This window comes from Silene latifolia, chromosome 11, assembly GCF_048544455.1.
Source record: "Silene latifolia isolate original U9 population chromosome 11, ASM4854445v1, whole genome shotgun sequence".
Lineage (NCBI taxonomy): Eukaryota > Viridiplantae > Streptophyta > Magnoliopsida > Caryophyllales > Caryophyllaceae > Silene > Silene latifolia.
The window spans coordinates 190,972,745-191,044,833 of NC_133536.1; the positions used below are offsets into that span (position 1 = coordinate 190,972,745).

Here is a 72,089-nt window from a genome sequence, read left to right on the forward strand (position 1 = left end):
TTGTATATGTTGTGGTTAATGGTGTTAAAAGGTCATGGCCGTGCTTGTAGTACTTTGATGTTAGGAATGCGAGAATACTTCGATAGTGTTGACAGTTGGATGATGAGATTATGAGTGTGAGTAAACTTCGAGGACGAAGTTCCTTTTAAGGGTGGTAGAATGTAACATTCCGTTTGATGTCTATGAGTGTCTTGATTTTGGATTTGATAGTGGATGATATTATGGAGCTAGCAGCGTTAGAGGATGGTAGTTGGTTATGTATGGAGTTGGTGTCGTGAGAGATATATATATGTGGAGTTGATACGATATCGTGAGCCATGTTGTGGAGGTAGGAATAGTTAGTGGAGTTGGTGTTACGAGTTCATGTTTGGGTTGGAGTTTTGTTTTGAGTTCTTAGTTACGTTGTTGTGTCTTGATCGAGTTAGCATGTTTGTTTTTATGTATGGGTTGAACTTCGGGGACGAAGTTCTTTTTAAGGAGGGAAGACTGTAATACTCCGTATTTATAAGTCTTGGGGTACTCTATCGAGTAGGCCTTACTCTGTCGAGTAAGGGTAAGTTGCGTTTTAGAAAAGTTTCGACTGTTGGGTACTCGATCGAGTAGTCGGGGTACTCGATCGAGTGGGGGGTACTCGATCGAGTGTCCTTGGGTACTCGATCGAGTAGCCGGTTTTGGGTGATAATTCGACGGGTTTTGTTAATAACACGGATTATTATATAAATCTTTCCGTCACTTTCATAATACACCTTTACAAACCTTATAACATTAAAAGGAGATTCAAGTTACGTTCTTCGCATTCATCCGTGTTGTTGACAAATCCCGGAGCTTGAGAGGTCGGATTTCATCGTTCTTTACACCTTTGTGATCCTTGCGTCGAGGGTAAGATCTGCATACCAATTTTATAGTATTTCGTCAAGTTCCGTTAAACCCTAATTTTGGGATTTGGGGTTTTTATGATTTGTTAAGGTTAGATTGTGATTATGTGATTATGTGATAGGAGAAGGATTTGTAAAGGAGAGGTTTTGAGACAAAATTTAGATCGTCGATGATTGTGTTGCTTTCCGGTAGGATTTCCTACTCGCATTAGTCCCATAATGGGATGATTATTGATGTGTTGAGATTGATTGTTTAGTATCGTAATTGTGTTGTGACGGTGGTTGATTGTGATTATTGATTTATATCGTAATTGTGTTGTGACGGTTGTGATTGTGATTGTTGTCTCTGGTTCTCGAGATGCGTTCTCGGCTGAGTGGAGTCACTTGCGGGAGTGGCTTCACGCCCTAGTTTCGCCCTTCGTGGAACCCGCCACGGAAGGGGATGTGCACATTAATGGACAGGGTTATCGCTCGGTATGATGAGCGGGGCTTAGGTGGGAACGGCTGCGGTCCCCCCACTGGCAGGGCTGGTCCAGTGGACAGTCAGTGATTGAGATGATTGGAATTGGTGGTTGTGTGTGTGTGTGTGACGGTTAAGCTGTCTGTTTATCTTATTGTTGATATATTGAATTGTGTGATTAGTACTGACCCCGTTTAAATGTTTTAAAAACTGTGGTGATCCATTCGGGGTGGTGAGCGATTATTGAGCGGTATGAGCCGATGCGTATGGGGTAATCGGGAGGAGTCACCACGATGCGCTTTAGAAGTCTTCCGCTGTGTTTGATAGTTTTATAGTCTTTTGATAGTAGATAGTTTTGGAGAACTTGTATCTCTTTATCAGTTTTGGTTTTTGGCATGTAATCACTTTAAACGTTAATTATTATTTAAATATGTTTCTTTATTGTCTTATGATAATCATTGCCTCGGGTAACCGAGATGGTAGCATTTCCATGCCTTAAGTGGTCCTGGTAAGGCACTTGGAGTATGGGGGTGTTACAGGGACTGACTTGATCGGGTGGGTTTTTGACGATTTGAGTCCAGAATCGTGTTTTTGGGCACTCGATCGAGTACCTCGGGCACTCGATCGAGTAGGGGGTCACTCGATCGCGCTACTCGGTCGAGTATGTTAGAGATCAGAAGGTCTGTTTGAGGTCTGATGTTGGGGCACTCGATCGAGTATGTTGGGCACTCGATCGAGTAGCCTGTTACTCGATCGAGTGTGTTTGGGGACTCGATCGAGTAGGGTCTGGGCAGTTTGTTTTCGTGTTTTGAAGTTTTAGCGCGTATGTTTATATCCACCCCTTTTCTGATATAGTTTCAAGATGCCGCCCAAGAAGACTGCTTTGTATGCGAGAGCTGAGCTTATGAACATAGATGACATCGTTAAGATGTTGGAGCATCAGGATGCGCTCACTGATGCTTTAAAGACTGTGGGGAAAGATAAGGATAAGGATAAGGAGAAAGAGGTTGATCACTCTAAAATCAGCCTCTATATAGCGAGGTTTAACCCGAAAGAGTACAAGGGGGTTGGGGAGCCGAACCTTCTTGATAGCTGGCTTAGAGAGATGGAGAACATATTAGATTTGGTTCACTTGTCTCCGATGAGATGAGAGTGGAACAAGTTGCGTTCTATCCGAGGGAGGCACTGGCAAGTGGTGGGATACGGTGAAAGTGAGTGCTAAGGAGATATATACAAACCAAGGTTTACCTGCTATACCTTGGGAGGAGTTTCGTAGGGCTGTGAGAAAGGAGTTCGTACCGGAGCATGTGAGGAGTAAGTTGAGAGAAGAGTTTAACAATTTTAAGATGACCGCTGATATGTCTGTGGCCGAGTACTATTGGCGGTTCAATAACAAGTCTAGGTATGCTGAGGATATGGGTTTGAGTGAGGAGAATTTGGCGTTGAGGTTTGAGACGGGGTTGACCCCTAAGATTATGGATAAGTTACCCGTGGGAGTCCTTACTTATGTTAAGGAAGCTTATGAGAGGGCTGGGAGAGCTGAGAGGTTGGTGGAGATGGCTCAGGAGAGGTCAGGTGGTGAGAAAAGGAAGTCTGAGAGCGAGGGTGGTGGCCAATCTAATCACAAGAAAGGCAACCACAATCGATCTAAGGGGTTTTCTTAGGGTCGTGGTTCATCTGGGGCTTCCTTTGGGCGTGGCCGTGGAAGTGTTAGTGGTAGTTGGGGAGTGACTGCTATAGCTCGTGTGGTGTAGGCCACAAGAGACATGAGTGCACAAGTGCACCGGAACTTTCCGGAGACTGCGCAGAGCTATGCGAGCAATAGACCGGGGTCATGGCCAAACCGGGAAGTCGAGTTACCAGAGTGGAGGCAACCGCAACGGCGGTAATTCTTATCGAAACCACCAACGAACAATAACAACAATCAAGGGTCGGTGCTAAGCCGACCACATCACCAAGATCTTGTCCAGGGAGGTGGACGGAAGACCGATGGAAAGTTATTCATGATGGAGAAGAAAGCAACTGAGGAGGATGCACACGTTATCACTGGTACTTTTCTTGTTAATGGTATTCATACCTTTGTTTTGTTTGATTCGGGGGCGTCTCGATCGTTTGTATCTTCGAGTCATGTTAAACGGTTGGGTTTAAGGGTGTATGAGTCTGTCAGTGAGAAAGTTTTTATACCTTCGGGTGAGTCTGTATCTTGTGGGAGGTTATATAGGGATGTACCTATGATAGTTAGGCAAGTTGGTTTCCCTGTAGACTTGCTAGAGTTCCCTTTTGACGGTTTTGAGATGATAGTTGGGATGGATTGGCTGGGAAAGTATAAAGCTAAGATAGACTCTCATCAAAAGAAAGTGTCTTTAAGAGGTCCTAAGGGCGTTAGTGTGTCTTATCGTGGGTTTCTAGTCAAACCCAAAGTTAAGTTGATTGCAGCTGTCACCTTGAAGTCTTATCTGAAGAAGGGATGTCCTCTGATCTTGTGCCATGTGAGAGATGACCGGATAGAGAGTCCGACAGTTGATCAGATACCAGTGGTAGGAGAGTTTGCAGATGTTTTTCCAGAGGAGATTCCGGGGTTGCCACCAAAGAGGGAGATATATTTCACCGTTGAGTTGAAACCGGGGACGGGGCCAATCTCTAAGGCACCGTACCGTATGGGTCCTAAGGAGATGGAGGAGCTTAGGAAGCAGTCGGATGATTTGATAGAGAAGGGATACATTAGACCTAGTGTATCGTCGTTGGGAGCACCAGTTCTTTTTGTGAAGAAGAAAGATGGGAGTCTGAGGTTGTGCATAGACTACAGAGAGCTGAACCGAGTGACGGTGAAGAACAAGTATCATTTGCCAAGGATAGATGACCTGTTTGATCAGTTGAGTGGTGCATCAGTCTTTTCTAAGATTGATTTGAGGTCGGGGTACCATCAGGTGAAGATTAGAGAGGTGGACATACCAAAGACAGCTTTCACGTCGAGGTATGGCCATTATGAGTATGTGGTGATGCCGTTTGGGTTGTCTAATGCACCGGCAGTGTTTATGGATTTGATGAATAGGATCTTTAGACAGTTTGTGGATAAGTTTGTAGTGGTGTTTATCGACGATATCTTAGTCTACTCCAAGACTAAGGAGAAGCATGAGGAGCATCTGAGAATCGTGTTGCAAACTTTGAGGGAGCATGAGTTGTATGCTAAGCTATCCAAGTGTGAGTTCTGGTTAGAGAAAGTTGCTTTTCTGGGGCATGTGATCTCTAAAGATGGGGTAGTCAGTGGATCCGCAAAGATAGAAGCAAATGACAAAGTGGGAAGCACTAAAGAATGTTGCTGAGATCAGGAGTTTTCTGGGTCTAGCTGGGTACTACAGACGGTTCGTGAAAGATTTCTCCAAGATAGCTAGACCTATGACCGCTTTGATGAGGAAAGAGAACAGGTTTCGTTGGGATGAGAGTGGTGAGACGGCGTTCCAAACATTAAAGGAGTGTTTGACCACAGCTCCTGTCTTAGCATTGCCTGAAGGGAACGAGAACTTTGAGGTTTATACAGATGCCTCAAAGAATGGGTTGGGATGTGTGTTGATGCAGAACGGTAAAGTGATTGCCTATGCTTCTAGGCAATTGAAGCCTTATGAGGAGAACTACCCTACTCATGATCTGGAGTTGGGTGCGGTGGTGTTTGCTCTCAAGATTTGGAGACATTACCTTTATGGAGCAATCTTTAAGGTATTTTCTGATCACAAGAGTCTCAAGTATATTTTCACTCAAAAGGAGTTGAACATGAGACAGAGGAGGTGGATGGAGCTGATTGGCGATTATGACATGGAAATTATCTACCATGAAGGGAAGGCCAATGTAGTTGCTGATGCTTTGAGTAGGAAGAGTGTACATTCTCCGTCGTACACTCTATCTTTGATGAGGCTGAGAGATGAGGTAGCGAGGTTTGGGATACATATGATGCAGAAAGGAGATGCCATGGGTGATATGACAGTGCAGCTTGAGTTTTATGATGACATTCGAGGTAAGCAGGCGTTGGATCCTAAGATAGTTGAGTGGAGAGCTGGAGTAGAGAAAGGGACAGTGTCTCGATTCTCCATTCACACAGATGGTAGTTTGAGGTTCGATGGTAGGTGGTGTGTCCCTAATGATGAGGAGTTGAAAAAGACAATCATGACAGAGGCGCATTGTACACCATATTCAGTACATCCAGGTGGTGACAAGCTATACAAGGATTTGAAGAAAACGTTTTGGTGGCCTGGGATGAAGAAAGAGACTGAGTTTGTGTCCCGTTGTTTGACATGCCAGAGAGTTAAAGGGGAACAAATGACGACCACGGGTAAGATTCGGTCTTTAGAGGTACCCGAGTGGAAGTGGGAATCCATTTCCATGGATTTTATTGTGGGTTTGCCAAAGAGTCAACAAGGTAACAACATGATTTGGGTAATAGTGGATCGACTGACCAAGTCAGCTCACTTTGTTCCAATGAAAGATACATGGACTAAAGCACAATTGGTTGTGGCCTATCGAAAGAACGTGCTTAAGTTACATGGAGTCCCTAAGGACATAGTGTCCGACGAGATGCGAAATTTATATCAAGGTTTTGGAAAGAGTTGCAGGAATCGTTGGGAACAACTTTGAAGATGAGTACAAAGATTTCATCCGGCGACAGACAGACAGACTGAGAGAACAATCAAGACTCTTGAGGATATGTTGCGAGCTTGTGTGATGGATTTTGGTGGTAGCTGGGAACAGAGGTTGGACTTGATAGAATTTTCTTACAATAACAGCTATCACACTAGTATTGGTATGGCACCGTTTGAGGCTTTGTATGGGAGGAGATGTAGGAGTCCAATTTGTTGGGACGATAGTCTTTGAGGCAATGGTTTTAGGACCAGAGATGGTGCATGAGATGGTGGAACAGATTAAGATGATCGGGGAACGGATGAGGGCGGCTCGGATAGGCAAAAGAGTTATGCGATCTACATCGCCGGGACATAGAGTTTCAAGTTGGGGACAAGGTTCTTTTGAAAGTGTCTCCTATGCGTGGGGTTATGAGATTTGGGAAGAAAGGCAAGCTAAGTAAGAAGTTTATAGGGCCTTATGAGATCTTAGAGCGAGTTGGGGAAGTTGCATATCGTCTGGCTTTACCAGCGGCGTTAGAGAGAGTGCATAATGTGTTTCATGTATCGCAGCTATGGAAGTATGTGAGTGACCCGTCACATGTGTTAGAGGCATAGAGCTTAGAGCTAGATGAGTCCTTATCATATCTTGAGGTGCCTAAGCAGATTCTTGACCGAAAGGTTAGGAAGACTAGGAGTGGCGAGACAGTTTTGCTTAAGATCCTTTTGTCTAACCACGAGACTGAGGAAGCTACATGGGAGCCAGAGGAAGCTATGAAAGAGCGATACCCTTTTCTGTTTGATCAGGTATGTATGGTTACGGGGACGTAACCTTGTTTCTTTTAGGGGGGTAGGAGATGATCGCGACGAGTTTTTAAGAGTTTTATACCCTTTTTGTATGTTGTGTCGGTATGTATGTCGGGATGAGTTGGGTTAGTACCATGTTTTATGTTGAGTTTTGTTTTGGTAGTGAGTCGGAAGCGTTGGGGGAGTACCTTTGTTTAGTAGTGGTTTGAACTTCGGGGACGAAGTTCTTTTTTAAGGAGGGAAGACTGTAATACTCCGTATTTGTGAGTCTTCAGGTACTCTATCGAGTAGGCCTTACTCTGTCGAGTAAGGGTAAGTTGCGTTTTAGAAAAGTTTCGACTGTTGGGTACTCGATCGAGTAACTAGGATACTCGATCGAGTAAGGGGTACTCGATCGAGTACCTTGGGTACTCGATCGAGTAGCCGGTTTTCTTGGGAGTTTTTCTCGGGTTTTGTTAATTATGCGATTAAGATATATAACCTTCGTCGTCATTATTCTAAACACTTTTGAAAAACCTAATTTACTGTTAAAGAGAGAAAGCAAGTACGTTCTTAATCCTAATTGCATCGTTAGCAAATCCCGGAGTTTGGAAGGTCGGTTCTCATCGTTGGTTATACCGTTGAGATCCTTGCGTCGAGGGTAAGATCTATGTACCCTTTTTGTTGTCTTTCCTTTGATTTGGTTAAACCCTAATATAGGGATTTGGGGGTTTTTGAGTAGTATGTGATTTGGTAGCATTTGTATGTTGTATGATAGGAGGAGGTTTCGTAGAGGAAGCTTTTTGATACGGCGAAGAAAAGACCGTCGATAGTGTGCTTTCCAGGTAGGATTTCCTACTCAGTATTAGTCCCATAATGGGATGATTGTTGATGTGTTGAGATTGATTGTTTGATATAGTAATTGTATTGTGACGGTTGTGATTGTGATTGTGATTGTTGTCTATGGTTCTCGAGGCGTGTCCTCGGCTGAGTGGGGTCACTTGCGGGAGTGGCTTCACGCCCTAGTTTCGCCTTCTGTGGAACCCGCCACAGAAGGGATGTGCACATTAATGGACCGGGTTATCGCTCATTATGAGGAGCGGGGATTTGGTGGGTACGGCTGCGGTCCCCCATCGCGGTGTGGTCCAAAGGACGATCGGTGATTGAGATTATTGGAATTGGTGTGGTTGTGTATGTGACAGTTAAGTTGTCTGTTTATCTTATTGTTGATATATATTGAGTTGTGTGATTAGTACTGACCCCGGTTGTTGTTTTGTAAACCTGCGGTGATCCATTCGGGGATGGTGAGCGAGATATTGAGCGGTATGAGATGAGTCTTTGGGATAGCTGGATTGCCACGATATGATGATAGAAGTCTTCCGCTTTGTAGCTTAGTAGTTTCTTTACATTTCGATTAGAACAAGAAATTCGGTTTGAGAACATGTATTATACTTTTGGTTTTGGTTTCGAGAATTGTAACCCTTCACTAAGTATTTCTATTTAAACGTTGTTTCTTTGTTGTTTATTTGATTATCATTGCCTAGGGTAACCGAGATGGTAATATCTTCATACCTGAGTGGTCCAGGTAAGGCACTTGGAGTATGGGGGTGTTACAATTATTATTATTATTATTATTATTATTATTATTATTATTATTATTATTATTATTATTATTATTATTATTATTATTATTATTTTATTTTATTTTTATTATTATTATTATTATTATTATTATTATTATTATCAATTTTAATATATATATATATATATACATAAATATAGACTTTTGAGCATTTTTTTTCATTATTAGCAAATTTAATATAGACACAAATATAGAGTAAGGAGAAATTAAATATAAAAGGTTTGCTTGAATTTTTTTTATCTTTTTTTTCCCCCTCAAAAACCTCCTTGCATGAGAGTTATTTAGGAAGCTATCTTACAAAACTAAAAGATGGTACATACTTTGTCTTGCCTTTTATTTATAGATGTATATATAAATCCAATTTAATGAAATTGAGTAAGTTTATAACAATAAGACTTAAGCGGGAACTTCCCATATAAATAGTTTAAATTAGAGCGATGTAAATTTTTATTTGTTGTTTAACCTATTCTACTTTTAAAACTTAAAAGACCAATGTTTAATATTAAGTATGTTATTATTTGCCCTTAATATTTACAAATTATTTATTATTTTATAAATGGTGTAAAATTAGAATTATGTAATATTTAGTTATTGCTTAAAATATCTAACAATAAACGTCGAAATTTAAAATTTAATATGAATTTTGATTTTTAATTTTTGTTTAATTTTTCTACAAATTTTAAAGCCAAAGTTTAATGTTTATTATGCTATTTGCATTTAATGTCTCGGATTTTTTTCCTTTTTAAATAAGAAATAATGATGTGAGTTGCTAGAATTGGTGAAATGAAATACTTTTGGCTTGCCTTTTTATTTGATCTTTTTTTTAAAAAAAATAAGAAATAATGATGTGACTTGCTAGGATTCTAATGGTGTAATGAGATACTTTTCGCTTGCATTTTTATATATTTAATTTATAAATTTATAGTTAAATGAATTAAATCAATGCCATATAATAAATAGATAATCCATGTCACATTAGTTTGCCATTTCACATTTAAAATTGACGTGTCACGTTAACACTTGCCATGACACATTTTTTTAGTTAACGTTTTAATTAGATTTTATAGATACTTTTAAGTTACTAAAAAACCAACAATCACCCATAGAAAAGAAAAAAAAATATATTAAATTACATAAGTGAGGCTGAAACCGGATACCGGATATACGGTTTCCGTATATAAAAAAATCGTATCGGATAAGGATACTAAAAAAAGAGATTCAAAAAACCGGATATCCGATACGGTTTTCAAAACCGTATCAGATATCCGGTTTTTCAAATCACCCCTACTTGTGACTCGTCCCAACAACGGACCGATATACAATTAGGGCCGGGGTATGGGCCAAGCTGTAGGCCCGTTTTTGGCCCGAAAAAGTGTAGAGAACCAAACATGAAGTAACTAACAACCAGTACCCAAATTAAAGTAACTTTACCTAAATTAAAGGCAGTAAGACAGAGGCCTTGTTTGATAATCAGCAGATTATAATTAGAAGAAGCAGAATGGTCAAGCAGATTACAAATGACAGATTCGATTAGCATGTTTGACTAGTTACGATTAGCAGATTTAGTATAAGTGTTTGGTAATAAGCGGGTTTAGGTTAATTGGTTGTTGTATCCATGTGTAAATTGTAAACAGATTCATTTTATACAATCTACTAAAATGAACATGTTGGTGGTAATAATATATTGAAAAATAGTAGATTTGAGCTCAATCTATGTTTCAATATCTCATTTATCAAACACGTAATTTAGTAGATTGTTAAGTCAAACATAATAAAAGTCTTAAATATACTGAAATTTTACCAATCTGTTATTTATCAAACACACTTAGAATATAATGACCGATAGTACTTAGATCGCAATACGACTTTTTTCTTGTTTAAGAAATACGCTATCTACCGTATTGAATAACTTGTTACAATATTAACTACATGTACTCCACTACTGAGATTCCATCTTCCTCCGCTCTTCATTGTCAATTAGTCTCACTATAGATAGATATAAAAGTAAAAGACGGGTCAAATATGCTTAAAGTTGTGATATTTTTGGGCCTCATCATGCAACTTGTTACTTGTTTTATGCTTAAAATGGATGGATATTTGGCCCGTCTATAACTATAGACGGATATCTCCCGTCTATAATGAGGATTTGTGCTTCATTGTGATATCGTTTCCTATTTTCGTGCTACATTACTTTAGATAATTCATGATGATAATTAATTAGGGAGTGTTTGGTTCACCTAATATAAATATGAGGTATGTGGTTGGAATAAACATTCATACCATTTGTTTGTTTGACGAAAATAAAGGTTGCATACCCATACCTCAAACCTATAAGATATGAGTTTCTCATGGGGTGGGGGGGGTGTTTGTTGGGTTGGGGGTGGTTTGGTATTACAAAAACAATCATGTCATATTGTAAAAAAAACTTTAATATTTAATTGATTAAATTTTATATACATGATTTAATAGTATTAAAATTTATTATGGAAAATATTGTGTTTTGAATATTTTTTAGGTTTGATTAATTTCTAACCTCATACCACCCAGAATTGAAACAAACAAAAGGTATGCTGTATCAAGTTCCAACCCAATACCACTCAGATATGATTCATAATTCCTGATTCATAATTCCAAACTCATACCCACACATGAAATAAACACCCTCTTAATTATCTGATGCATCATCGTAATGATATGTCGATTGTTCTCACTTGATAAACTTGGCCACAAAGCCCAAAAAGCCCGCTTTAGCCTGATGCAAATGGGTCGTTTTTAAGGTCAACCCGAACCGGCTTATGACCAGCTCTACTTCAAAGAATCAAATCTAGAAGAGGGGAATTGTTTAACCAATTTTTTTATTTTTTATTTTTATTTTATTTTTCGAAATTACTTTTTCACATACGGACTTTACTTTTTCACATGCACTTTTTCATAAATTTTCCATATCATACCCTTTAATCTTCAATCAATGAAGTATTTTTTGTTGATAACAATTATTAATATGTTTTCTTGAAATTATTAAAGATTGTTAATTAGTGAAATTAATTGTTTACATATCTATCAATTGTTATCTATGAAGGCATGGTGGTTTGACCTGTAGACGGTGGTTCTAGGTGGTGTGCCGTGGTTATGAGTTTGCTGCTTTTGATTTGAATTGAATAGTACTCCGTAATTTGTGTCGAGACAGATGCGAGATTGCCTTGACTAGCTATCTGCAAAACCTAATCATGTTATCCTTTTTCACACGAATGTTTTACTCACAAGGCTCATAGGCCATTAATTCATCCATCATTCGTACATCGTATGCAATACTTTGTATTAGGGATCATTCAACCAACCTTCAATTCATTATGCCGTTCTTTTATTTCGTTTTTCTTTTAATTTCACTTTTTAGTGGGGTCGGTCGGAACAACTTCGGTGATTATATTGATTAGAGTAAGGGTGCTGAACATGGGTTGTGTTCTTGGTGAAGGGAGATAAAGGAAGGAGAAAAAATCAATTAGGTGAAGAAATGAAAAAATAACAATGAAAAAATTATAAAAGATGTATATAAAAGCGTAAAAGCCGTGAAAAAATACGTGTCTACTTTTTTGGGTTCACTCAATCACTCAGGTACTCAAAGTAATAACATTGCATCCTACATTCCTACCCCATCCGGCCATCCCCATTGCCGGCCGAAACATTTCATCCCAAAATTCAAGAAACAACTTTACACCAACAAAAACACTTTGACAACATCACTTCATCTGGGTGATTTTCCCCAAATTACTTATTAATTGAACAAAATACAAGACACCCACCTAGATTTCACTCAGATCTCTTGATTTCAATTTCTGGGTATCTCAAAAAATGTTAGGGTTATGGAGATGGTACCAAAGTTGTTTAGCAGTACACCCAGTTAAAACTCAAATGATTAGTTCAGGTGTACTTTGGGGAATTGGTGATATTGCTGCTCAGACCATCACTTTCTCTTCTTCCCATAAACACCTTCGTCTTTCTGTCAGCTTCTTTCCCTCTTTTTTTTTTCTTAATTGTATTTTTGTTGTTTTATGTGATGGAATTGTGTTTATATATTGCTGTTTTTGAGTCCATTTATGGGCATTTCTTGATCTTTCAGTCGGTGTTAGAACTGAAACCTGTTTTTGTTAGGGTTTTGAGTGACATTTTATGTAGTGGAATTGATGAAATGTGTTGAACATAGTTTGTAATTGTGAATTCAATTGATGGGGTATTCCAAAACCATTTTAGACATAACACTGATACAGTGATGCTCGTTCGAGTTATAAAGGTTTTGGGGTTTACCTCGTTCTCAGGCGATATTGAGTGTATTGACAGCATTTAGGTAAATTAGCCAGTTACACGTGATACTACGATCGCAACAGAAACTGAGATTTAAGACTGATTTTAGATGTGTATACATCTGATGCGGCGGCATAAAAGCTTTGATCTGTTTTTCCCTTTTGTGGGAAAAGCTTTGATCTTTTCAATTGATACTTAATGCAAATGTTGCTTTCATCAGTTTTTTCCCAAGCAATTCGGTCTTGCATTGATATGGTGAAATATTCGGTCCTCTTGTATAAAGTTATTGAAGGATTTCGGTCTTTCAACATTTTTGAAGCTTTTCAAATTCAATTATTTAGCTCTATTTGGGGTTTCGAGCTGTTTTAAACAATGGGATAGTTTGTTATTATGTGGGCATATAGTATAGCTTTGTCTCATAAGCAAATTTCATACAGTATCTTTCTAACCAGGCAAAGAGAAAAAGATTGGAAAATGGGAGATGTATTGCCTAACAACTGTGGAATTGTCTGGAATATGAGTTGTATTTTCAGTTTTCATTGTGGAGTATATATTTTCTCTTGGCAAAGTTTGTAACTTCTTTATGGTTAGGAAACATGGAAAAACATTGCCGTGAGTGGTTTTCATGTATCTCCGCTGTGAAACTAAATGTAGGAATTGTTACGAAGGTCTAATATTGGATAAAATCGACCACTTTAAGAAGGACCAGAGCTTTGCGACATTTTCTTTGTTTAGTATCTACCATTTCTTCCCTACTCTTCATTGTTACTTGTTGTAAAAGCTACCTTTCGAAGCTGTTGTCAATTGCAGCCTTCGGTCTTGGTGTTTTTGGATTCAGGTTTTACCCTCTACTTGATGTCATTCATCGAACCCCATCAATGCTTTTGTTTATTTATTTTACATGTTGTTCTGCTTGTTGAATCTTGAGAAATTTTCTTGTTGAAAATCGAACTGATGTCTACTGACTATTAGGTGGAACCTATATCTGGTTTGCCTTTGCCATCATGTGTGTGAATTAAAATTGAAGAACCAACCTACAATTTCTAATTTGTTTTTATGGTAAAATTGAATCATATCATAACCTCTGTGTTTAATAGGAGAAGGACAAAGAATTAAAGATCAACTGGAAAAGAGTTGCTGCAACAAGCTTTTTTGGCTTTGCATTTGTTGGACCAGTTGGCCACTTCTGGTTGGTCCATTATCTCTCTTTCATCTGTTCCCCTTCAAGCCCGCATTCGTGTACCTTTTTCCTTTACATAACACACTAATCTAGTGTAATGGAGTTATGTATTTTGGGCTGTCATCTTCATATGAATGTGGGTGTGGTTTTGTAGATTTAATCCTAAATCCCAACAAAAAATTATTTTCCTGGTAATATTATAGATTTATAGGATTAAACTTGCTTGAATCTACTGTCCAATCTAAGGGCATGTTTTGCTGGCTATCACAGACACCACTTTATCTTTTTTATTCCAAGTTGTCAACTTGTACTCCGAAATCGTACATTGATAGAAGCTCGTTTGGTTAGAGTAACATTTACCTGCTCGACTACCTTGGTGGTAAAGACGAGGCCTCGAGGGTAGAGAAGCTTATCTGTGAGTGGGTTGAGATTTTATTTGAGATTTAGCACCATTGTCTTCTTATGGTAGATGCCTAAAGTCTAGATTCTGCAACATTACCTATGACTATTTTCATTGGATTGCATGTTATATGGAAACCAAAATACTAGAAATGGCAACGAGTTTTTTAACTAATGTTTTAGACCTTCCATTTGGCATTTCGCCCCCATGTTAATTTTGACACTCCAAAATTTGGAAGTAATATCTTTATCTGGTGCCGTTATGGGGAGCAGAGATAACCTGTTGATCACAGAACTCCTCATGAATAAGTGATGAAAACTAGACAGTGGGATGAAAATCATGGCAGGAGAGGCACACACTTAATACTCCCTCCGTCCCGGTCATTTGTTTACCATTTCCATTTTAGGGTGTCTTATTCATTTGTTTACCTTTCTATATTCGGGATGGTTTTTATGAGTATTTTGATCATCCGTATCCATAATGATCCCACTTGTCATTCAATAACACTAGCCACAAGTGGTCCCCTCCCTCCCATTTCCTTAATAATTGTGCCAAAACCAAAGGTAAACAAATGACCGGGACAGAGGGAGTAGTTTTTATGTACTCGTAAATGTACTACGAAATCCAATGGAGTAAGTTTTATTTTCATAGTAAATCTTGAATATATCATACATTCCCAACATTGTGGATTCTATGACATGAAAGCTGATGTGGAAAACCTTAATTCAAAGCTATGGATCAGTTCATAAGCTTGAATATATTGTGTTTCCACGACTGGGCTTCAATGAAATATTGGACAATCATATGTGAACTTATTACACGCAAAATTTGAGTGTGAATGTCTGCTTTGATTGAAATTCATAGTGGTAATGAGCTCTAATATTCATCTCTTTTGTAGGTATGAAGGTCTAGACCGTGTCCTGAAGTCACGATTTAAAATGAAACAGAATTCATTTCGGTTTGTTGGTACTAAAGTTGCACTTGACGGAATCATTTTTGGGCCCTTGGATTTATTAGTTTTCTTTACATACATGGGCTTTGCCAATGGGAAGGCCATGCCTCAAATCAAGGAAGATGTGAAGAGAGATTTCATTCCAGCCCTAGCCTTGGAAGGTGGCATATGGCCAATTCTCCAGGTTGCCAACTTCCGTTATGTACCAGTCAGGTATCAACTTCTGTATGTCAACTTGTTCTGTTTGCTAGATAGCTGTTTCTTATCATGGATCGAGCAACAAGAAGATGCGGCTTGGAAAAGATGGTTTATGCAACTTTTTAAGCAGCAAAAGGGTGAAGATGAATGATTACTGGTTTTGTTATATACCCTTTAAATTCCCAATGATATCTCTGATCTTGAAGTTGAGTACCTGAAATTTAAATAAATGACGCGAACCGAGAATCCTACATTGCCCATCTGGGTCATTGGTTTACCCTACTTGTTGCAAGTTTACAATGTCCTAATTTTGCAATTGTAATGATCTTCACAGAAATGAATAAATCTGTGCTCATTCTTGCGGTTTTGCTCTTAAATTTGTAGTAGTGAGGCAATATTTTTGTCTTTGTTTTAGATTCTGAAGCTTTTATAGGTTGAGAATTCTCAGGAATGATTTTCTGAAACACTCATGTCATTTGATGCAAATACGAGTATTTCATAGTTGATTCCCTATCGGTCATGTAAATACAGGAAAAAGGGCAGGGGCCACTGCCCAGTGGTGCAGCAAGTATTGTACGAGAAAAGTTGTATGGGTACAGAGTATGTGCGAGGCCAGTCGAAATACTTGTGTATTCCTATGTTTAAATTTGCAGTAGTAAGTTTTTGTGCCCCTGAGTTTGTATTCTGTGATTTAAGGGTTACCTACTTACCTATGCCCTTGTTTTGCCAATCGGTGAACTCGGCTCAACTTGAGTTGCCACATACCCTCATTATTTTGACGCGCCTCAAACTTTTAAAACGAGCTTTTTATTTAGATCAGGCCACCCCAATGGATGCAAATATGTATCCGTGGTTGAGAGGTTTGACGATGGCTTTCACACACTTCGCGCTCATTCTCATGGATCTCATCATTCTAAAGTGCAATTCAAATGGTTTCTTCATCATTGTTCCATGTTCAAATATGTAGCAGTTCATGACGATATGACGACTGCTAAAAAAAAAAGCAGTAGTAATAGTAGTAAGGAAAAGAGCATACTGAAGCGAAGTCTGGAGAAAGACGGGAGAGTAAGAGAAGGAGCGAGACAGGAACCGGTGGGTGGATAACTGAAAGAGAGAACAAAGGTGAAGGGAGGTGAGAGACTGGAAGAGAGGAAAGCAAATGAGGGGAAAGCAAAATAAATAAGGATTGCTGATACACACCGAATATATGTGGGAGGATAGTTTAGTAATTTCGCTTTATTCTACGCAATTTATTTTCGCAGTACGTATTTTACTCATTATAGTACTTTTTACACCACACTTTCCATTTGTTTGCCCTTCACAAAAAAACACAGTAAACCTAATTCTCTCTTCTTCTCTCTAGTATTGAAATCTTAACCATATTCAACAACATTAAAACTCTTCAATTATGAACGATTATTTAAGTGACGAACAGGTAATTAATCCGTTAATCTTATACTCCGTATTACTTATTAATTACAAACTAAAAAAAAAATAAAAAAATAAACGTAGTAAATAGTACACAGGCAAATGCAAAACATTACTTTGTGTAGTACATCGTCCGCCGCCCACACCCGTCATCACAACCGCCGCATAATCACCACAGCCACGTCATCAACACCGCACCACCACGATGTCATCACCGACCACCACCATGTCAGCACCGACCACCATCGACGCATCTCCCCTATCCCGATGCATCACCGCCGACGCACCAATGAGGACGCATCATAAACTATCCCGACGCACAACCACCGGCGGCGACCAATCCGGCAGTCGGCTATCCCTTATCTCGATGTCGATAGCCGCTTAAGTAGTTGCCTTGTGAATTTTGAGATGAATTGATGTTTTAACAGTAGAGAGAAAAATGATAGAGAGGTTAGAGGGGGAAAATGAGAGGGGAAATGGGAGGGGTAAAATTGTCAATAATGTACTGTGTTGAGTAAAATGTGTACTGCGAAAATCAGGACCCTTTAGTTTTTACCCCTCTAGTAGCTATATAAGCTCACATACTCTCCTAATGTAAGTTATGTAACCCATCTTGAGAATATTGTTGAATGAACATTATGACCACCGTCTTCCTTCTCTAATGTCTATTTTCATATTATCATTTTAGCTTGAATCCTAGGTGAATTTCTCCACCCCATTCGCCACAGATTCTCGTTTTTACAACCTATCAATCCTCCGATTGAACAGTTGTATCAATTGCTTAGTCAAGCACAAAATTCTTCGTTTGTGAGGGAGAATAGGCAAACTGCTGCGCTCGATTACTATTCACTTGAACAGTCGACTCCTTATCCACTTTTTTTGTAAGGTGGATAGATAATCTAACATGAGTATACACTAGAAAATGGTACACCAATATATATGATCCGACAACAAAAAAACAGACCGCAGAAACAAGATGGGATATTATAAATGGGACAGCATACAGAACTCGTAGTTTTTGCCCTTATTTTGTAGGAAGACTGACCTCTTTTGCTACGAGTTGTTGTTGTATTAAGCTATGAAGCTTTTCTCTCTGAGCTGCAAAATATCGTTTTCACAAAGCCAGCAAAGGTTGGAAATAGCAACACTTCCATATTATCCACATTGCATGACACATATATTCGTGGGCGATTGCAGTGAAACCTTTCTGACTGTGTGATCAAAAGTTCCAATAGTAAACATGAGTTCTTGAGATAAACTACTGCTGTTTGTACAAAATTTGAAATCTTAAATAAAAACACACATTTATTTTAAAAAGGAGTAGGTCTTAACCATTATAGTGTGACGATCTCAAGGCAGAGCTTCCCAATTGAAGAGTTTCTAGTTTGGTGTATCAGTGAGACACTAACACGGTATGTGAATGAAATATGAACCTGGAGAAGTTGACTCCGATTTCTTGAAGTTCAGCCCATTTCTTCTCCAATGTTTGGATCCTATCCTCGGTCATTTGCTGACAGGGTTTGAGAAGGACAACTGAAACTGTCGGAACAACTCAGGAGAGTACTTGAAAAGAGTAGCAAGGCTTCAGTCGTCCTCTCTCTTTATCATATAAATCTATAGATCATATAGACTGGCGTCACTCCTCCTTCAGCAATTAAAATGAGATAGTCTTAGATACGCGCGCACAAAAAATTATTTGAGACGGTCTTAAATGTGAGACCAACCCATTAGTTATTTAATCCCATAATTACATGGGGAATACTTACAAAAATGGGATTAACGAATTACAGAGCTAACTTTAATGAGTATATCCATGTACTTGCACTTGCACTTGCACTGTATAAAAAACTGAAGACGAATTTGGAACATGCCAGACTTACCACTCACAGATGACGGCTCGACTACTGGGAAGGTAGCTGAGAACAACAAATAAGGTGTCAGGTGTTGCTGACAAATGCTCAATGGTCGTCCGAATCCAAAGCATTAGAAAAATCATAGCAGATACAAATATTACAAGAACAATCCTACCTAAATTACACCTACAATTAAAATCCACTACAAACTTCAAAATACTCAATTACCAAAATCCCAAGTATAAAAATCAACCAAAAAAACGCAAAAAAAAAATAAAAAAAATAAAATAAATAAGTAAAATGAGTAGGACTGTAGGAGGAAAGAAATGATAAAAGGAACTTAGAACCGAAAGTATAAGATCAACCGAAAAGCAAAAGAGTGGCTGAGGCCAGCCACAAAAGTAGAGAGACGGAAAAAAGCGGATAACTTAGAACACAAATAGTGTGTAAATAAGGTATACAGCAGAGTATGTAACAGACGTGTTTGAACACAATCTCGTTAAATAAATCCATATTGTCAAATCCAGTAGCCTCTTCATCAATTGAAGGCACGTATTGTTTATAAGGTTTTCAAGTCTTCAAGCAAAATCACATAACCCCCAAGTATCAAACTGAATTATACATATTGGAGATACATTGACCACCTCTGACCGGGACAGTTGACAATGAATCATCATTAAAACATAACACCTGAAAACTACCAGCGCAAACATTATTTGCAAACAGAATTATATTAGCATCCACTCTACACCACCAGGTCCACCACCTGACCCAATTAAATGAGTTTTGTAACCAGCTGAGAAAATGGAGAAGGATTAAAAAGAATCGGACTTCTTTATCCTACAATCAACTCAAATGAGTTTATGAGACCGAATTAAGTTTTAAGCTAAATACAAATTCTGACTCCACCTGTATATAATGTTTCATAGCGAGATCACTTAAATGTTCATATGAATTAGTAACAAAAGAACTTGTTTTCTCTAACTTAGATGAAAATAGAAAAATATTAAAACATAACACCTGAAAACTACCAGTGCTACCTCAACCGTGCCGCCACATAAAAAAAAAAAAAAAAAAAAAAAAACAGGGCATCTCACCTGTGAATAAGAAAAGGAGAAAGTGGAAAGGGCTGTAGGTAAAACTGAACAGAACAGGATTCAACAGTGCATTGCAGCCGAGTAGTCCACCCAAACTGACGCTACGACGACAAAGAGGAGAGGACACCATCAGTACTGAACGAAATAGGGGATACATGAAGGAATCAAAGCTCTAAAGAAAAAGGAGAGAGCTCACTCACCACTCAACAGAGTACAAAGTCTCGCTGAGTGGAGCCAACAACTGAGCAGAGGACACCAACAATATGAGAGAGAAGCAAAACAAAATCCCAAAATCATTAATGAAGTCAATTAAGGGATAAAAATTGAGCAAGACACTCAAGAAAATCTCAATAATACAGATCGGACAAGGAAGAAAAGACAAACCCAAGCGCAAATAGCCATAAATATAATGGGGAAGATGCTTCGCTGAGTGAGGGAGGACGTGACGCTGCAAAAACGGTCCGAGGTCGGACAATGTTTTGGCTGAGATGAAGGAAAAATGGGGGGGAAATGGTTATGGGGGAGGGCTTTACTGAGGTGAAGTGGGGAAATAGAGGATATAGGGTTCTCCGGTTCTGTACTCGTCGTGAGAGGCACACATTCTACTGTTTTTATGAACAGTAAGGGAGCTTCTCTCTTTTTAAGATGCGTAGATTTCAAGCAACATCAACAGCATTTATTGCGCAACAGGTATAACAGCACGTCAGAAAACAATATTCATACAATGATCACAACAATTTAGAAATATGCATCACGATTATATCACTTGTGTTTACATAGAAATCTCCAAAGTTTAAGAGAAGGTTGTATTTCACCAAGTCTAGTTGAATAAGAACCCAACTAAAAATTCACAAAAACACACTTACAGACAGGCCACAGCCTTCACAAATCGAAGTTTTAACATTTAACTCTTTTCCACAGCCTTCACACTTACAGAATTATATTAGCATCCACTGTGCACCACCAGGTCCACCACCTGACCCAATTAAATGAGTTTTGGTAACCAGCTGAGAAAATGGAGAAGGATTAAAAAGAATCAGACTTATTTATCCTACAATCAACTCAAATTAGTTTACAAGACCAAATTAAGTTTTAACCTAAATACAAATTCTGACTCCACCAAGTATAATGTTTCATTGCGAGATCATTTAAATGTTCATATAAATTAGTAACAAAAGAACTTGTTTTATCTAACTTAGATGAAAATAGAAAAATATTAAAACGTAACACCTGAAAACTACCAGCGCAACCTCACCCGTACCGCCACATAAAAAAAATACAGGAAACAACAGGGCATCTCACCTGTGAATAAGCAACTGAAGTGGAGGGAAAAGGAGAAAGTGGAAAGGGGAGTAGGTAAAACTGAACAGAACAGGATTCCGAGTAGTCCACCCAAACTCACGCTACAACGACAAAGAGGAGAGGACCCCATCAGTACTGAACGGAATAGGGGATACATGAAACTATGAAAGAACCAAAGCTTTGAGGAAAAAGGAGAGAGGTCACTCACCAGAGTCAAAGTCTCGCTGAGTGGTGCCCACAACTGAGCAGAGAATGAAAATACCATGAATATTATGGGGAAGATGCTTCACTGAGTGAGGGAGTATGTGACACTGCGAAAACAGTGGAGGTCGGACAATGTTTTGGCTGAGAGTGTGGAGAAATGGGGGAAAATGGATGTTACTGAGGTGAAATGGTGAAATAGAGGACATAGGGCTCGGTACTCCACGTGAGAGGCACACATTCTACTGTTTTTATGAACAATAAGGGGACTTCTCTCTTTTGAAGATGTGTAGATTTCGAGCAGCATTAACAGCATTTATTTTGCAACAGGTATAAGAACATGACCGAAAACAATATTTATACAATGATAACAACAATTTAGAAATATGCATCACAATTATATCACTTGTGGTTACATAGAAATCTCCAAAGTTTAAGAGAAGGTTGTATTTCACCAAAGCCTAGTTGAATAAGAACCCAACCAAAAATTCACAACAAATCACACTTACACGACAGGACACAGCCTTCACAAATCGAAGTTTTAGCATTTAACTCTTTTCCATGTTGAACAATTTCCGAGTCTATAAGCCCTTAACACAATCACACAAGCGACTTCTGACTTCATTAGTGAGGGACATTAAGTGAGGTTATCTTCATCAAGGTCATCTCCAAATTCCTCAGTTGCTTCGGCTTTGAATGCCTCCAATTCACCAGTAGGTAGTTTCATAGCAAGCTTGATTATCACATTATCCAAATGTTTTATAGCCCCGGATTGAGTCAGACGTTTGATTTCCTCAACATCCCCTTCTCGATAGGCCGAAAGAAGTTTAGTAGCAGCTCTGAACTGATCACTACCAATAAAAGCATCAGTTTGGCAGCAATCATTGTAGCATTTCTCGGCTTGCTTAAAATCATGAGCAAAGAGGTAGACAATAATGGCACTTAAATAGGCTTTGCATTGGCTATTTTTCGCATCGCACTTATCCGCTGCTAGGCCCCACCTAAGTAAGATAGCAGCAGCATCTTCATATTTCTCAAGTTTAACATAAATGGAAGCGGCCTCTCGGTATAAATCAAAGGCCATTTGCTCTTTTCCATCCTCTTCAAGAATATCACATGAATTTACGTATAAAGCAATAGCTTCCTCCGGCAATGAGTCAGCTAGCGCACGAGCGCCTTTAGCAAGTGCATCAGAAGCAGGCTGAGACCTTCCACACGCAATATAGTAGTGCGAGGCACTTTTGTAGAATTCCGAGACCTCGGTCCAGAGTCCTTGTTCTTTTGCCATAGTAGCAGCAGATTCCATGTGTTTGGCAGCATCCCAGGGAGAGTCAAGCATTTCTTGTCCCTTGGATGCTTTTTCAAAAGCGAGTTTTGCTTTCTCATAATTTTTAGCAAGTCGGAATGCTACAGCTGCTTGTTCATATAAAACAGATGCATTTCTCCAATCAGCGTTCCATCTAGTGAAACTTAGCTTAGTCATCTTGTCGGCCTTAGCCATCATCTTTTCTGGATCTGAACCTGCCATAGCTGAATTGCTCAAGCCAAACAGTTCCGAGTTTCCTTATGACCTTACTGTTTTCTGCAGGGACAACATTCGGATAAATCGCAATTAAACCTCTTGAGTATTCAAATACCCTCTCCTACACGTAAGTTCTAGCTCGCCTCATAGCCTCCGTATTTTCGACTTTTGTCCTACTAATAGGAATCTATCCTCAACGTGATTAATTCCAATCAAACACAATTAAAACTTCACATAACAACATCATCATCATCATCAGAGCCTTAGTCCCAAAATGATTTGGGGTCGGCCGCCATGAATCATCATCTGAAACCCTAATTGGAATGAATTCTAACAAAAATTCCGAAATCAATATAAACCTTAATACGAAACCTAGAAATAATTTGATTCTTAATAAAGGTTTTCACATGTAGATGAATACTAAAATTGGGTATACGAAAAACAATTGAGAAGTCGGAATTATAGGAAATGAAGAAAAGGGAGAGTGGATGAAGAACGCACCTGAAGACGAAGATAGTGATTAACTGGCGGCGAAGGATGGTGAGGGCCACCGCGCACGGTGGTGATTGCCGAGTATGAAAGGGAGGAAGTCGAGATTCAAGTTGAGCTACGACCCTTGTGTGTATCTATTTGACTACCCAACGAGGAAATGACGATAACATTGATAAGAGTATGTCATATGGACTACACAAAATCTCATTGAAAACGACATATATCCGTCACTTTAGAGTGATGGATACCATTTTCTCTCACAAATGACCCAAATAGAGGAGAGAGGGAAGCACATGGGGGTGCCTCACCTTGTCCCTCTATTCATTTTGTGAGTGGCATTACCCGTCACTTGCTCCGACCCGTCTTCAACAAGACTAACTGGACGAACTATATATAAGTCCCGCTTGTGAGTTAGTGACAGGCTGACAGCTACATCCAACCTTATGAGTTAGGCCATTATTTTTTGATCAATCCGTCTGAATCGAATCAACTTAACTTAATGGACCTGAATTGAATCGAATCGAATCGAATCAACTTAATGGACTGAATCGAATCAATCGAATCGAATCGAACTTAATGGACCAATCGAATCGAACCAAAATTAAAAAAAAAACCCTACGTATAAACCAAAAATTTCTCTTAACAAATACTGTGCCTTCAACCTGCTTTCCCCTTAGAACTTGTTCATAAAAAAAAATCCTACCTTGACGCAACAACCAATCTTTTGAAGGTATTCACTAATTCTGTATTACCCTTTGATTCTTTTGTGCCTTGATGAATTCACATTTTTTTTTAATGAGTTTGTTTTTATTTCTTGCTTTTGTTTTGCAATTGTGATATTAAGAGTGATTTTATATATTATGTTGTTTCCTATATGTGTTCTTCTAAATAAAGCGTCTTGTTTGTGACGAGATACTGTATATTTCGTCTTTGTACTATTTTCTGTAGTATACTGTATATTTCCTTTACTAGAAGATACAAGAAACTCCGGTGAGACGACAATTTTATCAAAGTGGCGGCTTGACAATAACGTCGTACTCTTTTTATTCCCGTCTGGAAGCCATAGAAATCATCCTTGATTCCTGAGTATATACTGATTGAAAAATTTTTGATAAAATTGTCGAAAATAGCGGTTGAAATTGATAATAAGCTACATTGTAGAGAAAAAAACTTCTCTGAATTATGAAAAATTAGTAAACAATCTTGAAAAGATTTGTGCTGAATGAAATAGCAGTAGTGCATGGTCAGGGTCAGAAGGACATTGCGTGTATGATTGATCTCTCTCTTGTCTCTGTCTCTTGTAACTGCTGTTGTTTTGTGATTTTGGAGTTGCTACATGTGATCGCCTTGTTCAAATACCCCCAATTCTCAAGCGAGGACTCCACAATCTCTATTTTCTGCACCCACAATCTTAATAACATCATACAGCTGTTCTTCATCACCCACTATATACATCATTTTCACCCACCATTTACATGGCTCACTAGCAATTCATATCTTTTTTTTAAATAAAAAACAATTTGCACAATTTTTTTTTAATCTGATTCGGAAATAAACCACAAAACTCCAACTATTTTGAAAATTTCCTCTCTCTTCAAGTGTCTCAAAACTCAGAACAACAACATTATTCTTTTCTAATCCCACAAATTATTCACAAAAAACGCCAATAATGTCCGACGTAAGCTCCAATTAAGTGTTTGGCTTTTACAATTGGACTGATTTGTGAAGTTGAGCCCGGATTATGAAGAAGTTGTAGGATGGAGCAGCTCGAAAACTATGTGGTTGCTGGGGTTGAGTTAAGTGATTCATTGGGTTGTTGAATTTGTGTATTGAGGGTAGTGAGTGTAGATTTCAGAATAGTAGGTGAAGAATGATGAAAACATGGACAAGGTGGGTGAAGAAGATGACAATGGTTGAGTTAAATGATTTATCTGGGTTTTTGTTTAAATTGGGGAAGATGGGTCTAATTAAATTGTGATTTTAACGGCAAAAGTAACTTGTGCTACTCTTTTGGTCACGGTTATGAGAAATGGTAAAATTCAAGGGCATTTGTGAGAATTTCGAAAAAGAAGGGGTACACGATAGAAATTCAATAAACATAGGGATACATCATAGAATTTCCCATTTTTTTTATCTTAAACGAGTTTGTCATATGTGTTTTACCAAAGTAGTTGTTACTTTTGATCATTCTTAACCATGCCTTTTATATATAATCTTCGTATCGATAATATTTTAATGAATTTGTGTCGATTTATTTGAAAGTAACGCAATGGGAAGAACTTCTTGGCCCGATGAAAATTCAAGAATTTTGCTCAACATTCTAAATGAGGAGAAAAACAGAGGAGTTAGCAAATTTAATTGGGGAAACATTGCCAAGAAATTTAATGCACAAAAAGAATGTAATGTGACTGGAAAACAAGTGCAAAATCATTATTCAGATTTGAAAGAAAGATACAAGGGTTGGGAGGAATTGCAAGGTTTATCTGGCATATCATTCAATCCTATTACTAAAAAAGTTGTTGTAGATGAGAAGTCTTTGGAGAGATATAACGCATTCATAGAGGTAAAATTATTATTAACTCATCGTAAAATTACCTCCAATTTTCTATATTATTAGTTAAATCTAAATTTAAGTTATAATTTGTTTTATACAGCGGAATGCAAAGTATGGGCTAAAAATAATCAGAGGAGAATTGGCTAACATTGATGAAATGAGCAAACTATTTGATGGAAAATTTGCGCATGGGGTGGGTGGTTGTTTTTCTCCGGCAATGGCAAAAGGGCCATCTTACTTGAGTAGGCAAATTGAGGATCTTACTAATGATGAAACATCAAGACAATGAAGTTTCAGGTGATGATGAATTTAAAGAAACCATGTTTGATGATGAGCATAAAGCTCCACCAACTTTAGTTGACCAAAAAGTTTTTGTGGGAACCTCACGTAAACGAAAGGTTGAAAAACCCATTAGTCCAGAAGAACGTAAGAGAAGGAAAACTAGTTTTGATAGAGTTATCGCACTATTGTCCGGAACTGCTGTTGGTTCTTCAAGTAAGCAGCCTTCTACAGCTGAGATGGTTAGTGATGAATTGACTAGAATGAAAGTTGCAGAAGAATCGGGTGACGCGTACTTTGTCTCCGTTGTCAGATATTTAAGTGATGAAACACGTGCCAAGATATTCCTATCCCTTAAAAATGATAATCAAAAGTGGATCTATCTAAGAGTGATGGACGTAGATCCCTTGTTCACTCGCCTTTACTAGTTTGTTTTAGAAGTACTTTGTAGTTTCAAGTTTGTGTGTTTGAACCTTTCATTTTCAGGTGTTTGAACTTTTCATTTTCATATGTTTGAACTTTGTGGTTAAGATATTTGAACTTTAATATCAAAATAATTGAACTTGATATAATTGTGTTTTAATTGTTCTAGTGTAGAATGGATAATGTTAGACGTGCATCTATAATTATTGCATTAGAAGAATTGCGAAGATCACTTGTACCAAGTGATGCTAGTATACAACGAACATCATCAAGTAGGCGGCCTAGAAGAGAAAGAGGGGAAAGTGGAGCTGAATACATTCACAGGTTGTTGAATGAAAACGCTACATCATGTTTTGAACAACTACGACTTGATAGGGTAATGTTTCTACAACTTGTAGATTTGATGATTGAAAGGAATTTGTTAGTTGATGGTAAGTATATAAAAGTGGACGAACAAATAGGAATTTGTTTATACATATTGGCCAAAGGCTCTTCCTATCGTGATGTTGCTGATAAATTCAAGCATTCCATATCTACAATATGTGTGTATTTTAAAAAAGCGTTGGATGCCTTGGTTATATTGTCACATGATATCATTAGACCACACCGCGATCTACTTGAGGTGCCTCCGGAGGTAGAAAATAACTCACTTTATTGGCCTTATTTCAAGGTAATATTGTACCTCGTGCATTTAGCTATTTTTTTATATTTTTTTACTACCTTATGTCTTTGAGTTTTAACATCTCTATTACTACTATTATTTAGGATGCTATTGGTGCCATAGATGGAACGCATATAGAAGCAGTTATTAGTGATCGTACTGGTACACCATTTCGAAATCGCAATGGTCGTAAAACCTGGAATGTGTTGGGTTGTTGTTCATTTGATAGGATTTTTACATTTATCAACGTGGGTTGGGAAGGGAGTGCCCATGATCTTACAGTATGGCGAGATTCTCTAACTGCCTCAAAATATGTTTTTCCTCATCCACCTGAAGGTAAGTATTAACTAATTTTCTTTATTTGTTTATAGCTCATTATTTTGCGATTTTCACGCAATTTTTATTTTACTTTGTAGGTAAGTACTATTTGGTGGACTCCGGATATCTTAATACTATTGGATATCTGTCTCCTATTTGCGATCCCAACGTCAGATCCCATTTGCCGGAATTTAAGCACGGACCACCTATAGGAATGTTAGAACATTTCAATTACCGACATTCTTCATTAAGAATGAAAGTTGAATGTGCGTTTGGTCAATTGAAGAAAAGGTGGAAGGTGCTGAAAACTATGCCCCAGATGTTACCAAAGTATCAGATGTCAATTATCGTTTCATATTTCACACTTCATAATTTCATACGAATGCATAAGCTTGGTATCCCAATTGTACAACATGATGCAGTTATTGGGAGAACAGATACAAATTTGGATGATAAAGATCGAATGAGCCTTATGTCTAAAGTGAGAATGGATATAGCTAAAGCTATTTGGAAAGATAACAATCCCGAAGAGCATGAAGATGGAGTGTCGCAAAATGACAACGAAGAAGAACATATGGAAGTAGATGATCCGAATAACTACATTTTGGAATTTGCATTGAATCTAAACATTTTTCACAATTGCAAGCATTTGATGTATTGACATTAATAATTTTTATTTTTATTTTATCATGATTCCTATTTCTGAACTAAAAATATCGTTATTACACAATGCTGTCTATTTATATATATTTCAAAGAACCAGACGACGACGACGATGATGATGATAATAATAATAATAATAATCGTGGTACTTCTTGTGGGAGGGATGGTTTTCGTGCTCAGCACCTTATGGACTGTTTGAGTGGCGCTGCTGTGGCTATCTCCGATGATTTGATCACCTCTATTACTAGGGTGGTCAATCTTTTTCTTGAGGGTCGGTGCCCTCTTCCTCTGGGTGAGTACATTGCCAGCGCCCCTCTCACACCACTCGTTAAACCGGGGGGTGGACTTCGTCCTATTGCTGTCGGTACGGTCTGGAGACGGCTTGTCTCTAAGGTTGGTGCTTCTATGGTTGGCCCGTCCTTATCTTCTTATTTTGATGGGCTTCAGTTCGGGGTGGGTGTGTCCGGTGGAGGAGAGGCTATCTTGCATGCCTTGAACCGGCTCATTGAGGCTCGGGGGAACAGTGGGGCTTTCTATGTTGCTTTGGTTGATTTCCGAATCGTTCAACCTTGTTGACCGTTCGACCATGCTTCAGGAGGTCCGTCGTCGGTGCCCGGCTCTCTCCCGTTGGGTGGAGTTTTGTTATTCCAGCCCGGCCCGCCTTTTTTATGGGGAGCACTGTTTGTGGTCTTGTCAGGGTGTTCAGCAGGGTGATCCTTTGGGGCCTTTGCTTTTCGCGTTGGTTTTGCATCCTTTGGTTTGCAAGATCTGGGACACTTTTGACCTCACTTTGCAGGCATGGTACTTAGATGATGGCACCATTGTGGGAGATACTTTGGAGGTGGGGAAGGTGTTGGACTTGATTAGGTTGGATGGCCCTCGTTTTGGTTTACACCTAAATGTCTCCAAGACGGAGGTCTTTTGGCCGGTTGAGGATCCATGGAGCCGGCTTCCGGGGGTTTTTCCCACTTCTATTTCTCGGCCTTTGCGTGGTGTTACTGTATTGGGAGGACCTGTCAGTACTTGTCCTGGTTTTAGCAGTGAGATTGTGGCGACGAGAGTAACCAAGACCATTGCGCTGATGGACTTGGTTGCGAGGATTGAGGACCCGCAGTGTGAGTTGCTTCTTCTTCGAGCTTGTACTGGTATATCTAAGCTCTACTTCTCTCTTCGTACTTGCTCCCCTAGTGTTTTTGGGTCTGTCCATCTTCCTTTTGACGCTGCTCTGCGTTCTAGCTTGGAACGTATTGTCACCGCGTTAGGGCCAGGTTTTGGGGATTGGCAGTGGCGCCTTGCTACATTCCCTTTTCATCTTGGTGGCCTTGGTGTTTATGCGGCCGGAGATGTTTTGTTCTATGCTTTTATTGCGTCCCGCTTGCGTCTGGTTTGGTTTTGCGAGCTAAGCTCCTCGGTCCTTCTCGTGTTGTAGCTGCTGGCCCGCTTTTGATGATGCCGCACAGTGTTTACTGCGACTACGAGTTCGATATATTAGGTCACCCTAGTGAAATTGCGCCCCAAACTTATGAAGAAATTGGTAGATATTTATTTCACGACGGTTGCTACGCCTCGTAGTCTGTTTTTTTTTGACACCTCGCCGGATCGCTCTTTGGCGATCTCGGCGGTTCTCACTCCTCGATTGGTTACGTGCGGTTCCTATCTCGGGGTTAGGGCGGACTATGAACGGAGGACTTACCGTAGTGTCTTTGGGGTATCGTCCAGGTGTTCCGTTATTCTCGGTATCCGTGGCCATGTCCCGCTTGCTCTCGGGTTTTTTGTCTTTGGGATGTTTTTTGGGGACCACGCTGTTTCTTGGTACTGTGGGCGTTAAACATCGGCATAACCTTGTCCGGGACACTCTCTTCGACATCTCGCTATAGATCCGTATTTCGCGGGAAGGAGGTTGATATCGGTTTGGTTGATGGGCATGGTGGCTCTCTTCGTCCTGCGGATTTATTGCTTTATTCTTGGGACAGGGGCGTGATGTGTGCGTCGACCGACATGTTCTTCACCTCGACTCGGGACGGATTGGCGATTTTGTGCTTCGGGCGGGTTGTCGGCGATCTTTGCTCGGCGAAAGTGTGCTAAGTATGGGGATTTGTGCGCGGTAGCTGGTTATGGTTTCCTACCTTTCTCTTTCTCTTCACTTGGGAGTTGAGTTCGGATCTTTGTTGCCTTGCTCAAGCGGATCCAGAAATTCTCGGTATCTCAGGATGTTGGGGCTCGGGTAGCCGCTTACATTTTTACTCGTATTAGCTTTACTATTGCTAAGGATAATAATAATAATAATAATAATAATAATAATAATAATAATAATAATAATAATAATAATAATAATAATAATAATAATAATAATAATAATAATAATAATAATAATAATAATAATAATAATAATAATTGATGGGGCATATTCTGCAACCGTTGACCAAGTCAACCAACGAACAAGGTCAGAGACATCCACAAAGAAAGTCAACATATCGACACCTAGCCGACGCAATCCATCGGCTGTCACACTGGTCCCGACCGGCACCTAGCCACCGGGAGACATATCCGCGTACTCATATCCAAGACCCGTCGGCCGGCCTGCCATAGGTCCATCGGCCGAGGGTAGAACGGTCTTTCCACCTGCTAGCCACTTGGCCACTTGGCCACTACGTGACAAAAGGTGAAAGTCTATAAATACTCCTCAACCTTCATTGAGGAAAGGATCCCACAACTTAACCTAAATACACTATTCATCTGGTAATATCCTCTTTATCTCTCTACAATACATACCTAGCCAAGTAACACAACTTAATCCTTTAAGTTTACTGACTTGAGCGTCGGAGTGAGTACGCTTGGCACAAAGCCAAGCCCTCAGTTCGTTCATTGTTGCAGGAGAAGCCGAGAGGAACAATAGAGGCAAGAAGGGTTCAACTCAAGACATTATTCTACAAGCCACGTGTGGTAACGATATTTGCTCTGGAATTACACCCGGAACAATTGGCGCCGTCTGTGGGGAAAAGACACTAGAAGCTAGTCACATTCATTCCCAAACAAAAAAAAAACAACAAAAACCCACCCAAAAAGCTAAGAAAATGTCGAAACAACAAGACACAGTCGTGACCGACGAAACCGCGTTCTACCAAGATGATGCTTTCAACAACTCGAGTCGTGCGCCCTCCACCTGGAGTAACCCAACCGAGTTCGGGATGCCAATGATACCCGACACGCCGCCGCCAACCAACCAGTCACCGTCATGGGATATGTGGTTGACGTATCGAAACTGAAAATGCTCCTGGACCTAATCGATACGCCCGCTCACACCGTCACGCCGACAAGAGCGGCGGAACCGTCCAGAGACCAGGGGCCCTAAACGTGACTCCGAGAAATTTGAACGGAGCACTAGGAGAAGCTGACCCAGTCAAGACGCCGGGGGAGCCCAAAGTGGACGCGGTAGACCTAAGTCCTTCCCGCACTCATGGGAGGACAGCGTCCCCGCCGCACGAACGAGGCTTACCCCAAAGGAGCCAGAGGAGTCCGACCCAGCAGAGTTGGAGAAGAAGTCCGAGTCGAAGAAGGAGCCCCTCCCGCTACGGGGGGAGGAGCCAGGTTAGGGATGCGAGGAGCCGATCGCCGCGTATCGTTCGACACGTGGTCAGGCAGCCCCTCAACGCCTACGTCCTAGAAGTCCCGGTGCCAACTAAGCTCAAGTTGCCACCCATATCATATAAAGGAGATAGTGATCCAGCCGACCACGCCGAGGCTTTCGAATCTTACATGTCGGTATGGGAACAGCCTGATGAGGTCTGGTGCCGAGTTTTCCCAACAACTTTGCATGGGATGGCTCAGAGCTGGTACAAAGGGCTTCCCGACGGCTCGGTGTACTATTACGCCGACCTGAAGGACGCTTTCCTAGCCCAGTATTCCTGCAACAAGAGAAGAGCCGTAGAGACATCTGACCTCCTGACTATCGAGACGAGGGAGGCGAGTCTCTCCGGAGCTATGTGAAGAGGTTTGATGGAAAGGTCCAGCAGATTCGAGAAATTAATCCCGAGCCGGCGGCCTTGACGGCGATGAAGGGCCTCCCAAGGGGAGCCTTAAAAAATGAGCTCATCAAGAGCGGAGGCCTGGGCTTGGACGCCGCCAGGAAGTTGGCCGACCAAGCCATCAAGGTGGAGGACTATCACAAGACCTGGGTAGATCCCAGCGAGGCCGAGCACTCAGAAAAGAAGAGTCGCCGGGAGGACAGCCAGGACGAAAGACGCCGCGACAACAACGGGTCGCGGTCCGATGAAAGACGCCGTGAGAATAATAGGTCACGGTCGGACAAATCCGACCGGAAACAGGACTCGACGGGCGCCGGGTGGAATTCAGGAACGTACCACCAGAGGCGGTATAGTGATAAAACCCCTCTCGTCGTATCGCCGCCGAGGTCTTCGCCCGAGCAAAACGAGGGCCGAAAGTGGGAGAGACCCCAAGCCAAAAAGTGACGGTGACACGAGCCAAGATCGTGAGTACCACGGCCACACCGCCATTTAACCAACGATCGCCGCCATCCGAAGAATGCCATAGAGGAACCGATCCGGAAGGAAGCCTCGGCAAGTACGTTACAAAAGGCCAAAAGACCGACGCCGCGAGTTCAGATAAGAAGTCCGTCTTCGAGCGGATAGGAGTGATTCATGTTGTCATCGGGGGCAACGAAAACGGAGGGTCCGCTCATGGGCACAAACGACACCTGAACGAGCTATATCAGGCCATCAACTTTGTGCCCAACTCAGGGATCCCCTCTGCAAATATCCCCGATATGACTATTGGAAGAAAGGACTACGAAGGGGTCATCGCTCCTCACAAATGACCCGCTTGTAGTCAATTTGGACATATCCAACCACCTGGTCAAGAGGTGCCCGATTGACACAGGGCGCATACACGAACATCATGTTCGAGAGAGTGCTTTCTCGGCCTCGGCACGAAGATCAAGGACTTGAGCCCCGCACCAACCCCTATACAGGCTTCTGGGGGCCGGCCTGGTACCGCCGGGATCAATCGACTCCGGTGACGTTCGGCGAAAAGAATGCGGCTAAAAACGTCCTAGCTGAGTTCGTGGTCATCGACGGCTCGTCCGCCTACAACGTTCTCATAGGCCGGGTCACCCTGAGCGAGGCCGACGCAGTGATGTCCATCCGGGCCCTAACACTGATGTATGTCTCGGACCGGGGGGAAGCGCATAAGCTCGTCTCCAAAGACGAGAAGGATGAGGTGGTCAACGTCCAGATAGCTGCCCGAGGATGCAACATGCAATCCCTCAAAGAGGCGAAGAAGTCCGAAAAAGGAAAAAGTCCGTCCTTACAGCAGGAGGGCGACCTCATGGATACAACTAGTGGCTGACTGGGAAGGTGTGCCTGTGATGAGCCATTAGGGCATTGGTAATCTCGTGAAAATTTATGTAGCGGCGGAGGTGTCCAAAATAGCTGTGGACACCCCAACGCATGTTTTTACCTAATGAAAAACCATCCAAGCCTTCCATCAAAGTAAATTTTTCCCATCAGTTATTTGAAAGAAGCCGGCGCCGGCTCACACTGTCATACCGACAAGAGCGGCAGTCAGTATCAAGAAACAGACGCCGGCTCACACTGTCACACCGACAAGAGCGGCGTCGCTATGAAGAAATACAAATTGCCGCGCAGTCACCCCAAGTAGTAGACGCCACGGCAGTCACCCCAAGAGGTAGACGCCGTCGCAGTCACTCCAAGTGGTAGACGCCACGTAACACGCTATCAAGAAACAGACGCCGGCTCACACTGTCACACCGACAAGAGCGGTAGTCGCTATGAAGAAATACGTCATTGCCGTCAGATCACCCCAAGTAGTAGACGCCACGGCAACCCCAATAGGTAGACGCCGTCGCAGTCACTCCAAGTGGTAGACGCCACGTAACACGCTATCAAGAAGTAGACGCCGGCTCACACTGTCACACCGACAAGAGCGGCAGTCGCTATGAAGAAATGTAGCGCCGTCGCAGTCACCCCAAGTAGTAGACGCCACGGCAGTCACCCCAAGAGGTAGACGCCGTCGCAGTCACTCCAAGTGGTAGACGCCACGTAACACGCTATCAAGAAACAGACGCCGCTCACACTTTGTCACACCGACAAGAGCGGCAGCCGCTATGAAGAAATACAAAGCTGCCGTCGCAGCACCCCAAGTAGTAGACGCCACGGCTAGCCACCCCAAGAGGTAGACGCCGTCGCAGCCACTCCAAGTGGTAGACGCCACGTAACACGCTATCAAGAAATGACGCGGCTCACACCGTCACACCGACAAGAGCGGCAAACTATGAAGAAATACAAATTGCCGTCGCAGCCACCCCAAGTAGTAGACGCCACGGCAGTCACCCCAAGAGGTAGACGCCGTCGCAGCCACTCCAAGTGGTAGACGTCACGTAACACGCTATCAAGAAACAGACGCGGCTCGCACCGTCACACCGACAAGAGCGGCAGCCGCTATGAAGAAATACAACATGCTGTCGCAGTCACCCCAAGTAGTAGACGCCACGGCAGTCACCCCAAGAGGTAGACGCCGTCGCAGTCACTCCAAGTGGTAGACGCCACGTAACACGCTATCAAGAAACAGACGCCGCCGCACTGTCACACCGACAAGAGCGGCAGTCGCTATGAAGAAATACAGCGCCGTCGCAGTCACTCCAAGTGGTAGACGCCACGTACCACGCTATCAAGAAACAGACGCCGGCTCACCCTGTCATACCGACAAGAGCGGCAGTCAGTATCAAGAAATAGACGCCGGCTCACACTGTCATACCGACAAGAGCGGCAGTCAGTATCAAGAAGTAAACGCCGGCTCACACTGTCACACCGACAAGAGCGGCAGTCAGTAACATGGAGCACTCGCCGGCTGACACCGTCACACCGGCAAGAATGGCAATCACACTCAGGAAATAAACACCTCGACGGTCACGACCAGCGCAGTTGATACTCGCAAAGCGATCAAAACGCCTCGAAGCGTTGCACGGTGAGAACGCACTCTAAGACCGCCTCGACCGTGGCCAAGGCGGAAGCAGAGGAGGCGCCCAATTAATAACATAAAAAAAAAAAATCAGACAAGGATGAGAAAAGACCTCGGCCAAGCCGGAGGCAGAGGAAACGAGCTCTTATTAAATATGTTTCAGCAAATTACAAAGAATACAGACAATGGCCGTCCCCATTGGGATGAGCCAAAGCACAACCTGCCAAAGTTGTACAAACTACAAGGAAAGAAAAGCAAAAGTTACAAGTATATCATTTGAAGCGCCAAAAGGTGGCAGAGAGGAAGGGTTTAGTATTTGGCCCCTGAACGGCTGAAACAGATCTGCTGTAAACTTGTTCTCATCAAGCAGCGCATAGTAGTGTGTGAAGAGATAAGGCAATCCGAGACGCCAGGTGAGCCTGGTGACCGCCGCCCGTCTCCCTATGACTGTTGCTGCTTGCCATCAGCAGCGGTAGCCGCATCTTCTTCAAGGGGCAACCCAAAGAGCTTTCCTAGCGGCCTCGGCCTTGGCCTCGGCATCATCACCGCCCTCATCCTCTCGGCCTCCTCCTTGGCCGCCTTAGCCTTCTCAAAGAAGAGTCGCTTTCTCCGCGGCCGCCTCCTTCTCCATCTTCGCCCTCACCGCCTCCTTGGCCTTCTCCGCCACGGCTTTCTCCTTAGCCTCGAGCTTATCATCAAGCAGCTCGTCAAATTGGCCCCACGGAAAGGAACCATCAAGAGGGAAAAGCTCCCCGATCACTTCCCTAGCAGCTTCTTGGCCAAATCCCGGAATTCAACGCACGGTTTGGGGAGCATGACGGTTTGGAGCATCTCAATGTCCTCCTCCTTCTGCTTGATGATGGCCTCTTTGCCCCGAATCACCTCCGCCTGAGCCTTAAACAGGCCCCTGGATTCGTTCCTCTGCTGGAGATAGAGGTCGGCACGCCTCTGAACAAGGTTACATTTCTCCAGCAGCTTCGCAGCTTCGGCTGCCGCAGCCTCGGCCTTGGCTCTCTCGTGAAGGACCTCCTTTTCAGCGTCCTCCCGAGTTTTCTCTCGGCCAAGAGCGCCTTCTCGATCTCCCCTAAGCCTCTCGCTCATTAAGGAGATCCAGGCTTCGCCGACGCAGCCCACCGCTTAGTGGCATTACGCTCAAAAACAGCTTGAGCAACGGCTTTCTCCCGCTCCATGAGACGAGCACCGGAACCACGTTCCACCTCGCCGCTCTCCTTAATCGCCTTCGTACCTTCCTCTATAAGCTGGGAGACGGAAGCCTTCTGGGATGAGGGGACGGTGGTGACACTTTGACCACCAGCCTGCAGCTGGGAGAGGGAAGCCTTCTGGGATGAAGAGTTGACGGTGACGCCTTGATCACCAACCTGCGCAGAGATCCCCTCCACTTGCTGCCCAATGAGAGCAAAAGCCGGCGGCGGCTGGTCTACAAAAATTTAATAAAGGCATCAGTATCAACATATTTCGACATATCAGAGAGCCTATCATCAGGGGCACCTAATGACCCGGCTAAATTTGAGCCACAGGATATATAGGTACCATGTTTGGCCTTCTTGGCCGGAGGAGGCACCTCCTTGCCACCGGTAGAGGCCGTCCTTTTCCTCTTACAGATAAGGGGAGATCCCTCCGCATCAGAGTCCCCCTCATCGGGAATATCAACAATCTCCACCTTCTTAAGGGAGGGGATGGGAGTTGGAACCGGTGTCGACGCCGTTGCCGCTGAAGGCTTTGTTTTCCGCGTCCGACGCACTACGCCGCTAACAACCCTCGCCTGCGCCTCCTCCTTGCTCAAGACCTTCAGCCGCTGTTCCATAAGATCATTCGGCGACGTCCTGCGGTCATGGGCTAGAGCCTTGGGATGCAAGTTAGCAACGGTTTTATCTTTGTGCAGCCCCATTCTCCGAAGGATATCCTCAGATAGGTCCGGTCCAAAGTGGTCTGCAAAATAAACAAAGCAAGAGTCAAGTAGAGGAAATAAATCGAGGTTCGAAAAGCAGGAACATTGAGAGCGGTGATGGGCCTCACACCGACCCCACTCACCCCGTGCTAGGGCCGGTATGAGGCCGACATAGCAAAGCGGCTCATCCCGAAGAATGATCTCGTCGGGGAATCCATCTTTTCGGCATCCCACTCTTGTCCACCTCAAAGAGCCTCATTGCCAGCCTCTCATCCTCCTTGAGAACGACCCTGCTAGCATCCATTTTAAGATGCTTCCGAGTGACCCATCTGTCATGCTCCGCCCTAGTCTCACACCACAAATTAACCTGGTGCTGGAAGGAGCGGGGCAGCGGATAGTCATCCGGCACTTTAACGTACACCCACCGACCTTGCCAGTCCTTGCAAGAAGAAAGTTTGTCAACAGAGACATAACCCTCGCTCCGTTTGCACACCGTACCATCCGACGCGCCGAGAGATTGATGGTTTAAGATGATGAAGTCGGCGGAATAAATTCACCGTCGGAGCCTCTCCCTTAAAGAGACAAAGCCAGACAAAACCGATTATGGTTCTCATAGCCAGCGGGTGCAGTTGGGCAACGGCAACGTTCATGGCTCTAATTATGGCCATAACGTACCCATTCAGCGGAAACCGGAGCCCGTACTCCAAATGTCGCATGTATACGCCGGTATAGCCCGGCGGAGGACAACATACGGCCTGACCCTCCTCAGGGATAACAATTTTGTATCCCCTACCAAAGAAAAAATGGTCCTCGAAAAGTTTCCCGCCGGAACAACTGGCAAGCTTATGGGACCAAGCACGGTCAAGACGAACCTTACAGGCATCGCCGTGATCCATGACGTACTGTCTCCCCTCATTAGGACGAGAACTTTCCGCATCATCACCAAAGTCATCACCAAAATCACCTAAAGAATCATCATCTTCCCATTCCTCCAGAATTTGAGGATCAACTTCGGGAGAAGGAGACCTAGGGCCCCCCGACGCAGGTGTACTAGTCCCGGCATCAGCAGAAGACATGTTCACAACAAATTACTAGCAAGATAAAAGAAAAATTCGTTTGTTTACCTTAAAAGAAAAAAACACTCGCCGGATCAAAGACTCTGAAGATTGGAAGAAAAGGAAGCCCTTGAAAGTTTAGAAAGATGAAGATTTTGGGAAAAATTTGAGAAAACGAAATTGGTGGCCAAAATCACGGAAAAACTGCCCTATTTATAGGGAAAAAGCCCATGAAGAAGGACCAATCGAGCACGACCCCATGAAGCGACAAACCAATCAGCGAGCAGACACGTGTCGAGCATGCAACCACGGAATGTCAATCGTCGCAACAGTTAAACGTCAATCAATGCAACAGTGACCAAGCGTCTTCAACACGCCCATTCACATCTCTTCGACTATTCATCTTCCTCAACAAATTCCTAGGTATCTAGTCTCCGCCGGCCACCTGATCAACCAAGCTAGGAAGCACGTCGGGGGGCAATCAAAATCAACCTAAGACTCTCGGCCCTGGTCTCGGCCGGCAACATGTTCTTTTCCACATCGGATGCCCTTTACGCATCCATGTGGAGGGGGATATGGTATATGGTACGGCCTAACAAGAGCCACGCCGATGCACAAGAAGAAGCCGATCTGAAAAATTTGTGAAAATTACTTGTGCGAAATATATGCTCAACATACATCGGAGCCCATACCACGGCATAGACTACGCCTGGGGCAAATTGATGGGGCATATTCTCGCACCGTTGACCAAGTCAACACACCGAGCAAGGTAAGAGACATCCACAAAGAAAGTCAACATATCGAGACGACCTAGCCGACGCAATCCATCGGCTGTCACTGGTCCCGACCGGCACCTAGCCGCCGGGAGACATATCCGCGTACTCATATCCAAGACCCGTCGGCCGGCCTGCCATAGGTCCATCGGCCGAGGGTAGAACGGTCTTTCCACCTGCTAGCCACTTGGCCACTTGGCCACTACGTGACAAAAGGTGAAAGTCTATAAATACTCCTCAACCTTCATTGAGGAAAGGATCCCACAACTTAACCTAAATACACTATTCATCTGGTAATATCCTCTTTATCTCTCTACAATACATACCTAGCCAAGTAACACAACTTAATCCTTTAAGTTTACTGACTTGAGCGTCGGAGTGAGTACGCTTGGCACAAAGCCAAGCCCTCAGTTCGTTCATTGTTGCAGGAGAAGCCGAGAGGAACAATAGAGGCAAGAAGGGTTCAACTCAAGACATTATTCTACAAGCCACGGGTGGTAACGATATTTGCTCTGGAATTACACCCGGAACAATAATAATAATAATGAAAGCTGCGCGCATCCCTTCATAATAAAAAAAAAAATAAAAAAAAAATAATAATAATAATAATAATAATAATAATAATAATAATAATAATAACAACAACAACAACAACAACAACAACAACAACAACAACAACAACAACAACAACAACAACAACAACAACAATAACAACAACAACAACAACAACAACAACAATAATAATAATAATAATAATAACGATAGTAATAATAATTACAATACTAATAATAATTACAATAATATAGCCGAATCGAATCAATCAATCAATCAATCGAATCAATCAATCAATCAATCGAGTGAATCGAATCGAATCAACTAAACTAAACTGAAATTAAGTCCAAAAGAACAGGGCCTTAGTGGGTAAATAAGATATAAATTAGGGTGTTTATGTTGGGAAATGTGTCCTCAACAATAGTGCGATCATATGATTTAAATATCATTATCAAATCTCATTTCAAGAATACGGAAGGGATGATACATTACATATATATAGTCAACTGGTCCACACATATCGGTAATGATTGGTCAAGCTAGAGTTTGACATTACTGTCGTGCGACGGTGGTGATCAGTTGATCCCTTGAGGTCACACCTAAAGGACGATTCCCTTAATTGAAAAGGTTAATTAGTTGTATACCGATACAGATTAATTAATTCCTTAAAATTGAACAATTCGATTTGTAAGAGTGAATATTGATATCTTATTGTAATGGGATTAAATAAGATTTATTTTAGTAATAAAATGATTTGTTGCTAAAATTATTTATTGTTTGAGAAACAATAAAGATAAGAATGAATGGTTAATTATAATTACAAGAAGTTGTGAATTATAACTATATGACCCATTTTATTTATGTGATCAAGTATCACTAGTCAATTTGTTGAATGTAATTTAATTAATTTATAAAATGATATTTATGTGATAAATATGCATTTAATTAATTAGTAACATGTATCATACTACATGTGACATATTGTGTGACAAATGACAAATTGACAAAATAAAATGGTAGTCCATTTTATGCATATATGGACCGAAATATTGTAAGAGTTAGTGGGTTTAGGTTGTTTTATTTTATTTAATAAAATGGCATGATGATGCCTACCTACAACTAGCCTTACACCTACTCTTACACATCTATTTCTTGTAAAGACAAAAAGTGAAAATAGATGCCCTATTTCTCTTGATTCCAACCGTGAAAATGGATGGGTAAGGAGATTAATTTACTCATCATTCATTCTAATAAAAGACATGCAAGTTGTTCATGTATTTTTCTCTCTTCTCTCTCTTTTATCTTCATCAAAAAGATGAGATTTTAATTGAAATTGTTCATGTAAGATTACTAAAATTATCAAAGTAATATATGAGTATTAGTAATCAAATTTAAGGTAAACCACAATATAAACATCTAGTACATGTTAGTTTGTGGGATTAAGGGATTGTCTTGGGTGCTACTAATTGGAGAATCTCTACTTTGGGATTTTGTATGTTCATCCATTATTGGAAAGCTCAAGAACAAGAGAGAAAGGTGATCTCTCTTGTGCCCATAAACCGAAAATCCATATGTAAGAATAATGCTTCTTCTATATATTGTTTTTAATGTTTGCATGCATAAGATCAACCTTTAATTTTATGACAAATTAAATATGAACATATATGAATATGTTAGTAATAGATCTACATTTCCTTCAATCGGTATCATGAGCCACGGTTGTTTGCATGCAAATCGGTTAAAAGTTTTTCCGAGTTATAAGAATAACAAATAAAACTTGTAAAATTTGTGTTATTATGAGATATCACGAAATTAATCCATGCATGTTAATATTTCTGGTCCTAAAATGTTTTAGGATATTTTGGTTAATTTTACGGATTTTTATTGTTCATATTTTACAATAATGGCATTTAAATATGATTTTATGAGTAAAAATGTCATTTTTGGTCGAAAATTAGCTATACTTCGAATTTTCAGTTGGTTTTTGGATATGTTGTCACATATATTATTTTGAGATAACCTGTAAATTTTCATAATTTTTGGATTTGTTATGCTCGAAAAATGAATTTTTCATTATTAATTCGGTTTTAAGTGAAAAATAGGTTAATATGAGTCAAATTTCGAATCTGGTCATAGAAAATTAATATGTTATCACATGCAATTTTACAAGATGTGTGTAAAATAATTGGCTATAAAGAAGTCTTTTTGCATGATTTATGAATTTTTGAAGAAAAATAGCATAAATAGTGACATTATTAGTGGAAAATTAATAAAACATAATCTATGACTTAGGAAAAACGTCTAATGTTGCATTTTATTATCTTTTTCAGATCTAAAATTGAAAAGTTAGTGAAAATAATTTTTCCATGTTTTTATGATTATTTTATTAAAAAAAATCGATAAACCGCAACATTGTTTTTCCGGAAAAATTTCGAAATTTTTAACCTAAGATTTTGAACATTATGAGTGTCATGGAATTTTTCCAGAATGTTCATGAATTTAAATTTTGAATTTTGAATTTATTTGAAATTTTTGGATTTATTTGAAGTTTAATAGCTTATTTTTGTAATTATTGGTCCATTTATGAACAATTTTGTTAATATGGGTTAATTATGGTCAAATTATTAGTGAAGACTAAATTTTGAGTCCTAAGAGGTTAGGGTAATTAACTTATGCATAAATATGAGTTTATGTATTTTTGTGATTATAAAAATGTTGAAATCACGCAAATCCGTAAAAACCGAGTAATATACGATATTGGCTATTTAAAGGCGATTTAGCATAAAATTGAGCATGTTCATACATATTATAATGCTGCATTTTCTTTATGATTGTCATAATTTTAATTTATGTAATTTTGAATTATGTAATTTTACTTAGTATGGCCTTAGATTTTAATTGGTATTTCCCGAAATGTATGGGAATATCGATTCGGTTGTAATTTTTATTGTGATCTCGTATCACCGTTTTGTAATTTAATAGATTTATTTTAATTTATAAGTTACAAATGTATAATAGGAAATTATGTAATTTATTATGTAATTTTATTCATTCCGGAGTTCCCAAAGACGGATTTCTTCAAGAATGGCGATACATATAGACGGTGTTACCTCGAGATGCGTGCCACAACCGAAGTTCAAGGGACCAATGGAGTTGGTTTCCGAATATGTAATAGATAAATAGTTTTTCTATTTTAGGAAAGGCCATACTAGGATTTATTTATCTTTATGCTTGCATTTTATTTTATGTCACATGCATCGCTAAATCGCCATAACTAAAACATGCATCTTTATTTTATCGAGTTTATCGACCGTGTCAATTAAAATTATCGTAGTTCACCGCTTTAGTTCACTTAAAACGTGATAGATAATAAATTGACATGACCTCTCGCTAAAACAATCAATTGAGACATAGCCTTACCAAATAGTAGAAACCATGAAAACCTATTTCGTGAGGGAGTGCACTCGGCCACACCGGGGTACAAACCTTGTTACGTAGGGGAAGTGGGTGATAAATGTTAATCCACCGAATTCATGTTGATGAGGGATGTATCGGCCCCACCGTGCCCAAGTTAATGTGGGTTTGGATCATGGACACATTTATTCGAAATTTGGATTGAACTCAACAAAAGTATTTGATAAGGGATGTATCGGCCCCACCGTGCCCTTGTCGATGTGTTTTGGGCTAAAGATAAATGTTAATGTAATTTTATCGACCAAGAGTTCTAAAAGTAGAATCGATTAAAGAGTTAATCCACCGAGTTATATTGATAAGGGATGTATCGGCCCCACCGTGCCCAAGTTAATATGAATTTGGATCTTGGAATCATTTATCATAGTTGGGTAGAGGTCACTATGTAAATGCTATACTTGTTTACAAGTATTAATAAAACGATAAATGTTAAGTTTTCCACTATTCCGTTTTTATATTGTTCTATTTCTTTACCACAATTCATATACGATATCATTTAGATTTTGATTCAAATCCCCATTAAAACATCGTAACCAAAGACAAAATTTGATTTTTCTTCTTAAGACCTCAAATTAACCATTGCTAAGGATCTCTTGTAAAGAGTATAGATTAAAGTTATTCATTATCAAACAGGTTTTGATTCTTGACTAACACTTCTACTTACAATGGACTATGTTTCATATGCTTAATTGAATTAAGTACCTTGAAGCGATAAATTGTTTTGGTAATTAGATTTTCAGAATTCGTAATTGACCAAAATAACGCAACCACTTCAATGAAAGTTTTATGACTAAAACGAACAAATGAAGAGTGATCTTCGCAAATTCATTTTTGCTTCTCAAAGCAAAGACTCATTGAATTAAGTGGGAGCGTTCTCTTAAACTGTTAAGATGAGGAAGAGGTTCAAGAAGTAAATGGAATTGATACAAGGTAATGTTAAAAGTAAAGTCATTGAGGAATGACGATACTAAACCTATCAATCCCAACCGATAAAGTTTCCATTGTCTTAAATGTTGGACACGAGAAAGGAAACTACCCCAAATTATTGAAGAATCAACAAGTTAGTTGTGGGACATCTAATGGGACCTTCTTCTTTAAAAGTGTTTATTTGATTAAACATAAATTTTGCTAGTGCCACTTCACAATATTAGAAACCAAGGGAGGTTTTCATCATTGTACTTGATACATAGGATGATTAGAATATGACGACTAGCAACAATAATGTCGAGAGATAGAGTAATTGTATACTCAATCTAGTTTTTGGATTTAAAGTTGTACTTAATTATGACTATTAAGTGCATAAACTCTAAATAAGAATATAAACTTGTTAAGATACAAAAGAGGTTTTCACTTTTGTGACCCTATACACCACGATTTGATGTATGGCTAGCCCATTATCAAGGTGATTATATTCTAAACCAAACTAGAATGATATATCATGTAGATGATGTAAGATTCAAATTGGTAACCCAAGATTAAACCTTAAATTTTGGAATGATGAACGCAAAGAGTTATCGAGTACTCTTGAAACCATTAGATTGTTAATGGTATATGCGTATCTTGTATTCAAAGCAAAATGTCTCATGCCTTTTGGTTGAAAAGGAGATCGAGGTTGTAAATCATCTATCCAAAATAGGTTGATCATTATCTTTTACCAACGATTTAAGTTGACACTAATATGTTCACTTAATAAGGTAAATAGAGAAATCCTTGAAGAATTTCAAAGAGTTCAAGGAATCACGATTTAGTCGTGATGGGATTAACAAAGTGAAGACTTTGATATAAGCCAAATGAATTGTGATATAGTATCACAAATTAATCTCTCTTAACACGCATTATGGGATAATGTATGATTGGATAAGAATTCAAACGCTATTCGATAAGGTTTGGACTTCGATCAAGTTACTTTGAGTTACTTGATCCTTTTGGGGATTTTATCATTTTGTCTAAATTGTTTTTCCACTAAATCGAATCATATGAGATATGAAATGGTAAGGGTACCATGTTTGTAAGTTTTCACAAGAAACAAATGCTCATTTTTCTCTTCAATTATCACGAGTACGACGGGTTTTGCGGCTCGTGAAGTCAGTCTTTCTAAAATACTAGTTTATTTTTAGAAGACAGAGTGGGAGAAATTATTCAAGAGCCACAAAGAATGCCACAAAGAATGTTATGTCGCAAGAAACTGGTCTTTCTTGGCTACATGAGACGTTTTGTGTAAGACGTTGTTTCTTCAAAACCTAGGAGGTTAAATTCGTCACTTGTTAAAAATGATGAATTCATGCTACTTTTAAGAAAGTAAAGAGCTTATAACTTACAAAAGAAATTGTTTGATTCAAGTTGATTACTTCTAGAAAGTAAACATATGACTTACATAAGAGTGTTTAAGTCACAACTCAATACAAGGCTTAGAGCCATGAAAATCCGAAATTAAAGGGCTTGATTAGTGACAAAGGGTTTTGCACTAATAAAGAGATATTTCAAAGTTTGATTGGTTGCAAAGGGTTTTGCACCAGTTGAAATGCTTAAGTCTATTTGGATCTTCTTAGGGATTGTGTTTCATTATTATGAAATACACATCAAGTGAATCTAAAACCCACTTCTTCAATAGAAGGAATGTATTCAATACATGTCATGAGTTTTGTAGATTCTTGCAATCCTAAGATAATGAGAAACTTAAGAGAGAATCTTAAGTAGGACATCAGTGAGTTGGAATCAACATTTTGATCATGTGATAAAACATTTCTCGATAAGTCGAAAAGTTGTGTTTATACATGGAGTTTAGTGGGAGTTACGCAAGTTTTAATTAGTCCGATATGTGGATGACATATTGATCATTGAGAATGATTTAAGACTCTTGGAGTATTATAATACATCTTGAATATCCGGATTTATGAAGATAAATCCACATGATATTAGCGTCAGTAAGAAGTCTTATGTTGATAAGATTCATGACTAGTTCAATTATATTGAACATATTTGATTGATTTCATTTGCTTCCGCTGCCGAATCAATTAAAAAGAAATGATGTATAACATTTCATATGCTTTGAGTATGATGAATTGTTTTCAAAATCGAATTTAAGTAATCTTTACCAAGTAAGCCATAAAGATTACCCTTAAGTGCTTGTAGAAGCATTAAGGCTATGATGCAAAGTGTTTATGATGCAATTTTGTGTAAAGGTGTTACACAAGTGACAATTGACAATTGAGATTGCGCATGGTTTCCGACAAAAACCATAATCAAAACACATTAGGATGGTTAAGATACCATTGTGGCAATGTTAATTAAGAAGTAGATTTTCTAGAATCGTTCTAGGCAATAAAGAACAATGAGAGATATTTATAACGGAAATTGAGTACACTTGCGATCATGAGATGTGCAAGAAGGATGAGTCCCGCACACTGTGAAAACAGTGGGAGCTATTCTTAGGCTAGAGGATCTATGTCTTGATTGGATCTCGACACGTACTCGAAAAGTTTTGTAATGCAAATGTATACATTACAAAGGAAAACGAGTATGTAGTAAGGTTGAGTAAGGTACAAGAAGTTGATAAAACCTACTAACCAAAGCCTTCTCATAGGCTTAACATGATGAGTCATGTCATTTCAATTAAATTGAGATGAATAACTACATAAAAGATCAAATTAGATTATAGAATATGAAGTAGTAATCAAGCATTGACTATTCATATGTGATAATCGCATTTGTCGTTTGAGTTTTACTCTAAAACTCTTCTTTTATACTTTGTTACATCCAAACGGGTTGTAGAGACAACATTGAACCCCGTTAAAGTGAACACGGATTAGCATTGTATTCGCCCATAATCACTTGTATGAGGTGACGTCTCGAAGTGACTAGAGTGTGATGCGATTGATGGCAAGTTCAAGTGCCATAGAGTCATGTGAGATGACTAGTCGATCACATAGGCAGACTGTTAGGAACACTTTGTCGGGCAGTGACCGCTTATAGAGTTCTGGCAAATTTATAAAGCCTGGTCGTGGCGAGAGCTACTATAGTATTCTAATGAGTCGATTCTTTTGACTAAAGACTATTCACCTAAGATGGCACGATTTGATTAACTTTGATTTGTGTTACTACGACCTTCGTAAATGGGGTCAAATGGGCATATTTTGGGTTATGATGGTTGTGGCTAGTCGAAGGAAATGAGTGCGATAGGAATTGTCCATCCCCTTGTCGGGGTTAAAACAATATCTCGGGGCCACTCGAGGAGTAATTAATCGAAATGCGTGGCCACGCTCGGAAGGTATCCGAGTGGATAAATCCGGTCAATCGCTTATTCTCCATATCGAGGAAACCACTCTCGATATGATCACTTGCAAGTACGACCCAAAGACACCTTGCATTGAGTGGGAGATAGTAATAGGACAAGAGAATTGGTGACGCACACTTGTCGAGGACAAGTGGGAGATTGTTGGGAAATGTGTCCTCAACAATAGTGCGATCATATGATTTAAATATCATTATCAAATCTCATTTCAAGAATACGGAAGGGATGATACATTACATATATATAGTCAACTGGTCCACACATATCGGTAATGATTGGCTGGCTAGAGTTTGACATTACTGTCGTGCGACGGTGGTGATCAGTTGATCCCTTGAGGTCACACCTAAAGGACGATTCCCTTAATTGAAAAGGTTAATTAGTTGTATACCGATACAGATTAATTAATTCCTTAAAATTGAACAATTCGATTTGTAAGAGTGAATATTGATATCTTATTGTAATGGGATTAAATAAGATTTATTTTAGTAATAAAATGATTTGTTGCTAAAATTATTTATTGTTTGAGAAACAATAAAGATAAGAATGAATGGTTAATTATAATTACAAGAAGTTGTGAATTATAACTATATGACCCATTTTATTTATGTGATCAAGTATCACTAGTCAATTTGTTGAATGTAATTTAATTAATTTATAAAATGATATTTATGTGATAAATATGCATTTAATTAATTAGTAACATGTATCATACTACATGTGACATATTGTGTGACAAATGACAAATTGACAAAATAAAATGGTAGTCCATTTTATGCATATATGGACCGAAATATTGTAAGAGTTAGTGGGTTTAGGTTGTTTTATTTTATTTAATAAAATGGCATGATGATGCCTACCTACAACTAGCCTTACACCTACTCTTACACATCTATTTCTTGTAAAGACAAAAAGTGAAAATAGATGCCCTATTTCTCTTGATTCCAACCGTGAAAATGGATGGGTAAGGAGATTAATTTACTCATCATTCATTCTAATAAAAGACATGCAAGTTGTTCATGTATTTTTCTCTCTTCTCTCTCTTTTATCTTCATCAAAAAGATGAGATTTTAATTGAAATTGTTCATGTAAGATTACTAAAATTATCAAAGTAATATATGAGTATTAGTAATCAAATTTAAGGTAAACCACAATATAAACATCTAGTACATGTTAGTTTGTGGGATTAAGGGATTGTCTTGGGTGCTACTAATTGGAGAATCTCTACTTTGGGATTTTGTATGTTCATCCATTATTGGAAAGCTCAAGAACAAGAGAGAAAGGTGATCTCTCTTGTGCCCATAAACCGAAAATCCATATGTAAGAATAATGCTTCTTCTATATATTGTTTTTAATGTTTGCATGCATAAGATCAACCTTTAATTTTATGACAAATTAAATATGAACATATATGAATATGTTAGTAATAGATCTACATTTCCTTCAGTTTAGGGGAGTTAGAAACGATTTATCTTTTAACTGTTTATGTGGATTTTATTTGACAATGAGAATTTGGGTACGGACTACGGAGTACTCCCTCCGTCCCGATCAATTGTTGTCCTTTCGTTTTGGCACAAAGACCAAGGAATGAGGAAAAGGCCAATAACTAAATGACAAGTGGAACAAATTGAATGAGAATAATCAAATTACTCATCAAGTTCATTCTTAAAATAGAAAGGACAACAAATGACTGAGACACCCCAAAATGGAAAAGGACAACAAATGACCGGGACAGAGGGAGTATGAGTTTTGAGATGCATTCTGTTATTCGCTTTTTTTTTTTTTTTTTTTTTTTTTTTTGCCAGCGATACAAAAAGGTTTACAAACTACGGCCCTTTTATGGCCTTCTTAGCAAGGTCATGAGCGGTCTTATTAAAACACCTAGGAACAAAAGTAAAACTTAAACAATGAAACATCGGAAATAACACACCCATATCATCTAGAATCCCTCTTGTAAGATGATGTACCATCTCCCTCCCGGTTATTTGGAGCAACAGCTTCAGACAATCCGTAAAAATGTCTAAATGTCGAATCCCTTGATCCCGTGCCCAAATCAACACATCCTTCAGACCTAATGCTTCTGCTTGCAACGCTGATTGTGCCTTGATTTTGAGACTTCTACTGAAGAGAATAGTACCATCATCCGCGTTCGCAACCCATTCAATAGCAGCTTCCTTAACCGACTTCCACCCCGCAACACTGCAAATATAAATTATATATCCATCCTAGAATACGTATCTTTGTGATGTTCATCTTTTAAACGTAATCGTGTAAACCATGCAACACTGCAAATATAAATTATTGGGCGGTAAACTTTACCCTTTAGTCTACGTGTCGCTCTTCCACGTCAACAACACTATTTTAATTCTATGAGCCAAATCCCCACCTAATTCTCCATCTTTTTTTAATAATAAACTCTAAATAACGAAAAAACTCAGATCCTTATTGATCTTCTCAAAAGTGATTGACTCCGGTTCTCTACCTCCAACCTCGCTAAACCTGCCTTCCGAATATTCGGTTTTACTTTTAATTGGCTTTAATCCACAAGCTTCCAAAGTACACCCCGTAATTCTAATTTCTTTTCGGGTCCTTTTGTCTCATCAAGTGCATCATACACCAAGGAATGTCGTCTTGAATTGACCATGTCAACTTGTTCATGACTATAGCAAAGAGAAAAGGACTATAAGAGGCAATATTAGAACCCCGATGCACCGGAAACTCTTATGTCCTCCCAACATTGGTTCTTACACTAGTACTAGCTCCTTGATACATACATACATCATTCTTCGCTAAAGCCTACCAAACTCTTTGTTCCTATCTCGATAATCTCGATAATGCTTCATCATTTGTCTCATAAGATGAATTGCTTTTATAGATGATATATCCCCGACATAAATTCAAATTAATTATCCAATATGTCTAAACATTTCTTTAACCTTTGTTCAATAGCCTGCTGTCATAATTTCCTCGTACTCCACAATAATTGGAGCAACCTTGCATATCAAAGTGACTGAGATGTGAGAAGAGGATATTCAAGCTAATGGCGCCCTGATGGTTCAGATAAGGAATATAAGAAGTCCATTCAAGAGGAGCTGAGGAAACAACAATCATTGTTGAGAGTTATAGGCGTGATATCGCCTTTCATGAGGATAACCGGGAGAAGCTAGTGTGGCATATAAAGCTAAACAAAAGGCACAGAGTATGTCTGGAAAAAAAACGACAAAAGCTCAGCTATATATGTATATCCTGGCTTCCAAGTTACTCCACAGTCCACATTATGGTGCAAGTGCAATGTTATGCAAAACAGCAAGAAATAAACATCTAAAATGAAGCAATACGATTCTCACAAAGCATTCAAATTTAATCAAAGACAATCACAAATCAACTGCAAATGAATCACCACCGAATGTGAACCAAATAATTACATATCTTGACATTCCCAAATCAAAAGTCCTGTTTACTGAAACGAAACCATATCACAAGGTCATAAGATCCAGCAACCCTATGTCCCAAACAATTACATATTTACATATGCACAGGTATTCACTTGTATGCATCAACACCATCCAAAGATCCACCGTCACTCACGCCACTGGGTATGGACCACTTCTTAGCTGAGCATTGAGATCTACGAACAATCTGTATGAAGGGACCGGGTTGTCTCCCATGGAGGAGGTGGGTAATTAGAAGCATATTGATAATAACTCTGCTGGGTTTATGGTTGCACCGGTTGATATTGATTCTGAAGTTGAGGCAGATACTGCACCATTTGTTCAGGCTGTGGCTGCGCCCATGGTGCTACATAACTGTTGAATGATGCCTTCAAGACAAAAGAGAGACAAAAAAAAAAAGAGAATTAATGTACTGTCACAAAGCCGTCTAACAACAGCCCTACGAGACCTCAATTATCTATAGGCTTCACTATAAATTAGTTAGTATTTCATCATCGCATAGTGTTCCAAGGTTGTCAAACAGTTCCATGCAGCGAGCCATGATTTCAAGTCCTCCACAAAACAAATAAATTGGTTGACTACTGTAAACCCATAAGGAGGGCCTAATTCCCTGATATTTAATTTCGTGCAGATCCCCAAATTCATTGAGATGGCCCCATACTAACATTATCAACACATTATGTAGGAAAAAAACAATGACACAAGATACTCCGGTATCATTCCTCAAAAAAAAAAACCCAAAGCATGAAAAAATAATGTACCTCGGATGCGCTCTGTACAGGGTCTGGAATGGGAGCTGCTGGTGCTTCAGAAGGCGAGCTTGTTGTGAGAATAAGGATCAAAAGATCAATCAGGACATCAGGTACTGATCCTTCGAAACATTAGTGATAGTTGAAGGAGCAGGGAAGTCTATCAATGCCAACGCATTGTTACTGCCACTTGACGAGACTCCATCTTGTACAACACCTGATGTACCGTACCACTCTGTGAAGGTCCAAATTGTGTAGTTGAAGGATCAGGGGAATAGATTACTTTAGGACCATTTGTTTTAGACTTTTAGTACAAAGAAAGGAAAAAAGTCAAAACCTCCTTAACTACTCATCTTGTTTGGTCCGGAGGAGGAAAGGGTTTTACCATCTTCTAATTATAGCCTGTAAATAACCAAAAAAACCCACCGTGACCTGCTCACCCCACGGCCATTTCCCAAACAACTCGAGAACCACTTTATCGGTAGCCCAAACTACCATTGAATGAAATTTTAAGGCCGTATTCAATCATTAAAACTACCATGTTCAAATTCAACCAGTAAAGCTTTGTTTCGAAGCTTAGTTGGTCAAATTCGGCCCCAAACTTTACAAATTTAACATCTCTAAACATTTGGGATACGCAGTGGGTGTAGATGGGCTCATCTATAGGAACACAAGGAGCCGGTGATGGAGTTAGTGATCATGGTAAAAGCAATAGCTATGAAAGCATTACGCAATAATGGACGGTGTAGATATTGCAGTTACTAATGGAGAAAGGCAATGAAAAAGACTGAAGGAAACGCTTGGAAAGGGAGTAGAGTCTCATACATTGTTGTCAGAATCCCGATTCGATCCTATGATTCTACGATTTTACGATCCAAAAATGCTTGTCCGATCTCGGATCCTACGATTCTATCATGTTTGTAGAATCTTACGATCCTATTTATTTGAAATTTTCTAGAGGTAGGATCATAATACGATTCTACGATCTTACGATCCTACGATCCGACTCCATAGTAAACATATTAAAAAAAAAAAATTATATAACGACATCGTAAAATCCAAATTTCATGTCATTTGTAGAAACATGTTCATGAAATGATATTAAACTCATTAATTATTAATATTTTGGGTATAAATAAGTGTTTTGATCTTCAATTATACATTTTTACCAAATAAAAAACTATATTTAGTGAATTTGTAGAATCTTACGATTCTACGATCCGATTCCACCGATTCGATCCTACCCTCCCCATCGATTCAAAGTAGAATCCCGATCCTGACAACATTGGTCTCATACAATAGAAGTAAATGAAAAAGGACTTTCAAATTACCCCATGAGGATTGTCGGAGACTATAATTGCCCAAGAAAAAAAAAAACACCTCAATCCCAAAGAGCCGAAAAACTTTAAGAAGTTACTAAAAAACAGATGCGCCTCATAAGAAAAGAAGAAACCCAAAACTCCAAAAGTGCAAAGAACGGATAAAATTCAGATCATCAACCTCGACCATGAGAGATAAACGCTAGGAAAACACTCCAAGAAATAAATACTCCAATACATTCAACACATGCTCTTACATTTCCAATATCAGCATTAATTTGCTAATATCAATCTTAGATGTTAAATCTCAAGAAATATTGCTATTTAAATCCTTGAGTTGTCTTCCTCCATAGCTCTTTGATGAACATTTACCTCTCCTAATTACCCTGAACTAAACCCCTCGCTGATGTGTTCATTCAACCTTTTTCTTTACAAAATGCAAAGTAATGAGCATCTAAGCTACATTGCCTACATAGCACAAGTTTACCCACGATGGGACAATTAACAAATATTATAAGACGGACACACATGTAAGACCAACCTTGTAATTAAATGACAAAAACATAATGATTTGGGTCGGCCTCAGATGCTAAACCGTCTCATACAAGACTCATTGACAAAAGAATGTAGCAGAAACATTATTTAATTCACTCGTAAGTCATACTAGTTTCAGGTATACCTGGCTCATTCTTGGTCTGCACTATTTTGAGAGACGAACACAAGCAGCAGTATAGGGCACCATGCTAGCCATTTCAATGACAGTATTATTATTTTGCAAACTTCGATCTGTGATAGCTTGTACAACAAAGTGTGAGCTTGTAGCAACATCAACGTGAAAAAAGTAGGAATTACTTGTTACACCTCAAAGACCATGTAAAAATGTTTTAACTTTGAGGCATATCGACATGTAGGGTACTCACTCCGCGAACTGCCTTTCTAAGCTTCCATTTATAGCTGATCCGTGATTACTGATACAAACATGCCAATACAAAACTCCAATGGACGAAAAGAGGAGGATACTTGATGACCCACCGTTCTATCTTAATTCCTTTACTAAGCTCGAGTAACGTGCATCTAAAGTTTTAGCAAGTTCAGCCCTTCCAGTCTTGCAAAGACGTATTGAAGCTCTTCGATAAACTGAGAACTTAGGATTGAACCCTTTCTCAAGCATTTCAAAAAGTAGCTTGTATGCAACGAGAAGATCTCCATGCTCTATGTGAAGACTGGCCAATACATTGTACAAATGTGTTGCTGCGAATTTATCAATTGCGGCTAGCTCAATTATGTATTTATAAGCCTTGTCGAAATGCTGGCCACTTACATAACCCCTAATGAAAGCAATATGAGTTGGAAGGCGATGTTTAATACCACTTGATAACATTTCATTACAAAGATTAATAGCGTCATCTGACCTTCCATATCTACAAGTAAAATATATCAAAATTTCAAAAGTAAGCTCATTAGGCAAACATTCTCTATTTATCATCTCTTTCGGAATAGAACATGCTTCATCAATTCTTCCTCGCACGCACAAACTGCTAATCAAGTAATTGTAGGGTGTATAATTCATATCACATTTGAGTTGGTTCATCTCTGAAATCAAATCTTGTGCGTCTTTAAGATGGCCTATTACACACAAATGCTTTACCAAAATGTTGTAATACGACGCCTTCTTCTCTGTGATTTCTATGGCAAACTTCGCCAAATCGATTAAATCCAAAGAACAAAGCATTGTAATCAACGAATGAATCCCAGAGCTGCGACTAGACCCTCCTCCAACCTCATTTAACAGCCCTACAATTTCTGTAATAGATTTCTTAGCCGACTCACCAGTATCATCCGCAATATTCAAAAAGGCGAAAGCCTTCTCCGACAGGCAAATATTCCTAACATGAAAATCCTTCAAAAGACTCCTCAAGGCACCAAAATCTCCTAATCGGCCACAATTATCTACCGCTAAGCTACATAAGTCAGCATTTCTAGAGTATCTGGAATGAGAATTCTTTATCCAATCAAAGAATCGCAATGCAGGCACCTTCAATTGGTTCAAAACACAAAAAACCTCGATAATCGACCTTTTCGAAAGATTCACACCTAGTAAATCTAACCTTGACTCCATATCACTTGCATCATTTTTAACAATATCAATTATCCCCTTAATCACATTTACTGAACCTTCATGATCATCCAAGTTTACAGATTTCTTTGTAGATGTATCACTACTATTATTAATGACAGCAAAAGTAGAATAATTCCAACATAAACTAGAAACATAAGAACTGAAACCGGAATGAAGAAATGAATTGGACCCAGTTGAGAAATTACATAAAAGATAGGATTTTGATGATTTGGGGGCAAAGTATTGATGAAATAAAGGGAACCCAGATGAACAAATTGCAGAATAAGTCTGATCTAATACAGGAGAAATGCGAATGTAACGAAGATGTTTAGGGTTTAAGTGATACCTTGAATTTCTTAAGATATTCATGATTATTATTACCAGGTAGTTGGATGAAGTTACTAAGGAACCACTTTCAATCTTTCATGTCGAAAAGAGTGAGGAGTGAGAGTGAACAAACAAAGCGGAGTGAGGGTGAGCCACTTCTGCATCATCTCGTTTCTCGTTTCAATTTATTTTCCATGAATATTGCGTTTTGAAATGTAAGGGTACCAAAAGAAAGAATTTTGTCGAATAATTCAATTTCTTTTGCTCATCAAACGGGATTAAAATCCTAGTTATTTGTGACACTAAATCGATCTTTATGCCTGAACCTTATTTGACAGCTAATTTTGGGTTTAATAATTGTGATTTTATTCCTAGTTCAGGACTTTCTGGTGGTATTTGGTTATCTTGGAAAGAGTCTATCTCCATGATTTTTTAAATGTCACTTTTAAGTCGAATAGATTCATTACTTGTGAAGTGTGTGACTTAATGAATAATTTGGTTTTTTGCCTTATTTGTTTATGCTCCACCTCAATCGGCTGAAAAATGGAATTTTGGAATGAGTTGCAGAATTTTGTCCTTAGTCTTGATCTGCCTTTTTTTATTACTAGGAGATCGTAACGAGATTAAAAGTCCTAGTGACAAAGAAGGGGTGCAATGGTTACCAATACGTGTTGCGTGAGATTAACTAAGTTTTTATGTAGTACTAATTGTGTTGATCTCCCTTTTTACGGTAATTTTTTTACTTGGAGAAAAAAGAAAACGGGTTCTGAAAATGTTTTTGAAATTCTTGATAGAGCTTTAGCCTCTCCTAGTTGGATTAGTTGTTATCCAAACATGCAGTTTGTGCATCATGCTTTTACTAGCTCCGATCATTGTCCTATCTCTGTGAAGTTTCAGGACCAAATTCATAAGAAAGTGTGACACCCCCATATACCGAGGAGTCTTAACTAGACCTTCCTTAGCATATAAGGGCATCACCATCTCGTTTGCCCGAGGTAAGTAATCATCAAAAGTCGATAAAAGAACAATTACAGTTATATTACAAGTGTTACAGCTGAACTACTAAATGAAAGATACAACTCATCAACTATATACTACTTTCTGTCATAACTTGTGAGGACTCATCCCAGCCAGGACTCAAGCTAGCATCCAAAGCAACACCTGCTAAGACAGACTGCTCACCATAAGGGATCATGGCAGACACACAAAGTAAACAAGACAAACCACACAAGGTCAGTAACCGAGGTAAGACACAACAAGCAACCGTCACATAATACAAACACAACCAAACACACACACAGTCACACCCACTCCGATCAATCTCCGTCACCGACTGTCCACTGGACCAGCCCTGCCAGTGAGGGACCGCAGTCGTTCCCACCTAAGCCCCGCTCATCATACCGAGCGATAACCCTGTCCCATTAATGTGCACATCCCCTCCCGTGGCGGGTTCCACGGAGGGCGAAACTAGGGCGTGAAGCCACTCCCGCAAGTGACTCCACTCAGCCGAGGACGCACATCGAGAACCAGAGACAAACAATCACAGACAATGGCAGAGCAGTCGTATACCTATCAAAAATAACTAACTAAACTAACTATATAGCTAGGGAAGTCAAGTCGATCTCCACAGGGAGGCAAGATATCTGTAAATAGTCCGTCTAATCGTTCACAAAGTGGGGGGGGGGGGGGTTTATAATTGATTTTCTAAACTAAAAGGTTTAAAAGAAAGAGAAGCAAGGAAAGAGCAGTAAAGGTAGAAAATAGGAATGAACTATCAATAAAGGAGGGACATGTCAGGATTTCGGTTCACTACGGTAGTCTAATGACTCAACTGCAAATAGCTTAGATAAATTACTGTGAGACGGATATGGAAAGATCCTTCCGGTCCACTTACTACCCTAGATTCCCACTAACTTAACTTCCGTCCTCGTCAAGGTAGTCTACTGTTCATAGCAGGTCTATTTAGTCCAATCTTCCGATCCAGAATTAAATTTAACCAGATTAAAGGGTGACTCAGAAGCGTGCACTCAACTAAGTCGGTAAATACAGTTATATTGCTATGGGGACAGAGTCTCACAAATAATTCATCTAACCTATTCATTACATCGTCACATTTCTACCGTAGATCCCCTAATCCCAACATGAAATAAATTAGCTACTCATATTATCAATATTGTCAAGACTAATAACTATGAATGAACTAATATTAAACATAATAAAATTATAATAAGATTGCATAAATAAATATTAGGGCATAAATTAAAGGGAACGAAACAAGTAATTAAAGCAAATGAATGAATGATTAAGATCCTAGCGAAAATAACCCAAAAGCAAAAGTACAGTGGAAGAGAAAAGCAACGTAGTGTTTGGCAGTGAAAGATGAAAGATGATAGAATAGAATAGAATAACCTAATTATTGTGCGCTTAAATAGAAAATACTAAGTCCATAACCTAAAAATAAGTACACAGACTAATTAAAACCTGTTAAAGACCAAACCACTCGATCGAGCAGTTTGAAACAGCTCGATCGAGTACTTCTTCAAGCAATCCACTCGATCGAGTAGAAATAGAGCTCGATCGAGTAACCCTGAAATCCAGCACTGTCGATCGAGTAAAACAAACCACTCGATCGACCACCTCAGCTACAAAAACCACTCGATCGACCAATAAAAGGGCTCGATCGAGTATTCTTCCTCCGAAACAGCTCAAACTCATAACCGACTGCTTCGTAGACCGTTCCTTCACGCATCCCAATGCAGTATCTCACTCTGAAAATCCCGTCTCCTCACAATGCATGCAAAATAGGACGAAAATGGTACAATTCCACTACTTTCACGTTCATTCCTGCAAAATAGACAATACAAACCAAAGTAGCCATTTCAGGGCATAATGCAACATAAATAGTGCAAAAGTACATGGAAATACGTGCTAAAATAGGCTAAAAAGACTATATAAAATGCACGTATCAAATCTCCACAAACCGAACCTTTACTCGTCCTCGAGTAAACTAAAATGCAACTAATGGAACGGAAAAGAAAACTCAGAGCTAGCTTAACCAGTCTACTTGAACCAATTTAATGCAGCAAAAATTAACAATTATAGCTAAGCAGTCAATACGCAAACGAGTTATAAGTTGTTCAAAAATATAGCTGACTTATCGACCTTGCAAGACCAACAAAATCGGACTCTCACGTGGTCACTCTTCTCTCATGAAGCAAAGGGTGAATTATATGTAAAAGAGAGAAATAGAAACAGCCACTCACCTAACTGCGACCTACATAGCATACATGCAACAAAAATGAAAAACGATTCAAGTACTAATGCACACAATCCAACCAATAATGTCCGTCACAGCCGAGGGCTTACAAATGATATGGGAATAGTGAGGGTCAGGTGAGAAAAGACAAAACATATTATGGTAATGTGGAGGTAAAAGCGTCAAGCTAGTTCCTAACAGGACCAAATAACACCGTCCGAATCTCAACCGACTGAAGAATAAAGTACAGGTGCCCTTCATTTGGCACACAACTCACCAATCACATACACTACCTCCTCAAAAATATAGAATAAAACGGAGGAGGGAGACCGTCATAATATAGAAATGAACACAGACGGACTCAATTATCAAACCAGGCAACAAAATTTTCAAGTTTTTCTTCCCCTGGTTCACTGTATACGTGATTTTCATTCATTTTTTTTCTTTTATTCACGTCTTTTTTTCCTTTTTCAATTCTTTTTTTTTTCATTCTCATTCTTCCTTCCTTCATTTCCACCAACTCCAATCAAGATGACACATGGGCCAAACTGCTGACGGAAAAATATACCACAAAAGACAAGCTAAACTAGCTTGACTAGGCAGACTCAGTTTTAGATGTAGCTAATGGGTCAAAAAGACAAGATTTGGCTTAAGTGGAGTTAAATGGGTGAAAAATATAAGAAAAGGGGAAAATTTGCAAGCACCTCCTTGCATGTGACACCGACCACAAACCCGAATGTGTGCATTTGACAAGAAATCGAATGTCATAAATGTGCAAAAATGATAAACATGCTATGCAAGGAGTATTACTCTCAATTCCTATTGAACTAGTCATGAATGTCACCAGTTATGGGCTCTAAAACTCAGAAATTGGAAGTAGCTTGCCAATTTATCAGGTCAAGTCTAAACAGTCAGCTATATTTGAACAAAAAACTCGTATATTATGCGTATGACAAAGCTAATAACCATCAACAAAAGTGCAAGGCTCAAGTAAAATGACAAGTTATCGTGCAATTTCATCACGGAAATCAACCGTTCCGACTCAACCTATATGCAAAAATAAACGTGAATATTTTTTTATTTTATGAAATTTTCTAATTTTTTTTGGTTTTTGAAATTTATGAAATAAATAAATAATGCAAGCTGAAAAATAGGAACGTGAATGCAAAACAAATGCAAATGCAGACTCAAAAGGATGCATTACCCTCCCCAAACCAAAACGGACAACGCTCTCGTTATCCTCCAACACACACCAGCAGATATATACAGGGGAACGGGAATAAACAACCTATAAAACAAAAATAAAAACAAAAATAAAAAGGAGACAAAAAAATAAAGAGTGAGATGGGACATATGAAACACGAACTTCCCCAAACCAGCCAGAAAACTGGGGAAGTGAGTAGACCAGTAGCTACTCGTCAGCCTCGTCGTCACGCACGTCCTCCACCGTGTAGTTCGGATCCGCCTCCTGCGCTCTCCTCCTCCTCTGCTCAGCTCGAGCTCTCTCCGCCGCCGCCGGGTCCTCGTCCTCCTTACTAGCAGACTCCGGGTACCCCTCAGCTGGGAACCGGTAGAAGGAAGGGTGTGGCCAACCCTCTGGAATGGGACGGTGTCGTCGCATGTGATCCTCGTATAGAGGGAATAAAGTCAAAGCTAAGTCCCGCTCCATCCGAGCTTGTCTCTTTGAAATCTCAATCAACAAACCGTCACGGCACCCTTGGTCCATGACCGAGAACGCCTCAAAGGACGGTGGAGGTACAAAATTAGCCGGTAGGACTGGCTGTGTCTGTGTCTGGTCAGCAGACGCGGGAGTAGGAGTAGGGGTCGGGGTAAGAGTGGCCGTGGAAGGCTGGCCACTCACGGAAGGTGTGGACCCCTCTCCGGTCTCAAGTCTACGTCGCTTCTTAGAAGCGGGTAAGGTAGTAGGTGGTCGGATCGGTAGGTGGTATTCGGGTAAAGGTGGTGGTCGGACGCCTTGTGCAAAAGTGGGCAAAGGGGCGAGACGAGGTAGGGTGGTGCAAGGTGTTAGAAATCTATATCTCATTTCTTAACATATTCATATATGTGATGAATGAATTTAGTCATAAAATTAAATATTGATCTTATACATGCAAACATAAGTAAATATTAGAGAAAAAAAAATCATCATTCTTACATTGATATTTCGGATCAAAGGGCACAAGTAAGATCTCCTTCTTACTTGTTCTTGAGCACTCCTAAAATGGAAGAACAAAGGATTCAAGTATAGAATCTCTTCCAAGGAATAATACCCAAGGTAACCACTTAATAAAATTAATATTATTGATACTAGAACAATATTAACTTAAATAAAATTGACCTAAAATATTTATTTTGGTCTCTTAATTTCGGTTAAGAGAAGGAGAAGGAAGAAGAATTTTTATCTCTCTAAAAACTCTAATTTTTGATGTATAGAATGAATGAAAAGTATTACACTACTTAATAAGGTAGTGTATTAGGTAAATTATAGAGAAAAACCCATGGTTTTCTCTATGGCAAAACCGGGTAGGGGGAGGGGTGGTGATGGCCAATGCATGAGCAAGGTGTTCTTCACAAGAGACACTAGGTATGCATGGCTAGGTTTAGGAACAATGATTATGTTTTCCACTTAATTAATCAACATAATATTTATCCTAATCACCCCATTATTTCGGTCCATTTGAGATAAAATGGATTCGATTTTATCTTTGTCAATTTGTCAATATGTCACATGTCACTAGTCATGTAAGATTGTTATGTATTTTTAACATATTAAAAATCAACGCATTAATAAAAATACGCCATGTACAAAATTGACTTAGTAATTCATAATTACTTGTACGAAAATAATTTACCAATTATAAATCACAACATCTTGTATTTATAATAAATAATTCATTCAAATGCAATTGTTTCCTTAAACAATAATTTCATCTAAGTAATAAAACAATTAGATCACTTAGACCGTATCTTATTTAATCAAATTATAATGAGATACGTAAATATTACTTCCAAAATCGTCCGTCAATTTTAAGTAATTTAATTAACCCGTATCGTCATACGATCAATTAAATAATCAATTAAGAGTGTTACCCTTTAGGTATGACCTAAGGGGATCAACTGATCACCACCGTCGCACGATAGTAATGTCAAACTCTAGTCAGCCAATCATTACCGATATGTGTGGACCAGTTGACAGTAAAATAATTACATCCCACATGTATTCTTAAAATGAGACTTAAACATGTGATCATCATGATCGACAGTCGTGATCGCATTATTGTCGGAGGACACATATTCCAACAATCTCCCACTTGTCTTCAACAAGTGTGCGTCACCAATTCTCTTGTCCTATTACTATCTCCCACTCAATGCAAGGTGTCTTTCGTGTCGTACTTGCAAGTGATCATATCGAAAGTGGTTTCCTCGATCTGGAGAATAACTGATTGACCGGAATTATCCACCATGGATACATTCCGAGCGTGGCCACGCATTTCCAGTTCATTACTCCTCGAGTGGCCCTGAGATATTGTTATAACCCTGACAAGGGGTGGACAATTCCTATCGCACTTATTCCCTTCGACTAGCCATAGCCATCATAACCCAAAATATGCCCATTTGACCCCATTTACGAAGGTCTTAGTAACACAAATCAAAGTTAATCTGAAACTGTGCCATCTTAGGCGAACAGTCTTTAGTCAAAAGAATCGAATCATTAGAATACTATAGTAGCTCTCGCCACGACCAGGCTATATAAATTTGCCAGAACTCTATAAGCGGTCATAAGGCCCGATAAAGTGTTCCTAACAGTCTGCCTATGTGATCGACTAATCATCTTACATGACTCTATGGCACTTAAACTTGCCATCAATCGCATCACACTCTAGTCACTTCGAGACGTCACCTCATATAAGTGACTATGGGCAAATATCATGTTAATCCGGGTTCAATTTAACGGGGTTCAATATTGTCTCTACAACCCGTTTGGATGTAACAAAGTATAAAAGGAGTTTTCAGATTTTAAAAACTCGAACGACAAATGTGATTATCATATGAGTAGTCAATACTTGATTACTACTTCATATCCAATTTAGATCTTGTATGTAGTTGTTCATCTCGATTCAATTTAAATGACATGACTCATCATGTTAAGCCTATGAATAGGCATTGTAAGTAGGTCTTAGCAACTCCCTACTCAACCTTGTTACATACTTGTTTTCTTTTCGTAATGTATACATTTGCATTAGAAAACTTTCTGAGTACGTGTCTAGATCCAATCTACACATAGGCTTTCTTGCCTTAAAATAGCTCCCACTGTTTTCACAGTGTGCGGGACTCATCCCTCTTGCACATCCCATGATTGCAAGTGTACTCAATTTCTGTTGTAAATATTTCTCATTGTTCTTTATTGCCTAGAACGATTCTAGAAAATCTATTTCTTAAATAACATAGCCACAATGGTATCCTAACCATCCTAATGTGTTTTGATTATGGTTTTGTCGGAAACCATGCGCAATCTCAATTGTCAATTGTCACTTGTGTAACACCCTTACACAAAATCGCATCAAATAACACTTTGCATTACATCCTTAATGCTTCTGCAAGCACTTAAGGGTAATCTTTATGGCTTACTTGGTAACTATTACTTAAATTCGATTTGAAACAATTCATCATACTCAAAGTATATGAAGTGTTATACATCATATCCTATTTAATTGATTCGACATCGGAAGCAAATGGAATTAATCAAATATGTTCAACTTGATTGAACTAGTCATGAATCTTATCAATATAAGACTTCTTATTTGACATTTATATCATGTAGATTTATCTCCATAAATCCGGATATTGAAGATGTACTATATATCTCCAAAGTCTTAAATCATTCGCAATGATCAATATGTCATCCACATATAAGACTAATTAAAATTTCCGTAACTCCCACTAATCTTCATTTATAAACATAACTTATCAACTTATGAGAAAAGTTTTATAACATAATCAAAACATTGATTCCAACTCATTGATGTCCAACTTAAGACAATCTCTTAAGTTGCACATTATCTTAGGATTGTATGAATCTATAAAACTCAAGACATGTATTGAATACATTCCTTCTAATTTAAGAAGTGGGTTTTAGATTCACTTGCTATATGTATATCATCATAATGAAACACAATCCCTAAGAAGATCCAAATAGACTTAAGCATTTCAACTAGTGCAAAACCCTTTGCTACCAATCAAGCTTTGAAATCTCTCTTTATTAGTGCAAAACCCCTTGCTACTAATCAAGCCTTTAATTTCGGATTTTCATGGCTCTAAGCCTTGTATTGAGTTGTGACTTAAATACTCTCATGTAAGTCATATATTCATTACTTTCCAGAAGTAACTTGAATCAAACAATTTCTTTGTAAGTTGTAAGCTCTTTACTTTAAGCTTTTTACTTTCTTAAAAGTAACACTAATTCATCATCTTCAACAAGTGATGGCTTTAACCTCCTAGGTTTTGAAGAAACAACGTCTTACACAAAATGTCTCATGTAGCCAAGAAAGATCAGTTTCTTGTGACATAACATTCTTTGTGGCTGCTCTTGAATAATTTCTCCCACTCTGTCTTCTAGAAATAAACTTGTATTCTAGAAAGACAGCTTCACGAGCCACAAACTCGTTGTACTTGTGATAATAAGAAGGGAAAAATGAGCATTTGTTTCTTATGAAAACTTACAAGCATGGTACCCTACCATTTCATATCTCATATGATTCGTTTTAGATTTAGTGGAAAAATAATTTAGACAAAATGATATAATCCCCAAAATTAGATCAAGTAACTCAAGGTAACTTGATTAAAGTCCAAACTCTATCGAATAGCGTTTGAATTCTTTATCCAACCACACATTATCCCATAATGCGTGCTAAGATAGATTTACATGTGATACTATATCACATTTCCTTTGGCTTATATCCAGTGGCGGATCTTGAAGATATTTTTTAGGGGGGACGAAAAGTAAATAGTTGAATCTTGAATTACTTTAAAAAAGACGACAGTTTATACAGTTAAAAAAGAAGTTTTATAATATAACTTTATATATAAACACATTTCACAAAAAAAAAATCACATATCTAAGATAAAATATTGACAAAGAGGAAAGAAATTAAACTCACAATTTTTATTATAGTAACGGCCAGTTCAATAAAAATATACTCGGTACACAAATAAATAAAACTATAGAAATTTTATTAGCAACCAAAAAAAATTGTTAAAAACTATCAAAGCGAATTAATACCCTTCAATTTTGTAATGGAAAATGATGACAAATGATCATTTATTTACCATCCTATTGTAGATTTGTAGTAGTTATTGGGTGCAACAGTTATATGATGTAACGAACAAAAAACGATCAGTTTATGATAATTAGTGACCATTTTATATTAGTAATTGACCACTTTAAAAAGTGGTGCTTTTATAATACAATTAGTCTCATTATAGACGGATATATCCGTCTAAAGTGAAAGACAGGTCAAATATGCTTAAAGTGGTGATATTTGGCCCGTTTATAACTATACACGGATATCTCCCGTTTATAATGATTATTTGTGTTTATAATAACATATATATATTTTTTTGTGTAGACCATTCGGCTTAGTCCGAATTTAAGTCGGGTAGGATCACTAGTAGGGCGCTAAAACTCGCTCTCATGAGTTTCAACACAACAGTGGTCCTAGGGCTCAAACATGAGACGTCTAATTAAGTTAGAACAGCCTTTTATCAATTGATCTAAATACCAATTGATGGGTGATTCCTTTATCACCCCCAATCAATTCCAGTTATTATCCAAAAACTTGCTGTATTCAATGTTAGCACTTTAGGTTACGGAGTATTATCATTGATTATCACCCAAAGAAAATAATTATTGCTGATTATGTAATTTTGGGAATGAACGGAGCATTTAATGCAAGTGGAGGTAATATTTCCTTATTCGATGAGAAGTCGAAAGAGTATGGTCTTGGACTTTATTAAGGGGGGCCAGCATCTTAAAATACTGAAAGTTTCCAAACATTTCATTTGAGAAATAGCAGTTGGTCCATAATCACAGGGGGGGCCTGGCCCCGGCCCAACATAAGGGAAATATGCCACTGCTTATATCAAAGTCTTCATTTTGATAACCCCATTACGACTAGGTCGTGATTCTTTGAATTCTTTGAACTTCTTTAAAGATTTCTCTATTTACCTTATTAAGTGAACACATTAGCGTCAACTTAAATTGTTGGTAAAAGAAAATGATCAACCTATTTTGGATCAATGATTTACAACCTCGATCTCCTTTTCAACCAAAAGGCACGAGACATCTTGCTTTGAATACAAGATACGCATATACCATAAGATCTAATGGTTTCAAGAGTACTTGATAACTCTTTGCGTTCATCATTCCAGAATCTAAGGTATAATCTTGGGTTACCAATTTGAGTCTTGCAACATCTTCATGATATATCATTCTAGTTTGGTTTAGAATATAATCACCTTGATAATGGGCCAGCCATACATCAAATCATGGTGTATTGGGTCATAAAAATGAAACCTCTTTTGTATCTTAACAAGATTATATTCTGATTCAAAGTTTATGCACTTAATAGTCATAATTAAGTACAACTTTAATCCCAAAACTAGATTGAGTACACAATGACTCTATCTCTCGACATTATTTGATGCTAGTCGTCATATTCTAATCATCCTATGTATCGCATACAATGATGAAAACCACCGTCGGTTTCTAATATTGACGAAGTAGTACTAGCAAAATTTATGTCAATCAAATAAACATTTAAAGAAGAAAGGTGCCATTAGATGTCCCACAACTAACTTGTTGATTCTTCAATAATTTGGGGTAGTTTCCTTTCTAGCATCCAATAATTAAGACAATGGAAACTTTATCGGTCGGGATTGATAGGTTTAGTATTGTTATTCTCAATAACGTTACTTTTAACATTACCTTCTATCAATTCCATTCTAATTTTACTTCTTTAAAACCTTATCCTTTTCTTAACGGTTTAAGAGAATGCTCCCACTCATTTTAATGAGTCTTTGCTTTGAGAAGCAAAATTATATTCATGAAGACTACTCTTCATTCGTTTGTTTAGTCTTAAAACTTTCATTGAAGTGGTTGCGGTATTTTGGTCAATTACGATTTCTAACAAATCTAATTACCGAAATAATTTATCGTTTCAAGGTACTTAACTCAATTAAGCATATGAGAAACAATCCATTGTAAGTAGATGTGTTAGTCAAGAATCAAAAACCTGTTTGATAATGAATAACTTTAATTTATACTCTTCACAAGAGATCCTTAGCAATGGTTCATATGAGGTTTTAGAAGCAAATTCATATTTTGTCTTTAGTTACGATGTTTTAATGGAGATATGAATCAAAAATCGAAATGATATCGTATATGAATTGTGGTAAAGAAATAGAACAATATGATAACGGAATAGTGGAAAACTTAACATTTATCGTTTTATTAATACTTGTAAATAACAAGTAAAGCATTTACATAGTGACCTCTACCCAACTATTGTAAATGATTCCAAGATCCAAATTCATATTAACTTAGGCATGGTGTGGCCGATTCATCCCTTATCAATATAACTCGGTGGATTAACTCTTTAATCGATTCTACTTTTAGAACTCTTGGTCGATAAAATTACATTAACATTTATCTTTAGCCCAAAACACATCCGACAAAGGCACGGTGTGGCCGATTCATCCCTTATCAATACTTTTGTTGAGTTCAACCCAAATTTCGAATAAATGTGTCCATGATCCAAATCCACATTAACTTGGGCACGGTGTAGCCGATTCATCCCTCATCAACATGAATTCAGTGGATAGACATTTATCACCCACTTCCCCTACGTAACAAGGTTTGTACCCCGGTGTGGCCGAGCGCACTCCCTCACGAAATAGGTTTTCATGGTTTCTACTTTTTGGTAAGGCTAAGTCTCAATTGTTTATTTTAGCGAGAGGTCATGTCAATTATATCTATCACGTTTTAAGTGAACTAAAGCGGTGAACTACGATAATTATAATTGACACGGTCGATAAACTCGATTAAAAAAGATGATGCATGTTTTAGTTATGGCGATTTAGAGATGCATGCGACATATAAATAAAATGCAAAGCATAAAAATAAATCCTAGTATGGCCTTCCTAAAATAGAAAATCTAATTAACTATTACATATTCGGAAACCAACTCCATTGGTCTCTTGAACTTCGGTTTTTGGCACGCAACTCGAGGCAAGACCGTCTTTAATTGATCGCCATCTCGAGTGACACCGTCTTCAAGGATCTCCGGAATAAATAAATTACATAACAAATTACATAATTTCCTATTATACATTTGTAATTAAAATAAAAATAAATCTATTAAATTACAAAACGGTGATACGAGATCACAATAAATTACAACCGAATCGATATTCCCATACATTTCGGGTAATACCAATTAAAAAACTAAGGCCATACTAAGTAAAATTACATAATTCAAAAATTACATAAAATAAAATTATGACAATCATAAATAAAATGCAGCATTATAATATATATGAACATTCCCAATTTTATGCTAAATCGCCTTTAAGGAGCCAATATCGTATATTAAACGGTTTTTACGGATTTGCGTGATTCAACCTTTTAAAATCACAATAAATTACATAAAATCATATTTATGCATAAGTTAATTACCCTAACCAACTTAGGACTCAAAATTAGTCTCCACTAACATATTGACTATAATTAACTTATATTTCTTAAATTTGTTCATTAATGGACTGAAAATTACAATAAAATGCCATAAACTCCAAATAAATCACAAAAATTTCAAATAAATTCAAAATTTGAAATTTTAAACTCATGAACATTCTGGAAAAATACCATGACACTTATAATGTTCAAAAACTTAGGTTCAAAATTTCGAAAATTATCTAGGAAAAACTATGTTGCGATTTACCGGATTTATCAATTATAACCATAAAATATGAGAAAAATTATTTTTATCAAATTTTCAATTTTAGATCTGAAATAAGAGATAAAATGCAACATGTGACGTTTTTCTTTAGTCATGAAGTATGTTTTAGCAATTTACACTAATTAAAGTCACTATTTATGTGATTTTTCATCAAAAATTCATAAATCATGCATAAAGACTTCATTATAGCCAATTATTTTACACACATCTTGTAAAATTGCATTTAACAACATAATAAATTTCTAGGACCAGATTCGAAATATTCCTCATATTAACCTATTTTATCATATAAATTCGATTTTATTATGAAAAATCCATATTTCGAGCATAAGAACTCCAAAAATTATGAAAATTTACAGGTAATCTAAAAATAATATATGTTAAAACATATCCAAAAATCACTGAAAAAAACGAAGTTTAGCTAATTTTAGTCCGAAAATGACATTTTTATCATAAAATCACATTTTTAATGCCATTATTATATAAGATGAACAATAAAAATCCATAAATTAACCAAAATATCCTAAATACATTTTAGAATCAGAAACTTTAACATGCATAATTAATTTCGTGATATATCATAATAAACTCAAATTTATAAGTTTTATATGTTAATCGTATAACTCGGAAAAACTATAACCGATTTGCATGCAAACAACCTAAGGCTCTTGATACCGCTTGTTAGAAATCTATATCTCATTTCTTAACAGATTCATATATGTGATGAATTAATTTAGTCATAAAATTAAATATTGATCTTATGCATGCAAACATAAGTAAATATTAGAGAAAAAAAAATCATCATTCTTACATTGATATTTCGGATCAAAGGGCACAAGTAAGATCTCCTTCTTACTTGTTCTTGAGCACTCCTAAAATGGAAGAACAAAGGATTCAAGTATAGAATCCCTCCCAAGGAATAATACCCAAGGTAACCACTTAATAAAATTAATATTATTGATACTAGAACAATATTAACTTAAATAAAATTGACCCAAAGTATTTATTTTGGTCTCTTAATTTCGGTTAAGAGAAGGAGAAGGAAGAAGAATTTTTATCTCTCTAAAAACTCTAATTTTTGATGTGTAGAATGAATGAAAAATATTACAGTACTTAATAAGGTAGTGTATTAGGTAAATTATAGAGAAAAACCCATGGTTTTCTCTATGGCAAAACCGGGTAGGGGGAGGGGTGGTGATGGCCAATGCATGAGCAAGGTGTTCTTCACAAGAGGCACTAGGTATGCATGGCTAGGTTTAGGAACAATGATTATGTTTTCCACTTAATTAATCAACATAATATTTATCCTAATCACCCCATTATTTCGGTCCATTTGAGATAAAATGGATTCCATTTTATCTTTGTCAATTTGTCAATATGTCACATGTCACAAGTCATGTAAGATTGTTATGTATTTTTAACATATTAAAAATCAACGCATTAATAAAAATACGTCATGTACAAAATTGACTTAGTAATTCTTAATTACTTGTACCAAAATAATTTACCAATTATAAATCACAACATCTTGTATTTATAATAAATAATTCATTCAAATGCAATTGTTTCCTTAAACAATAATTTCATCTAAGTAATAAAACAATTAGATCACTTAGACCGTATCTTATTTAATCAAATTATAATGAGATACGTAAATATTACTTCCAAAATCGTCCGTCAATTTTAAGTAATTTAATTAACCCGTATCGTCATATGATCAATTAAATAATCAATTAAGAGTGTTACCCTTTAGGTATGACCTAAGGGGATCAACTGATCACCACCGTCGCACGACAGTAATGTCAAACTCTAGTCATCCAATCATTACCGATATGTGTGGACCAATTGACACTAAAATAATTATATCCCACATGTATTCTTAAAATGAGACTTAAACATGTGATCATCATGATCGACAGTCGTGATCGCATTATTGTCGGAGGACACATATTCCAACACAAGGTAGGTCTACGGACAAGGAACCATCTATCTTCCAGGTCCGGTAATCAGAAGTCAGCCAGGTCTGAGAGTGCATAGACGCTAGGCTCAGGTACCTATCTCCCTCTATGTACGGTAGGTCACGAGGCAAGGCATGGCGGAGAGAGCGGGCAAGAAAGGTGGCTATGCCACCGCAGACGATAGTGACCGTGATCTTCTCTCCCTGAGCCTTGAAGTACTGGGCGGTCAAATAGGCGATGTTGAGGGTAAAGGGACCCTCTCTATCGATGTTCAGGTAACCGCCTAAAATGGAGAGCTCATTGTTGTTGATGTTGTTTGGCTCCTTTCAGTCAAAAATAGTACTTCCCATCAGTTGGAGGAAGTAACGGGCAGGGGGGAGGTGTACCTGAGCGAGCTTTCGCTCGGGGAATGTAGTCTGTGCCAAAGCCCGCCAAAGTAGACGGATGACCTTCCTAGGGGCAGTGGTATCACCTCTGAAGGAAAGGCCGAGTCGAGTACCAAACTCCTCAAGTGTCATAGAAAAGGTCTGGTTGAACAACCGGAAGGACACAGAAAGACTAGTAGGGGCAGTGTCGTGTGCCCCGGAGGAGAAGGTAAAGGAGCTGAAGAACTCAAGGCCCAGCTCCCGAAAGGTAAAGCCACTCATGGTGATAAGTCCGTCCATCCCCGTGCCCCTCAAAAGCTCACACACCGGCTCATAAAAACCAAGCCTCTCAAGTGACGTACGGCAAAGGAAACGCGTAGGGAGAAACTCACAGTCAACTAAGTTATAAAATCTAACACGATGAACACCATTAACAAAAGTTACCTGGGGGTACTCAGGGTGTGAGTCGAGGGTGTCGTCCACTCGAATAGTAACCGTGCCAGCAGAAACGCTAGGAGCAGGTGTAGCACGACCACGACCACGACCGCGACCCCGACCTCTAGAACCTGAAGTAGAAGACCGTCCACTGACGGTACGAGGTACTAGGGCCGCTGTGAAAGCAGCTGCGGCTGCAGGTGAACACGCAGCAGAGGTGCTCGCCGTACCTGAGGTAGAGAGTGTAGCTGCAGCAGAAGAGGTAGTAGAGACCACCACAGAGGAAGAAAGGTTAGCAATATTGCTAGCAGCTGTGGCTGAAGTGGTGGCTGAAACGGGGCTAGCAGCAGTGCTAGCAGGAGCAAAGACAATACCGACAGCACTAACAAGGAAAACAGAGGTGGAGGCTGTGGTACTAGCAGGTGCGGAGACGGTGGTGGCAGCAGGGACCACCGCCTCAGAGGACGGACTGACAGTTGAGCTCTTAGAAGGCATAGAGCTAGAATCCATCCTAGTCAAATAGGGCAGGGGAAAATGGTAATTAATTAGCAATGAAATAGCAGAAAATTTCCCAAAACAGTCGAAATTTTCGACTGGCAGCCCTAATTCCCGATTTTCCTTCCTAAAAAAATTCGAATTAAATAAGAAAACGGATGATAGTCGATACGGTGTAGGGTAACAGATAACAATTGTAGCAAATTAGCAAAACCAGCAGGAGAAACCCAATTTTCAATCGAAAATTTCGACTGACATGAACCCTAATCACAAATTTCCTCATAAAATTCGAAATAAACATGTAAATGGCGATGAGGTAAGGGAATTAATCATCAAGTTAAGCAAATTAAGCATAAAATCAT

General features: G+C 38.9%; 4 protein-coding genes and 1 long non-coding RNA gene across 8 annotated transcripts; 2 read left to right on the forward strand and 3 right to left on the reverse strand.

The window, feature by feature from the left end:
* The first annotated feature begins 11,935 nt into the window (after positions 1-11,935).
* LOC141612198 (uncharacterized) lies at positions 11,936-15,910 on the forward strand. The gene is made up of 3 exons (XM_074430920.1): positions 11,936-12,369; positions 13,767-13,858; positions 15,148-15,910. Exons 1-3 carry the CDS (start codon positions 12,220-12,222, stop codon positions 15,548-15,550), a joined length of 645 nt encoding a protein of 214 aa, XP_074287021.1. The 5' UTR covers positions 11,936-12,219; the 3' UTR covers positions 15,551-15,910.
* An 875-nt stretch (positions 15,911-16,785) lies between these two features.
* LOC141612199 (uncharacterized) lies at positions 16,786-19,738 on the reverse strand. The gene is made up of 3 exons (XR_012529013.1): positions 18,708-19,738; positions 18,160-18,472; positions 16,786-18,038 (listed from the first exon to the last, which is right to left on the reverse strand). It is a non-coding gene; the product is annotated as an uncharacterized LOC141612199 (long non-coding RNA).
* Positions 19,739-21,595: 1,857 nt separating this feature from the next.
* On the reverse strand, positions 21,596-23,483 carry LOC141612197 (gamma-soluble NSF attachment protein). Its single transcript, XM_074430919.1, has 2 exons — positions 23,304-23,483; positions 21,596-22,862 (listed from the first exon to the last, which is right to left on the reverse strand). The coding sequence occupies exon 2, from the start codon at positions 22,806-22,808 to the stop codon at positions 21,918-21,920; it is 891 nt and encodes a 296-aa protein (XP_074287020.1). The 5' UTR covers positions 22,809-22,862; positions 23,304-23,483; the 3' UTR covers positions 21,596-21,917.
* Positions 23,484-23,960: 477 nt separating this feature from the next.
* On the forward strand, positions 23,961-26,246 carry LOC141615252 (uncharacterized). The gene is made up of 3 exons (XM_074433688.1): positions 23,961-24,024; positions 25,557-25,857; positions 25,949-26,246. The coding sequence occupies exons 2-3, from the start codon at positions 25,564-25,566 to the stop codon at positions 26,135-26,137; spliced, it is 483 nt and encodes a 160-aa protein (XP_074289789.1). The 5' UTR covers positions 23,961-24,024; positions 25,557-25,563; the 3' UTR covers positions 26,138-26,246.
* Positions 26,247-50,604: 24,358 nt separating this feature from the next.
* Positions 50,605-55,465, reverse strand: LOC141612200 (uncharacterized). Of its 4 annotated transcripts, none has more exons than XM_074430923.1 (3): positions 53,436-55,465; positions 51,450-51,654; positions 50,605-51,056 (listed from the first exon to the last, which is right to left on the reverse strand). In XM_074430923.1, the coding sequence occupies exon 1, from the start codon at positions 55,242-55,244 to the stop codon at positions 53,793-53,795; it is 1,452 nt and encodes a 483-aa protein (XP_074287024.1). In that variant the 5' UTR covers positions 55,245-55,465; the 3' UTR covers positions 50,605-51,056; positions 51,450-51,654; positions 53,436-53,792. The 4 variants fall into 4 exon arrangements, with proteins under 4 accessions (XP_074287024.1, XP_074287025.1, XP_074287022.1 ...); XM_074430924.1 differs by having other exon boundaries at positions 50,605-51,042; positions 51,450-51,672; XM_074430921.1 differs by having other exon boundaries at positions 51,450-51,672.
* Between the last annotated feature and the right edge of the window lie 16,624 nt (positions 55,466-72,089).

Excerpts from the sequence above, each read along its gene's own strand:
- LOC141612197 (XM_074430919.1), bottom strand. The coding sequence starts at position 22,808 with ATGGCAGGTTCAGATCCAGAAAAGATGATGGCTAAGGCCGACAAGATG.
- LOC141612200 (XM_074430923.1), bottom strand. The coding sequence starts at position 55,244 with ATGAATATCTTAAGAAATTCAAGGTATCACTTAAACCCTAAACATCTT.
- LOC141612198 (XM_074430920.1), top strand. The coding sequence starts at position 12,220 with ATGTTAGGGTTATGGAGATGGTACCAAAGTTGTTTAGCAGTACACCCA. Across the intron at positions 12,370-13,766 it reads ATAAACACCTTCGTCTTTCT|GAGAAGGACAAAGAATTAAA; the intron begins GTCAGCTTCTTT and ends TGTGTTTAATAG. Across the intron at positions 13,859-15,147 it reads GGACCAGTTGGCCACTTCTG|GTATGAAGGTCTAGACCGTG; the intron begins GTTGGTCCATTA and ends TCTCTTTTGTAG.
- LOC141615252 (XM_074433688.1), top strand. The coding sequence starts at position 25,564 with ATGGGAAGAACTTCTTGGCCCGATGAAAATTCAAGAATTTTGCTCAAC. Across the intron at positions 25,858-25,948 it reads GATATAACGCATTCATAGAG|CGGAATGCAAAGTATGGGCT; the intron begins GTAAAATTATTA and ends TGTTTTATACAG.